This window comes from Lactuca saligna, chromosome 4 (genome assembly GCF_052625555.1).
Source record: "Lactuca saligna cultivar CGN05327 chromosome 4, ASM5262555v1, whole genome shotgun sequence".
NCBI classification, from domain to species: Eukaryota; Viridiplantae; Streptophyta; class Magnoliopsida; order Asterales; family Asteraceae; genus Lactuca; species Lactuca saligna.
The window spans coordinates 132,110,742-132,172,385 of record NC_136420.1 but is presented as its reverse complement, the minus strand read 5'-3'; the positions used below and the strand labels follow the sequence as shown (position 1 = coordinate 132,172,385).

At 34.8% G+C, this 61,644-nt stretch overlaps 3 protein-coding genes and 1 long non-coding RNA gene across 4 annotated transcripts; 2 read left to right on the top strand and 2 right to left on the bottom strand.

Moving 5' to 3' along the window:
- Positions 1-21,165: 21,165 nt before the first annotated feature.
- Positions 21,166-23,736, top strand: LOC145038816 (uncharacterized). Its single transcript, XM_078987056.1, has 2 exons — positions 21,166-21,325; positions 22,886-23,736. Exons 1-2 carry the CDS (start codon positions 21,220-21,222, stop codon positions 23,137-23,139), a joined length of 360 nt encoding a protein of 119 aa, XP_078843182.1. The 5' UTR covers positions 21,166-21,219; the 3' UTR covers positions 23,140-23,736.
- Positions 23,737-23,847: 111 nt separating this feature from the next.
- LOC145038815 (uncharacterized) lies at positions 23,848-25,327 on the top strand. Its single transcript, XM_078987055.1, has 3 exons — positions 23,848-24,068; positions 24,189-25,121; positions 25,206-25,327. Exons 1-2 carry the CDS (start codon positions 24,033-24,035, stop codon positions 24,888-24,890), a joined length of 738 nt encoding a protein of 245 aa, XP_078843181.1. The 5' UTR covers positions 23,848-24,032; the 3' UTR covers positions 24,891-25,121; positions 25,206-25,327.
- A 2,068-nt stretch (positions 25,328-27,395) lies between these two features.
- Positions 27,396-28,584, bottom strand: LOC145040149 (protein FAR1-RELATED SEQUENCE 5-like). Its single transcript, XM_078988123.1, has 3 exons — positions 28,099-28,584; positions 27,979-28,000; positions 27,396-27,904 (listed from the first exon to the last, which is right to left on the bottom strand). The coding sequence occupies exons 1-3, from the start codon at positions 28,582-28,584 to the stop codon at positions 27,396-27,398; spliced, it is 1,017 nt and encodes a 338-aa protein (XP_078844249.1).
- A 26,922-nt stretch (positions 28,585-55,506) lies between these two features.
- LOC145038814 (uncharacterized) lies at positions 55,507-57,122 on the bottom strand. The gene is made up of 3 exons (XR_013679582.1): positions 57,048-57,122; positions 56,232-56,330; positions 55,507-56,150 (listed from the first exon to the last, which is right to left on the bottom strand). It is a non-coding gene; the product is annotated as an uncharacterized LOC145038814 (long non-coding RNA).
- Between the last annotated feature and the right edge of the window lie 4,522 nt (positions 57,123-61,644).

Here is a 61,644-nt window from a genome sequence, read left to right as displayed (position 1 = left end):
TAATCTCAAACAACTTCTATTAAAACATGAAAATTTTAACTACTTAAAAGCTAAATCATCTAATTTATTTATCAGACTTGAAGGATTACAAAGATAAACATTATCTATCCAACATACTTTTACTTATTATTCTTATTACAATATTGTATTTCAAAATTTTGATCTTGCAATTTGACCATTTTATGGAAGTACATTGTCACCTGACACCATTTACTTAGATTCTCTAAAATTTGAGATCAAACGTATATTTTTACTTGATAACACTGGGTAAAATTTCGTCTTCTCTTTCTTAATTGAGATACTAATTTTACATTAAGTCAAACTTTGAGCAAGAACATTGATTGAGACTAACACTTAAGTCAACCCATATTTAAATTTCTTGAGTATTTTATCTCTATTTTTCTTTTGAAGGAGCACTTTAAAATGTTGTTACCTCGTTAACTAAGCATGCACATTTGCAACACTCATTAAAACTTTTATGGATTCCAATAATCTTTTTGCAAGTTTTTAGATTTTTTGCAGCCAAATATTGGAATGAAATGGAATATTCCAGTTCTTAAAAAGTAATTTTATTCGTAAACATGGTGTAAAAAGGAAGTGTTTTGTATGTAAGTAAATGAATCTATTTGTTGGCATAAAGGAGGGCTCTACAACAATTCGTTTAATCTTTTGGACTCCATTTTGCCCCTGTAGTCAAATATATTTATTCATTTTTTTACTTGATATAAACCAAAAGAATTAATTAAAAAAAAAAATAGGGGCTTGATCTTACCTCAAGCAAATAGGATACTACTTGGTCTAGAGACAAAGTCTCTCCATCTATGGTAATATACGTCCAGGCTTCAGAATATCACTCATCCTAAACCTATAAAAAAATATTCTCAAAACCTATTAAGAATTAAAATAAAATTATAATCCATTTTGGTTTTCATTTCGGGTGGTCAAAAGTGCATTCAGCTAATCCAAATCCTAACCAGTAATTCAAAGCGGGTCTTTAACCATAAAAAATGCAAGAAATAATAATGTACTTTCTATTTAAAGAAAGTTATTATAAATAGATAGATATTTAAAACTATAACATTGTAACAGGAAAAAATAAAAATTAAGATGCTATCAATAGTCAAACATAGCAGCCTATTCAAATTTAACCTTGTTCAGTTTGTTTAAAATTTACAATATATCTTCATGCTCCTGTATAAAATATCCTATATTTGATCTGTTTTACAATGTATTTTAAAACTTTATAGAACACACCTAATTAATTTCATATGTACAATCTACTATACATAATTGTTTTAGAATTATAATTATAATTAATAAATATGAACAATCATACATACATTTTCACCTTAATTATGAAACAACCTTTTTATGGTCATGTCCAGAAACAAACAACTAAAACATGATTCCAAATTATAAAAAATAAAAATTTGACACCCAAATGCTTACATGCTAAATTCCAAACATGATTGTTATGAGGTAATACATTTATCTCTAAACACAAATACGCAGACAGACAATTTGCCTGTCATCTCATAATAACCCAATCCTTATTCTTTGAGTATACAAAATTCATTTAAAAGAATTTCGGCACCAAGGATAGGAGACTGTCAAAATCCTAATAATAAAAGTTAGAAATACACATACCTTAAAACTACCAAATACACATACCTTTTCACCATGTTCAACAACATATCCAAAATAACCCTCACCAATTGATTGAGCCGGTGATCTCTGTCAAGCATAAAAACGAAACTACAAAACTGATGTAAGCATACTTATAGAATTGCCCTTTTCTGGTGATGTTCTATAGACCTGACACTACACATGAGACCAAAGATATTTGGTTGAGAAGATGAATAATAAGCAAAAACTAAAGAAAAAGAAGAGTGTAAAAGGAACTCCATATGCAGAAATCCAAATGATTTTCCCTACAACGATTAAGGTTTTCCTTCCACCCATATCGATCTAGGCAAATCTCTGTCTACTCGACAAAAATATAACAAACCTCTCACCAATAGCTATAAATTCTTGATATATAGAGAAGAGAAGATCGATTGGGTTAGGGGGTAAGGGGTATTCAAAAATGGAAACGAATTTAAACAAAAAAAAGTAAAAAACGTAAATCTACAAAATCGAAATCAACCTCTAATAAATCGTTTGTACTGTGGATGGAATGGAGGATCGATTCGGAGACCATCACATAGTCGTAAATAACCCTCAGGAAAACTTGAACCATATCAATTCTCTGGCAGATAAGAGAAGGAATGAGATAGAGAGGTGTATTCGTAATCCATAAAAAGTTGCAACATGGTTGTTGATTTCTTGAGATGTAGATTGAAATCAATTTCGGTAAATCCCTAATTTTATGCCGAGAACTTTAAAATCAGAAACCGAATCACATAAAGGAACATAAACATATTAAAGGGGCATGTTGTTGACGATCTAATCAAAGAAAATGAACCAAGTTTCCAAAATAAATGAGAGATTTGGGGAATAAACGGATGCCACGTAGGAATAAAGATATTAAAGGTTTTAAAAGTTGAGGGCAAATCAGGTAGTTTACTTTGAAATTTCTTTAGCACGAGAAGATGCCACATAGGATTATAAGGATTGTTTTATTAGAATATATATATATATATATATATATATATATATATATATATATATATATATATATATATATATATATATATATATATATAATTTGATTTTTTTTTCTTTGACCAAAAAGTGTAATATTTCTTTAGACATTTAAAATGTCATATAAATAATTTTCCTTTCGATTTTTGATGTCGCGTAATTTTTCCAATTGTGTCGAATGATAAATTTTAATACATGGGTTTTCAAAAACCCAAACGGAATATTTTTCCGAGTTATAGAACTCCGGAAGAATCACGTTTAAAGTTCCGCGTCTAATTGATCTGAAACTTTCGATTTTTTTTCTGAATTTTATAAATATTTTTACTAAAAATATATCGAGTATTAAATAAAATATTAGACTATAGTCTGAGTCCAAAAAAGGCTCTTACAATTTCTATCTGAGGTATGCAAGTGGATTAACGAATCGATACAATTTATGAAATCAGATAAGGTTAGGGTTATACCGGTTTGGTTTCTTAAAACGGTCATATCTTTTGCATACGAACTCTGTTTTTGACACTCTTTATATATCTGCGATCAGGGAAACATGTACTACGAGTCTAGAATATTTTCTTTGTTTATAGACGCTTAATACAATATTTTAGTTTTTCCATCGTTAACCAAAGTTACAATTTGCGTTTTAAGTTTCGGTCAATATTTTCCATAATTTCAAATAAGATATAATTTCATATATTATTTTATTTGAAATGACACTATATTTCAACTAAAATATGCATTAAAATTCAATCGGTCAAGATATAAAAGGGTCTGTGGTGAACTAATCGTTTATAGATTCAGACCTAAATTATGGGATGTCACATTTAATCTCACCCAAACATAGTTACCAATTATTACAAACATTGTTAATTAAAACATTTATCAGAGTTCGTCCCAAAATCATTCATTGCGGAATCATAGGTGTGTGCATTGCGATCAATCCGAGCCCTTCTTTTCCAAATCGATGATACCTGAAAACAAAACTACAAACTGTAAGCAGGAAGCTTCGTGAGTCCCCCCAAAGCATACCCTACACACAATCCACATAACACATAACATATTAGCTTTAAAAGCTATCTCTACCACATACCACATATCGTATTAGCTATAAAAGCTCTCTCTACCACATAACACATTAGCTACAAAAGCTATCTCCCCCATATATCATGTTAGCTAGAAAAATCTATCTTTACAACGTAATACATATCAATTAACTATAAGAGCTACCACTACCACATATCACATATTAACTAGCTATAGCAGCTATCTTTACCATTAGCCACAAAGGTTATCTCTTCCATTAGCCACAAGGCTATCTTTACCATCAGCCATAAAGGTTGTCTCTACCATTAGCCATAAGGCTATCTCTACCATTAGCAACAAAAGGCTATCTCGACCATCAGCCATCAAGGCTGTCTCTACCATTAGCCATAAGGCTCTATCTTCCATTAGCCACAAAGGCTATCTCTACTACATATCATGCATACATACATATCACACACCTCTACATAGCACGCATACCAACTATCATAAAATGGGCCGACCTTGGTGCCTTAGACCCATTGGCCATAAGGCTATATCTTCCATTAGCCACAAAGGCTATCTCTACTACATATCATGCATACATACATATCACACACCTCTACATAGCACGCATACCAACTATCATAAAATGGGCCGACCTTGGTGCCTTAGACCCATTAGCCATAAGGCTATATCTTCCATTAGCCACAAAGGCTATCTCTACTACATATCATGCATACATACATATTGTTGGGTTATGAGCATTCTAACACTCCTAAGTGTACATGCAACCCTAAATACCTTGGATCTATGTTTTCTCTATTATACATGCAAATATGAATATCCAAGGTATTATCCTAAACTAGCATACAAAACTATCAATATAACAAGATAGAATACATACCTCTTTGATGGAGCTTGTCTTCATGAAGCTTGAGTGCCTAGTGCCCCAAGTGTGACACCTCAAATGGTTCACAATCATCAAAACACTTAGAATAACTTAGAGAGAATTCTACACTTCATGAAATCGGCTAGCCCTTTCTTACTCTCACTAGTGGCCGATTTTTCCTCAAGAATAAGATGCTTATATAGTTATACAATTAGGGTAAACCCTAATTGTCATGACTTTCCATTTCCTTGGATCCATGGGTTCAAATACACCATGGAGCATCCATGGAGCATCATATGGGTTTTGGCCCAACTAGATAATCCATGGAGCATTAGCCCACTATACAAGTATGGATGATTTACACAATCAACCCATATATTTAATTAGTCTTCTTTTGATCACTCAATTAATGCTAGATTAATTCTTGATCAATACTAATTAAATAATCTCATTATTCTTATTATTAATATACTAGAACTTATAATATATTAATAACCATAAGTGTCTTATTTCTCTCATTTAGTCTATCCAAGTGCATGATGGTATGCAACCCAAATGGACCATGCCGGGTCGGGTCAAGTCTTACCAATTATAGTTATGGACTTAGACATTAATCCAACAGTCTCCCACTTGGATAAGTCTAAAACTATTATTGCGTATGACTTCAGGAACCAACTGGCAATCGTAGCTCTCAAAAGCTTCTGTCGAACTCTGACCTTGTAGATGAACTCTGATCTTGTCAATGACTTGTCCATTAGATAAGGGATCATATATTCCTCCATTCTAGATATCATATGGACTGAGACATGGATTATAATCATTCTCTCTGTCCATTTGTTGTTTCCCGATTTCCGATTTATGATGACTAACTAATTGAACAAATCAAATCAGTCCTGGCCCGGCCGAGCACTTCCATTTGTCATCATCAAATCATCGAGGGGCCCACGGATATCGCTTTTATCCCGAAGGTAAAAGGAATGGATAAACTTCGACTCATATGGCTTGTTCTACTACTTGTTGAATCATACACAAAGGCACGTTTTATAGCACCGAGTTACCAAATGCAGTTTCGTGCAATCAATGTACAACCACCTCATAGTAACAACTCATATCTCTAGGTTTGAAGAATATAAGATATTATCGTCTCATGATCACTCGTGATAAAATCCATGAAGTGATTCGAATGAGCGCGGGTTGAATCCAATACTCAGAACTTATGAGCACTCATAAGTGTTGTAGCCATTTGTCCAACAACTTAGACCTCTACAAGCCAACCCATGACAGTCTTAATTCATATCTGCTTCCAACATATGACCAACTGTGGATGGTTTGAATAACTTAGTCATTCCGGAAGAATAACCTAGTTTATTCGGGAAGTCAAAACATGCAAAGTGAAACACAATAATAATTGAATCCAATATGGTATCAAAACCTATGATCATAAATAAAACACCTTTTATTTATCACCATATGATTACACATTATTCATTGTATACTGTTTCAGCTATCAACTTTATTCTTGAATTTAAAACAATAGTTGTCCCATGCTCCAAGCATGTACACTATGTTTTTTTTTAAATACTAGTCATGCCACACACCAAGTATGCATACTATGTTTGTCTATGATCTTTACTTCGTGAACTAGATCCATTGAACATAACTTCAACGATTCTCTTTTCACACTCCCAAATCCTTACTGTAAATACAAGAATTCCAAATTCATGCCATTTACTGAAATCTGTTAGATTCTAAACTTATATGCATTGATCCTCTTGTAACGATTATGCACAAATTCACAAAGACTTGGCAACAATCATTACAGAGTATTCCAAAGGAGATCAGCTCCTTAGAAACATCCTTCTTGCATTAAGTTTCCTAATCTTAAACAGATTGGAAAAATTCTAACTTTGAAACATTTCCAGATTCCATTTTGACTATCACTTCTGAACAAGAGTTGCCTCCTTACAGATTATGTCAATATGGTCCTTCCAGAATTATCACTACACTTCCAACTGTCCTTGAGCAACCAATCTTTGGTAAACCTTAGATTGTCCTCGACAATTGTTTAATCCTTTTAGTCATATCCAGTTCTAAACCTTTTCCCTTCTTAATGCCCTAGGCATTTGGAAAATTTTAGAAAGGATTAATATAGCACATGTAATCGATCCTATATCCGAAGCATATGGGACACGATTCATGATGTCTCACATAAAGACTAAACCAGTCTTTTGCTATAACATTTCCATTTCTATTTGCCAAGTTCTCATAATTCAGATTATAAAAAGGGATGCCGTAATCATAATCGAATTTTAGAACGCAAATAATGGACCCATATACAGAATTTCCTTATGTTGAGCCATTCGAACATGAAATTCATATATATATTTCCTTGACTAAATGATTAAAACCTCACGATCTAAGCTTATAGATTTGAGATGAAGTATAATTTACTCTCCCTTAATTATAGCAAAACAACTTTTTCCCAATTGAAACCTTTTGTTTTCTATAATTAACATTGCTAGCTTGCAATACTTATCATAATTATCATGCTCCCACTAACATGATAATTATTAGCATAACACTTATGCTCCCACTAGCTTTGACATGTACTCAGAAAGCTCGACTTCTAGAAATCAATACTTTATTGACTTTCTTACCAAAGTTCAGATTTCTGATACTAGATTGTTTTGATAAGACTTTATCAAAAACATACACCTTCCCTTAGATAGCACACTTGTGTGTCTAAACAATTATGAAGAAGGATGCCGTAATCATAATGCTTAGACCTTTTTGCCACTTCTCACAAGTCCAGGTTAGTGTGCCGGTAAACCACACACGCTCCACTAACGACTTTGAGAATGCAAATATCACAATTGCTATCTAGCTAAAATCTACTTAGTGAAAGTGTTTCCTCACCATCATTTTCATGAATCGGAGAGAAACCTTATGACACTTAGATTTAATGGTGTATGTGTTCTTATCCATGTGAATTGTCAAAACCATAGTCACAAGACAAGGATAATGACAAATCCAAACTCATATGGACTGAACTCAATCTTAATTTCTTGCCACCTAGCAGCTCAAGGGCCTGCCATTGCTTCCAAGTTGTTGTGCAACACATTGAGAACTCTAAGAACTCATATGCAAAGCCAGCTTTGATTGAAATGGGCACAGAATATGTCAACACGATAGGTTATAAACCTCAAGTCGTGTGCTAGTGAAGAACTTCAGGTTTTATTCTTGATTAGTTCTTGAGACTTTCAAGACCTTTAAGACTCCCACTGTCCTCTTGACCTATAAGACTCCCTTGTCAAACATCCAAGAGATAGTGCAGATTCTAATCAAGACAAACACTTCACACAATTGGCCTTTGTTGGTCTTTGTTTTATCCAAAACATCACAACTTACCAATTTCAAATGTACAAGAGTAGAAAACTTTTACTCTTACATTTGATAAGTGTTTTTAAACTTTCTTAAAGACATGTCACTCAAATTACAATCTTGGAGTATGACTCTAAGACTTGTATTGGAACGAAGTATGACTCATCTTCTTGATTTAACCATTTCAACAATTCAAGATCCCTTCTTCTTAGTCATAAGAATGCACTAAGACTTCCTTAGAGAACTAATTTTGATATGGTTTCTTAATCATTAAGATGATCACAAAACTGATACTAAAGTACTCTCCCATCTTTTCAGATTTGAGAAACTTTTATCCTTCTGCCTAATTTGATTCTTCTTATCCGCTCTGACATGCATTGAAACCTTTTCCAATGTCTCAGAATTACACTTAAGCTTGTAAGTATAATCATATTTACTGAGCTTTAGTAAACTATGATGAATAGCCTTATATCTTTTATGGTGGACTTAATCAGTGCACATGACTATGTACTAGATCCCTTAGTCCATTATTTGACTCATACAACCATGTGAACAAGTAATTAATCTTAATTTTTCCAATACTTGAAAGTTCTCATTCATCATGCTATACAACTTGCATGATTCCAAGTTTCGGTCCAATTGAGACTTGGTGATGAGAATCTTTCCTTATTTAGTAAATTTAGACATTACCACAAATGAAGGAATCAATTTCATATTTCCACTCTTGCTATTAACGGAATCATATAAGCAACAATTTTTCCTCAAATGCCATTGTAAGGATATTTTTAAAATAAATAAAATCAAAATTTTCTTTTATTTTAAAACTATGCAGAAAAACTTATCCTTACAATCCATATGAAAACTTGTTGTTATCTATTCCTTAGCAATATCTCATAACTCCTAAGAAGTAGCTCAAGAATCCGATTTTTCAAACTACGCGATAGAAATCCATCTATGCGATCAGATTCAACATATTCTTTCTTTAAGTTCCTTTACTTTTCTTTGATTCTTAAAACATTACCATGTGACCCAGTCACATCATGTATCAGGAATCTCAGAATAGAAACTTAGCAAAGTTAGATAGTGGACTTTACCTGAAGTAGAGTCAAACTTATTGACTTTAACATCCTTAGGTAAATTTGGCAGCTTCGCAACTAATGACCCTTTCCTTGGCAATATAAACATATGGACCCTTTGATAATGGTACACGGGACTATCACAGACTTAGCTTTTCTCTTTACCATTTGTTCAACCGAGTTGACTATGGCCGATCCCTTTCCATTGGGAAGAGAATGCTTTTTCTGTATTTCCAGTGTCACCATTGTCAATGTCCATAAAGTTTCAAGAAGTTGATCTTAACAATAGATAAGATCATTAAGGGTCTTGTCATAGTCTATTTCATAGGTGTCCCAAAGGAATTCACTATGTGACTTAGAAAGTGATTGAACCACCAACTTTCTTAAGACTTTGACACCCAACTCTCCCGGCTTGTCAATATGTGACTACATCTCCAAGATGTGATCACACCAAGACCTTTACTTGCCAATAGGGCTCGAGTGACTTTAAACTTTTAAAGAACTTGTGGGGTAGGGAGAATAATTGGAGGAGGTGACAGAAGTATGATTTCCATTGGAACATCATCTTCATTTAGGAAAGCTAGTTTCAAGAGATTTGGGAAGATCATAAATGTCTAAACCAGACATGTTTTGGGAGATCTTCAAGATAGTTGATCTTAAAGTCCTTAATATGAGACCCAATATGAAATATTAAGGCTAGGACCCAACAGACTATTTTATAACTTAGAAGAGGTATGCCGTAATCCAAGCTATAAAACAATTTGAAGGTAGGTGAATGACGATTCACCAATTTCCACCAAGATAAACGAAATGTATTATTAGGTTTTAATTGGTTTTGAAACTCCTAGATCTTTTGAGATTCATTGAACTGTTCAATGGCATGTTTCAATCTCGAGTGTGCCCTTCAGGTTTTGTGACTGGGATGCCGAGGATCACAAAACAAGGTGTGAAGTAACCATGCAAATTACTTGGTACCCTTAATAAATTACCCCTCAATCGATGTGCCGGTTAACCACACACGCTCCATCGATACTATGATAAATATGAAGTCACCCTTTACCTACCTTGTTAAGTCCAAGTTAGTGTGTCAGTTAACCACACACGCTCCACTAACGACTTAGACAAAGTGTAAAGTGTAATTTCATGGATTAGCACCTTATTCACATTTTCCTAAGTAACTAAGATTGAGAATTTATAAGAGTTTAGTTACTTAGTATTTATCATTAATACTTTTAATGAAGGGAGAATTATAGTCCTGTCAAACCCGTTCGGCTAACGACCCTCCACCGGTCAAGCAAGCGGTGGGTGAGAGTGGACACCCATTAAGCTGCCATTTTATAGGCAACAACCTTATACCCACCTAATAGACCGGCTTCGTGAATGAGGCGTACTAGCGGTAAGACTGACTTTACTCTTATACATATATATTATTATTAACTTATAATATTATAAAGTATAAGGGTTGAATTTTAACTCTTAAAATTCTAAGGGCTAACTTGGAATTAAAGTATTCATAAGAGAAAACTTTACAAATTCCAAAACTTGAGGGCAAGTTTTGAAACTATTCAAAACTAATTAATTCCATAACTTATGTGTTTAAAGTAGTTTTAATCCAAAAACTCTTCAAGTTCCATAACTTATGGAAGACTTTAAACTAATAAAAGAATTAACTTTTCTTTATTTTTATAACTTATGGAATTAATTAAGGTTACAATTTTTTATTATTATTTTTGTATTTATTTAATGAAGAGACTCTTGGTCCTCCATAACTTGAGGACAAATTATGGAGTCATAACTCCAATTAATTAGAACTAGACTCTTCATTTTTTGTAACCTTTGCCAATTTTATGAGTTTTATGAGTCTTTAATGTGACTCTTCATGTAACTTGAGGACAAGTTACACAAACACATTTTATACTCAACTCTTAGATTAAAATGGATTGAAAACAACTATTTCAATTAACTTTTCTATTAATCTAAGCAACTCATAAGAACAAGATAATTCAAATCAAACTTTTTCATGTAATTAGTCTTTAAACTAATACAAAACATGAATCTATTGACAATTATCTTTGAAAATGGATTAGCATGAACATTACCACATTAAAAAAAGTTTATAAGTTCAAAAACAACTTAGGGTAATGTTCCTAGTCCATTTCTAGCCAAAAAAAACTCGAAAATATGCTGTCTGGGGTCCAACTCGTCGAGTGCATGAACACAACTCGGCGAGTTGGATGCATTTTGCCTTGGACTCGTCGAGTCCCTTCATGGACTCGGCGAGTCTGTTGGGCTGACAGCACCAATTTCGATTTTTCAGCTTCTATTGCAGGTATAACAAGAAAACAAGCCTAGGCTCTGATACCACTGTTGGGTTATGAGCATTCTAACACTCCTAAGTGTACATGCAACCCTAAATACCTTGGATCTATGTTTTCTCTATTATACATGCAAATATGAATATCCAAGGTATTATCCTAAACTAGCATACAAAACTATCAATATAACAAGATAGAATACATACCTCTTTGATGGAGCTTGTCTTCATGAAGCTTGAGTGCCTAGTGCCCCAAGTGTGACACCTCAAATGGTTCACAATCATCAAAACACTTAGAATAACTTAGAGAGAATTCTACACTTCATGAAATCGGCTAGCCCTTTCTTACTCTCACTAGTGGCCGATTTTTCCTCAAGAATAAGATGCTTATATAGTTATACAATTAGGGTAAACCCTAATTGTCATGACTTTCCATTTCCTTGGATCCATGGGTTCAAATACACCATGGAGCATCCATGGAGCATCATATGGGTTTTGGCCCAACTAGATAATCCATGGAGCATTAGCCCACTATACAAGTATGGATGATTTACACAATCAACCCATATATTTAATTAGTCTTCTTTTGATCACTCAATTAATGCTAGATTAATTCTTGATCAATACTAATTAAATAATCTCATTATTCTTATTATTAATATACTAGAACTTATAATATATTAATAACCATAAGTGTCTTATTTCTCTCATTTAGTCTATCCAAGTGTATGATGGTATGCAACCCAAATGGACCATGCCGGGTCGGGTCAAGTCTTACCAATTATAGTTATGGACTTAGACATTAATCCAACACATATCACACACCTCTACATAGCACGCATACCAACTATCATAAAATGGGCCGACCTTGGTGCCTTAGACCCATTGGTATGATGAGAAGACTCACCTCGCACTACTGAAGTCCCACATATAAAACTCTAGCTACTAGTTGACAGGCTCCCGAACTGTCAACAACAAACAGTACCCAATTAATAATTGAGTTCCAAGCCCAAGGTCCAAATCATACTCCAAAGGCCCAAAGGCTAAGTAATGGGCGAAAGCCTAATCATATGGCTCAATTTTCCAAATTTGGCCCAACCTTTACATTGTCTCATTTAAAGGCCCAACCATTTAGTCTAGTCCAAACATTTGGCATTCTAATGGCCCAATATCATATAATCCTTAAGGCCCAGATTATGGCCCATCTATGGCCCAATTTTCTAAATTGGGCCCAAACTCTCATATGGGCCTTACCCTAAGCCCATCAACATATACTAGAGTCCATATGATTATTCTTGGATGACCCATTAATAATCAAGTAACCAAAGCCCAATGGAAAGGTCCAACTCACGGCCCAAGTGAAATTAGGGTTTCACATAAAATGATGATTAGGGTTAAGTTTTCCTACTTAACCCATTAAGGATGTAATTCATTAAGTCTAATATTGACTTAGGTTGGTTGCAAATGATTTTTAGTTATTATATTAAATTCATTAAATAATCACGATGCGGTCCCGATAAGTCCTAAATTAGGGTTTCTTGGCATTAGGGTTTTCCAAACCCTAATTAGGGTTTCTAATTCATCTTAGCCCAATAGGCCCAAAACCAGGTCCTTAAGCCCATTAGGGTTTTCCTTAGGTCAATTAGGGTCCATTAGACCCATTAGGGTTTCACTAGGCCCATTAGGGTTTCATGCATCCCGGACGAATCAAACACAAATAAACACACATCCACCAACGCGACGGCTGGTGGCGACAGGAAACGGCAGCCACCACCTCACGGTGGTGGTTTTGAGTTACTCCTATTATTCCTTTGCCTTTTTACAATTTTTACAATGAACTCACAAAATAACACACACACTACACTAAATAAACATACACACACACGCAACCACCCTTGTGGTGGCCGACGGTGGCACGTGGCGGCAGCCGCCACCTGACGGTGGTGGTGGTTGTTCTTCGAGATTTATGGCTAGATAACACCCAAACACGACATAACTGCAATAGACACACACAACAATGTTTTCTATTGTAAAACGAACTCAGCCACCCCTAGTGCCGAACGACGGCGGTAGCAGTGGTCTTATGATGGCAGCCACGCAACCGCAAGTAGATAACTTGCGAACCCGCGACGCTCATCTTCAAGGAAATAGCAACAACAGTGCTAATGGCTAGAGAGAAAATAGGGGGAGAATGGTGGCGATGGAGCACGAGAAGGAACAAATCACTGGCTCCTGTCATTCATCGCCCAAGCATCTACGTTCAAGGCTCCGACTCCGGTGGCCCTCTTTGGTTGTATACGACGTCCGGTGATGGTGCTTCGATGAATGGAGGCTCCGGAGGGAGGTGCGATATGGGTGGCACTCTGATTTGCGAATTGGCTGGCGGTGGGTGAAGCCTCACGTGGTCGTGACTGAAGGAAGGAGAAGGAGATGAATGGAGATCCGAAGGCATTGTCGTCGGATGTTGATCGGAGACGTCATAGCGGCGGCGCCGAAGAGGGGTCATAAGGATGGAGGGATGCGGTTGTGATATGGCCGGTTAGGGTTAGGGTTTGATCACTATATACCCAACGCCCATAAGCATTTTTCCATAATGTCACAAACAATCCCTCCCTTCATGTTTCTTTTCAAAGTCAGCCCATATTTTACCCTTCTAACCTCATCCATGTAAACCCATTACAATTTAAGTCCGAATTTTAGTAAAACAGCCCCTATCTTAAAAAATCTTTACAAAACTAATCCAGAATTTACAAAACCGCCCCTTGCTTGACAAGTTCTTTTCAATTAAGGTCTAGAATTTACCCTTCAGCCCTCAACTTCAAATTTTATGACAATCAACCCCTCAAGACTATCCTTTGATATATAATTATTTATTTTAGGGCTACTATTTGTTCACAAATTCATTTATCTATCTGTTTAATAAATGGGGTGTTACAATAGAGATTGATGCAATGTTGGAGTTTGATTCTAAAAGGTTTGCCAAACTAGATGCATTGTTGGGAAGTTTCAATGAATTTCTTTCAAAGTTTAGTTCTTCTTCACAGCCTTCAATTTCTCTAGATTTCTTTTCTCAGAAGTTTTTTCCCCTTGAGTTCAATCTCAAATCTAAGTTAGCTCCACTTACGAAGCTTATTAATTTGATGCCAACTGATGCCCCACTTGTTCACACAGGGTTGCAAGGGGGAGAGAAAGGTGTTGGTTCACCAAAAGATCCGGATGGAGGGAAAGTTGTTCGGAAGGTAATCAGTACATAACTTCCTACTTCGTTACCTAAGTCTACTTTATCAACAACAACAACTATTATGACTTCGAATCCTTTAACTAAGGGTGTAGTTATTGGTTCGTCTGTTGGTGGATCAAGTACGAAGCCTCCTCCATCAACATAAGAGATGAAAGAAAAGGAAAGGGAATCCATATTGATCCGAAAAAAGAAGAGAAAAAGATTGCATTGGAAATGGAGATTGAACAACAAATGCAGATCTAATGTATTTTAAGGCTAAGAGAACGAGACCCACCTGGTCTTGAGAAAGGTGATCTAACAAAGGCTTTTTGTTATGAAACCACTGAACAAATAGTTTATCTTGGTAACACGCATGATTTTCTCAAGGTCCTAAAGAAAAGTTTTGATACAGAAAATTCAAACTTCAATCAATTGGATTTTCCTATCAACCATATGACATTCATATCAGCTTACTATCAATGGATAGTAAAGTTTGAAGACAAAAAAAGTTCAACAAGTTGAAAATAATGTTTCATGCAGTACTTGGGAAGAAAGAAGAAGAGATTTGGTCATTAGTGAAGATTATTAAAGTGTTGGGTATAACCAAGGATCAGCTATTTGAAGGCTTATTGCAGAACTTTCGTTATCACGTTGTTCGTAAGAATAACGCGGCTTGTGATTTCACTATTACTGATTTTCCTTTGATGAATCTAAATGATCTCATCCGTGTTGTAAAAATTTTAAGTGAGGTTGATGCTTTGAAACTTCAGGTGACAAGCAAAGAAGATTTATTAGTTGGGTATGTGCATATCAATAACTTCATTGACAGTTATTATGATTGTCTTGCATTAACGAATGTGGACTTGGCCTTGGCGATGGGAAAACAAATCACTATTCCACAGTCCTTGTTGAAAGGTGTTGGAAACTTGAAGAATTTTGATGATGGGGAAAATTTTCTTAAACCCTTAGGAAACATTTTTGTTGTAAAGAATAAAAAGAACAAGAATACCAAATATATATTCAGGTTTGAAGATTTGGAAAGATATACAAATTCCCAGTATATGAATTTACTTGTTCGTATCAATAATTGCAAGAAGAATACCGAAGGTGATAAAGTTGAGGTTTGTAGGTCAATTGTTTGGTATATGTAAGTTAGAAGAGTTCTTCATCAAGTGACCAATATGTTAATGAGCTACAATCGACACTGCTCACAAAGGGGGAGAATGTAGAGGCCGAATGATGTTATGAGGTGTCAAAGTGTCATTAGTCTATCTTAGTATCGAAGTCTATAATTCGAAGTTTGTTGTATGTATTCTATAAGGGAACTTCTTTATGTCGAAGTGTTATTGTTTTATCCCTTGTGTATTTTTTGTAAACTTTTGTCATTCCTATAAATACGGATAGGTGCTAGAGTTAGAGTAACTTTTTGAGCATTTGCTTTTCTTAATCTAAACTTTCTCTTGTATCGCTCAGAAGTTTTAATCGAGCCAACCAAATCATATTTAGTTTTGTGTTCCAGAATCAATTTATAATCTGATTTCATTTTACTTTCTCAATTCATAACAACTACAAATACTAACATCTTTATTCCCTTCTCACTCATATACCTAAGTCTTTGGTTCCATAGAGTGGATGCCTCAACTTCTTCAACAACATATGCTTCAGTATCAAAAACCTCCATCATGTAGAGTGTACACCGCTTTTAACCATTAACAACTACTAAGTTTCCCTTTGCAAGTTTCCACTAATGATCACCAAATGTAACTTGGTGAACTTCATCATCAAAATGCCCCACTAATATTAGCATCCTCTTAAATTCTGGCATAAAATTGAGATTCTTCAAAGTCTAATTTGTACTCAAAGTCTTCTTGAGGACCACATCCCCGAAAATAGTAATATCTAGACTTTAGTTGTCTTTTAATCTAACCTTCCCTATATAATGCCGAAAATTATGTATTACATCTCTAAAATGATTAGGATGGAACAATGAACTTGTGATGAGAATTGTAATCGAGATTTAGAAAGCAATCATGATTATATGAATGAAAAGTATGAACACAAGGAGTAAATATTAATCAGATCTTATATTGATGAAGAAACTGATTACAAACTAAGCAGAGAAAAACTTATCTCTACTATAACCTCAATCCCTATTTATAGGAAACATGAGTGTACAAAAAAATATACTAAGTCCTGAACAATAAGCTTCACACAAATGAAGACTTAGTAAAATAACTAACATGCGAAACTCAAAACAAACACTTCGACTTTTACAAAAACTAGACTCTACATTCTCCCCCTTTGTAAACAGTGGAATATATTCAGTTTGTTAAATTCTGAACAGTTGAGTGCATCGTTCTTCTAATTTCTGAATACCAAGTGATGATCTTTTTAAGCTCCTTCATGTCTCCTTCATTATTCTTTGAACAATTATTCATACGAACAATGAAATTCGTATATTGCGAAGTTGTGTATCTTTAAATCTCCGAGGCTTGAAACAAAAATCTTTTAGGCTTCCCCTTGGTATCTTTTCCTGCAAAAACCATACCAAAAGGTTTAAGGCATATTTCTCCATCTGCATATTTCTTCAATTCTGTTTGAGGCAGAGTAGATTCCCAAGGAACTATGACTTGTCTTCCACGAACTTATGAGATTTCTTCATCAGTTAACGCCGAACAATCATAGTAGTTATCTATGAATATCTTGATATGTGAAAAACCAAATTTGAACACATTTGTATCATATCCGTTGAATTTGTTTTCTTCCATTTCTTTCAGGACCAGAACCACTTGAATGAGATCAGTTAGATTCATCAAGGGAAAGTCAGCAATAGTAAAATCAACAGGCTTGCCATCAAAGGAAGTGGGTTTTGCGCTCATGAAGTCTTTATAAGAACCCCATTTTTGGTGTCCTTGACTATTTTCGAGGTTTTGGGGTTAGGGACCACCTCCTGAATTTCTGGGGTTCATTTGTGACACGGCAGCTGTCACTGTGGCAGTAATAGCTGTTTGAAGCGTTGCAAGGTCAATTTGAGGAGAAGGTGGTGGCGGAGGGTTGTTGGTCTTTGAGTTGGGTCTCTTTCTTGGTGGCATCTTGATCTAATAAGATCAGGAAAGAGATGATGATAAGTCCTCCAAATTGAATCGAGAGATATGAAAGATATATATTTCGAATAAGCGATAAAATAGGAAGGAGTCAGCAAAACATATAATTTTATCGCTAGAGGAATGATCAGGAAACAACGCTCGATTGGGGATTTCTACAAAGGATTGGCTCAAGAAATACTCCCATAGTATTTCATGATTCGCTATGACTAAGGTTCGATGTTTGGGATATTAGGGTGAGTTTTAGGCATGCCGCACACCACAGTCACTCCTAAGCACATGTTGGTCGTCTCTCGAATGAATATAGTTAGCTAGGCTATATTGATCCTAGACACGACTACATAACTGCCCAGGTTTAACCACAGTGTACAACACCCATTTACTTATGTTTTGTTCTAGTTGTAGTTACGGATCTCGACGATTAGGTATACTTGTATACTTTTGAAAATACTTATACTTTGAAGTATACTTTTAGTTTAGAGCACTTAGGCCCCTTAGTGTTTATAGTTTTATACCATGTAAGATTTGGTATACTTTATTCACTATAAACAAGGGCTCTGATACCAATCTATCACACCCCGAAATCGAAGGCGGAAACATTTCCGGGGTTGACTCCACGTTGTGTATCAAATCCAATGTACATAGTAAGTAAAGTAAAACAACCATTACATTACATATTTAATGGTTTACATTTGTTTGAAAAGTAAAGTTATACAAGTGATACATAGTATATATGAACAAAAGTAAGACGAGTCTTCAACGCACTCCGTCTTTGCCAAAAAGGAGTCATCGGGTACCTATCTAATGCGGACCTGAGAATACAAGCAGTTGAAAATCAGCATAACGCTGGTGAGTTCATAAGCGGTTTTGTTTTCTGAAAATATACAAGTTCCTTTTTGTTTCTGTTTCTGAAAAAGTTACACACCAAGAAAATCCTATATTTTCTTAAAAGTTGGTTATCAAATCCAAAGTGTAAAGTAAAAGATGTATACTGAAACCAGTTTACCCTTGTAAATTGTAAAGTTTAGTTGTCTAAATCTGTTATACGAATCTAGTTATGTACGAGTATTACCCCAGGAAAATCCCATATTTTCCTAAATGTTGGTTACTAATGTGAAAGATGTATACTGAAAACCTAGTTGTTCTTATGAGCGGTATTTGTTTTAACACGTATATAAAACTAATGTATGTAAAGTAAAAATAGTTACTTGTTCATTATTACCATTTAGTAAATGTGTGTTATCCAAATTGCGAGTTCCATAACCATACGATAGACTAGATATGGCAATAAGTAGTCCACATCACCTTATGACTTTCGTCACCCTTGAAACTTTCAGTTCGGCTGTAGCTAGCAGCCAGGTGTGGGGTAGTCAGCCCCGTATAGATCTATACACTCAAGTCATGTTCTCCCTCCAGGAGATTCTGATTACGGGGGCGGTCCTCCACTCGCATAGCTCTGTGGAGTGTTACCGAGGACTTGTCTCCAATTTATAGGAATAACAAATTTACTAGGAATAACAAATTTACTAGTAATAATATAGAAAGGTACTGATGCAAACGATGATCCTCCACTCGCGTATCTCTGAGGAGTGTTGCCGAGGACAAAACAATGTACTAGGTTTCATGTTTCAAGTTCAAATGTTATGCTTTTAACTGATATAATGTAGAAAACCATTTGTGAAAAATATAAAATACAACATTTTATAATGTTTTTCACAAATAATACAATAATGTGTTCTGCGAGTTCAAAATGTTATCTGTTATGATTATCAGTGTTAAAATCATGTGAATTATGGAACGCAACACATGTAAAAACAAGTTTAAAGTACAAATATTCCTTGTACTTTGCTTGTATTCCCCCGCCTGAAAACAGTGAAAAACATTGAAAAGAGTAGGCGTATGAACTCACAGCTTAATGTAGGGTTCGAGTGTCAACGGATGCCCTGAACGCCTATGGCCCCTATTATTCATGTGACGACACATAAATGAGTTAGAACTAAGGTGTTTCATGACTAAACATGATGGGAAAACATCCTTAGGGCTTGGAATTACTAAGAATAAGTGTCTTATGATCCAGACTTAATGATTTATGCAAGTTTAGGGCCAAATATGGGCATTAGAGTGGGTGTATGGTCTTGAAAATGAGTGTGCGGTTGGGGAGTACGGCCAGGAGTGTGTGTGAGGTAGCACACAAGAGTGTGCGGCCGTACAGAGGGTGTGTGCGGCCGTACACAGGAGTGTGCGGCCGTACATTCCTCATTTGAGTCCATATGACGATTTTGAAGTGTTTGCTCTTCACACTTGGGAGATTTGAATGTATGCTGCCCCCATAAGAAGGTGTGCGGCCGTACACCTTCAAGAGATGATGAACATGATGAGTTTTAAGCTTGGGATTCAAGTGTTTACCACTATAATTAGCTTGAAGATGGAGTAGATCACAATTATGAAGTCTTCCAAGTGTTCTTGGCTGATGATTTTAGAGAGAGAAAGTAGAGAGAGGGAAGAGAAACATCCAAATGAATGAATGAAGGGGTATCCATCCATATAAGGGATTGATTGTGAGGTTGAGGGTGAGTGCGGTTGGGTGTGCGGCCGTACACATAGGTGTGTGGCCGCACACACCTTATTTGGTGTGTTTGGCCCGAATTTGTGATACTAAAGCACTTTCCAACCCTTCCTAGGACTTATATCCAGGTTATACTAAGTCTAGAGCACCCATATGGAACCACAAGATGTAACAAAAGATAATGAACTCAAGCTTTAGTGCTGAAACACGGATCAATTACATGGTTAGAAGTTTCGGGTAGTTATATATATATATATATATATATATATATATATATATATATATATATATATATATATGTATGTATGTATTTTAGGACCTCAACAAATCGATATTGCTCAATGTAATAAAAATGTCAATCACTCAATGAATCGAACTCACAAAATTACTATGTAGTAGATGAAAGAGAAAGATTTTCAAACGGATCGATACTGCTTAATGTAATAAAAATGTGAATCACTCAATGAATCAAACTCACGAAATTACTATGTAGTAGATGAAAGAGAAAGATTTTCAAACATCATAAATTATATATATATATATATATATATATATATATATATATATATATATATATATATATATATATATAGGGTTAGGTTATTTTGTTTTTGTTAAGTATTGTGTGCCCATGTAAATGATTCTAGGCCAATCATTTGTGGTAATTTAAGAAAGTGATTTTGTTTTTAAATTAAATAGAAATAAATCAAATAAATGGGCTTTAATCAATTGACCGATCAATCAATGGTAGAATGGTATTTTGCCCCATCATTTAATTAGGGAACAGTGGATGACTATGGAAGTGATCAACCGATGATCCCAAATATCTCGCATACTCACAAAATCAAGAACCCAAATCCTTAGGAGGTTGAAAAACATTCTGATTTATTATAATCAGTCTTCAAAATCGAAAGATCCTTTGAAGGTTTTTCTTATAAATATCGACATTTAACCCTAGAAGAAGGAATCGACATTTGGGGGCTTATATTAACGGTATTTTGCAACAATGAGGAGTACACAATCCAATTCATTCAAGTCAAAATTCAAGAACACAGTAGAAACAGTGTTGAATCTTGAAGATGACAATGATGATTTCGTTGTTGAACCTGAAGGTAACAATTTTTTTGTGGTATTTAATGTTTATTTAGTTCGAAAAATGTAGTAGAGTTTAGGAAGTGTATTTGAAATCATTTATGCATGTATGATTTGTGGTCTGGAAGAAAAATGTGTCATGTTTTGGTATTTTCTTAAGAATCATTACTGTTAAGTAAAGTATGCGTTGAATTTTGAAAATTATGGTACAATGAAATTATTGTGTATGTTATTCTGCTAGAATGTTCTGTTTATATGAACCTGACCATGGTTGTTATTATGCTAGAATAACTCTACTTGTTTTACTGGTTAAAATTGTAAACTAAATTACTTTATTTAAGTAGTTAGTTAGCATTTTATACAGGTTTTAAATTCTAATGGAATCACAGTTTGTATATAATTAATGACTTAAACTGAAAAAATCATAGTTCTTGTATGTGGAATAAGTTTACATGTTTCATATTCTAATAGAATGTTCTGTGTGTGTTTCATGTATTTGTTATTTTGCTAGAATAAGTCTAATTGTTTTACTAGTTAAAATTGTAAACTAAATTTCTATAATTAAGTAGTTAATTAGCAGTTTATACAGATTTTAAATTCTAATGGAATCACAGTTTGTAGATGATTAATGACTTAAACTCAAAAAATCGTAGTTCTTGTATGTGGAATAAGTTTACATGTTTCATATTCTTATAGAATGTTTTGTGTATATGAACCTGAACATGTTTGATATTCTGCTAGAATAAGTCTACTTGTTTTACTAGTTAACATTGTAAGCTGAATTTCTATATTTAAGTAGTTAATTAGCATTTTATACAGATTTTTAATTCTAATGGAATCACAGTTTGTAGATGATTAATGACTTAAACTGAAAAAATCATAGTTCTTGTATGTGGAATAAGTTTACATGTTTCATATTTTAATAGAATGTAATATTATATATGAGTGTGAAATTCGATTGTATGAATCTGATAGAATTCTAAATTAAATGTATTTGATTCTTGTAGAATTAGCCTACTTGTTTTATTAGTTAAATCTGTAATGAAAATTTATCCGTGTAAGTAGATAATTAGCATAGCATAAAAATGTTAAATTTTAATTGAATCAAAGTTTGTAGATGATTAATGAATTAAACTGAAACAATCAAAATCTTATATATTGAAAAAGCTTACATGTGTAATATTCTAAAAGAATGTAATGTTGCATATGAGTGAATATCGATTATATGATTCTGGTATAATTCTAAATTAAAAGTATTTGATTCTTGTAGAATAATTTAGTTGAATACTGTAATATGTACGAAAATAAGTATTTCAATATGGAGTGGGTTATGTTTCAAAATAAAATTTATGATGTTTTTGTAGTGTAATTTTATATTATGTTAGAATTTATTATATTATAATATATTTGTGTGATGTTTATTTTTTATTCTGTTTGAATCGGAATTTTGCGTGTATGATGGTTTTGTTATAGAAATAAATTTTTAATCTGTTATAATATAAGGAATATCTTATATTATAAAACGTTAATACCAAATAACTAATACTAAACATTATACTATCTATTGTGTGTTGTTTCAGAACAAATTCAGGAAGAAGAACATGTGAACCGAGAAAGAAGGTCAAAGAAAAAACTTGATAAAGCAGTTGAACGAAAGACAAGTCATAAACCTTTAAATGCACTACTTTTGGAAAGAGAGATAAGGTTGAAGAGGCAATTTGATAGAGTTCCAATTGTAAAACATTTAAAAAAGATAAGGGCATTGCTGAATCTGTCAAAGAGGAACAAGAAGATAATGTTAGAAAAACAAATAAGGAATACCCACCTGGTTTAAGATACCTTCCAACCAGAATGAAATGTGATAACTTCACTGCAGCTGTTATGGGAATGTCGCCAGAACAAAAACAAGCAATCTTGAGAATGGGTTTTGGATCAATTCTGCAAGTTAATATTACAAGTTATCCGGGACAACTAAGATACTATCTTTTAGATGTGTATGATCCCAATAGTAAACGACTTGTCCTACAAAACTCTGTTATTGAGATAACAGAACAAACAGTGCATGATATGATGGGGTTGCCATTTGGTGGAGAAGACATCAATGAGTTACCATTGTGTGATAAGGGAAATCAAATTCTAGAAGAATGGAGGGGACAATATAGTTGTGATAAGTTCAACTGTGAGGAGTATTTAAGAAGGATTCAGGCTACAACAAATGATAGTTTGATGTTTAGGCTGAATTTTTTGACCCTTTTTGTTAACAACTTCATAGAGTCAATGTTAATGGGAACAAATCAAATAAAAGTGGTAAGGAAGTTGGTGTTGGTAGAATACTTTTCAAAGTTAAATTGGTGTAAATATATGCTTGATTGTTTGGGATCTAGAAAAAAACTATGGAAAAGGGATGACAAATCAAGCTACTACAGTGGTCCTATTACACTTCTGATTGTAAGTTTGAAATAGTTTTATATGAAAATATATATTTGGTATCGATTTATTATTGATGTGTTGATTAAGTTAATGTTTTGTTTTCAGTTGGTGTACGTGTATGACATAAAGTATTCTATCAAGTTAGACAAAAGGCTTCCTTTTATTGGGCATATAAATTGTGCTAAATTATTAGAGATTCAACGATTGGAAATCAGTTTGGGAGGGTTCGGGAGGCTGTTTCGGGATGAGCATGATGATGTCGATATGGGCGATGAAACATGAGGTGAAGAACAACAAATGTTAAGCTTTAAGAGGGATTTTGGAGATGAGGAGGTAATATTATGGTAGAATATAAATTACGTATTCTAAAACTAATATTTAATTATATATTCTTATAGAATATATAGTACATATTCTTGTAATGTTATTATAAATTAATTATATGTATTGCAGGCATACGCTGCTGTTATAGAGCATAGTTATGCGGTAATTCTAACAGAGAAAAGTACTATGGAGGTTGCGTTGAAGGATGGTTTGGAAAAATTCCCTCATAGTGTGGTCCTGAATGAGTGGATGGAGAAAACGAATGAACTTTTCAAGGAAGTGTTTGAAGGGGCAGGTAATAAAAAAGTGCATGAGCCTGACTGCTTTAATGAGGTAAATATGAATGATATAGGTGATGACGGTGAAGGAAATAGTTCACCCGTTCGAGGATTGATAATTACTGAAGTTAATACAGAAAAAGAAGTCAATTATACTACACCTGTTGATACAACTTCTTTAACAATGACTCAGTTTCATCGATTTCCAGGGGTGAATGAGGAAATGATTAAGTTGTTGGATGAAACTGAGTTACAGGTGTATAGAAGGAAAAAGCGAATGCCAGTAATCAGTGGGGATAATCTGGTAGGAAGAAATATAGGAGAAGCTGTTGATAATGCTGCAAGATATGATGATAATGACAAAAGGGAAAAACGTATTCCTAAAAAGGCAAAAATATTTCATTCACCCTATATTGAAAGAATTGTTAAGGTTGGGGAAAAGCTGACTAAGGATGAAACAAGGATATGCAATTCAGTTTTTGCATCTAAAAGAGATGATGGGTCCGTATTTATATATATGTTTATATATGTGTCACCTATTATATTTCTATAATTTTAAAATGAATGTATTCAGATTGATTTTATACATAATTTTTGTCACATGGATGAGATTTGGGACATTGGAACAAGTCATTTGCTGCACCAGGGTTTTGCATATCAATTCAATCATGGAATGTTTTTGCATTCTAAAATAATTGATTGTTGGCCTGCATTTTTAAATAAAATGGAGAACTACAAGGATTAATCATCAGTTTCGAGATTTTTCTTCGATACAACTATTGTGGTATGAATTTATTTTGTAAATTAATTTTTAATTCAAATATATTTTTGTAGAATTAATATTGATGTTGATGTGTTTTTTTTTCAGACAGAAGATATATTGAATGAGCTAAAGTCGGAAGATATGAAATGTAGGCTTTTTGCTACTTTATTGCGAATCTACACTAAGAAATTTGATGTGAAGCAAAGTTTTAGAGATGTTGCACTTGTAAGTTTATTTAATAAATTTAAGATTTGTGCCATCAATTAATATTAACTTAACTTCTTCTTTTAAAGTGTACAAGGTTTTCTTCCCAATAGTTGATGATGGAAAGTATTACTTACTCATCTTTGATCTGAGATCAAGTTTGTACTACATAGTAGATCATGTGAAGAGAACAGGAACTTTGGAAAGAAAGTATGGCATGATTCCAAACCTGGTGGTAAGATAATCAATAAATTTCTGATCAATATTTTTCCATTCTAAGGAATATTATAAGAGTATATTTGATGTATTTGTTGTATTTAATGATAGAAAAAACTGTTTTGCAACTACTTGACATCACAACATCATCCAATGGCAAAAATGTTAACTTTTAAAGCGAGACGGGTGATGAACATATCTTGGCTAGTCGAAAAACCTGGAACAGAATGTGGAATATACCTCATGAGGCACATGGAAAGTTACATGGGGGAAAATGAAGGGCGTTGGGAGTGTGGTCTTACAGGTAAAATGCCTGCTGATGTGAGTGCTACAACTAAGTTAAGGACGAAATACATGGTAAGATTGTTGACAACTGAGTTCAATAAGTTCAAGACTATGATAGTTAAAGATTTTGAAGCGTTTCGTAAGCTTGATATTTTGGAACAAGATATGCTTCTAAGAGAGTCAACTGAAAACAGGAATAAAAAAAGAAAACCAAAGGGTCGTAGGTAAGAATTTGGAGTGGTATTTAATAAGTTGAAAGATAAACTTTGATATGTCATGAGCTGAACTTTTTTTTTTGGGTGTTCATACATGACTCTGCATTATGTTAGATGTTTGAAAAAGTAGTTTGTCTATCAGAAGTTATGAAGTAATGTTATCAGTATCTAAGCTTATATCTTATAATGGAATATTAAGTTTCATATAAAAGCTGTGTTGATGCCTTGTTTAAATTCTGGGATGATGATATTGTGCATTGTGAAAATCAAAGGTTGTTGTTGGTAATGTAATTTTCATATAATGGAATATTAATTTTCATATAAAGGTTGTGTTTGTCTATCAGAGGTTATGAAGTTTTTTAAAATATACTTCAAGGTTGTTGTTAATAATGCATGTGTTGATGTATTTTTTTGTAATAATGTTGTTAATATATAATTCAAGGTTGTGGTTAATAATGTTTTGTGACTAGACTGTTTTTTACAGTTTATATGATGATGATGCTATGTAGTATTTGTTATGATTCTGGTAGAATACGTTATAGTTATTTGATTTTATATTAAGTGGATGTAGACGACGATTAGATATTTTTAAGTAGATTGTACCTTGTTTAAAAGTAAGTATGTGTTTGTACGTGTATAACACATAAAAATCCAAAATCTAAAATTCTTTTGGAATGATTACCTTTAGAAAATATAAAATCAATTTCATCGACTTCATAAATTTTTTGGTTGGGCTCTTTTTATAGTTTTTGATGCATATATAGTACTCTTATATTGTTATTATTCTATAACAATAAGTTATAGTTTTTTATTATCTATTAATTGGATGTAGATGAGAAACGTATATTTTTGGTATGATGTACCCTTTTGGAAATTAAATATGTGTGTGTAAACGTATAATTCGTAAAAGATAAAAAAAAATGTTATAAAGAATACTAGTATGTAAATTGGATGTATATGAAAAGTGTATGTTTATATAAAAAATTCTGTTGGAATGAATATGTTTACGTAATATATAGTCATTTTGAAATAGAATATAATATAATGAATTCTTGTATATAAATTGCAGATATCGTTTGTATACTACACTAAACAATAAAACATTTTTGTTAAGATTAAAATCAATCTTAAAATGATTGAAAGAAGTTGTATATATTGCTGTAATTTATACAATCGATGGAATTTTTGTATTAACATTTTTGAAAATAATGAATTTATACAATCGATGGAATGAATTTTTGTATTACGTTTTATGATTATTTTTAAGTAATAAGAAAAGATAAATATTGTTATGCTGATTGACAATGTCATCGTCGCTAGCAATCAAAGTGAATACTTTATTGAACGATATAAAACCTATAAAAAAACAATGAACTTATTTATGGGCGTTCTTTAGAGGACAATTTCTTTTGTCATGATGAACCATCTGTTCACATGTAGCACATTTTCTCTTAGGTTTCGTGCTTTCCTTCTCAGTCATCTCTTTTGTAGATTTTAATCTTTTCCCACGACTACCGCAGCCTTTGTTACGAATATCTGTAGGATTCTGAATGTCATTAACATCATATTCTACATCAAGACCAACCACACCTAAAAGCTTCTTGAAATGATCTGCACTGGTTGGTAGATCATGATTTGGACAGTCGTCTACGATTTTTTTTTTCAACTTATTATGCTCGTCGAGGTATAACTTTAACTTAGCTGCATCATGGCTCAAAAAAGACACACAACGGTCAACAGTTGAAAAAATATTAATAGCAGTCATGTCGGAATTATAATCGTCAAAAGAGTTAGTGAAGCGTCTTTTTAGTAATTTTGTTGGAATAACATCCCTACGCCAACATTTCAAAATGTACTTTTCAGGAATTGTTCGATGCCATAAAACTTAAACACACAGAATATGTGTCTGCATAAGATAGCTACATGTTCAAAATGCATACAAGTACATTTGAACGAACCATCTTTGGTTGAGTGTGTGACCTGGAAAATATAAGATGATTAGTAAGAATTTTTAAGTTGTAAATTTTTAGTGTTTAAATGCAAAATATAAAATGACAATTAATGTGAAAAAAAAATACCGTGTATTCAGTATCCCTTAAAAGACAATCGTAATTGTATTCCTCATCTTTGTCATCAACATCGACATCATTTGTTTTCCTAATAGTTATGTTCTTTGTTTTCTCCAGAACAATAATTGTGTCAACACCGTTGGAAGATATCACATTCTTTTGGAAACAATTATCTTCAGCTCTTGATATCTCTTTTTGAATCTGATAAAAAATCTTTCGTGTATATACGTATGAAGCATGAGGTTCAAACGGAGTACGGGTAATGAATTTAGGAAAAGTGGTGGCAGTATTAAAATCATTGAGAATTTGGTTATGTCGTTGTCGTTCCATAACTGATTCAAATGTCATCATAAACATGACAAGATAAGAACCGGTTAATGTGGTGATTTGAAATGACCAATTCTGACTTTCAGACAACGATGTAGTTCGCATAAGACCAGACATTGGAATGTGCTTGAAAAATGTAGGGATCCAAGATTTTCGCAAACCATACATTGTATTCATCCAAGTGTTATCAATAATTTTAAACTCCTCTAACATCTGACGCCACACATTCTTGAATTCATGTGGTTCCAGCTTAGAATTCCAAATTATAGAGTGAAAATGCTTTTGGAATTTTTGATTGATGGTTGCATCTTCAATTGATAAAATCTGTATATATTGATTCTGTTATAATATGATCACATGAAGGTAGAATATGAAAAAATAATTGTAGAACCATAACAAAAAGTAAGAGTTAAAATAATTATTCTGTTAATATCAATTGATTCTGTCGGAGTATGAGATAATGAAGGTAGAATTTTAAAATCAAAAAGTAAGAGTTAAAGTAATTGATTCTGTTAAAATCAATTGATTCTGTCAGAATATGAGATGATTGTAGAATCATAACAAAAAGTAAGAGTTAAAGTTATTGATTTTGTTAAAATCAATTGATTCTTGTAGAATATGAGATAATGAAGGTAGAATTTTGTCACACCCCCAAACCAAGGATGGCGGAAACGTCCGGGGGTGGAGGACTTCATGTATAGCATCATAACCACAATTTCAATAGTAATTCAAGCAAACACAACCAACATATATATAATTGAAAAGTTACATCACTTGCATGAATTACATGTTTCAAAATCAATTACAATATGTTGTCAAAATATGAAAAGTTTGACGCCTCAACGTCCCATCCTCAAAAGCACTTGGTAACACGATTAATGCTTTCCTGTGAATACAAGTTGTTTGAAAAGTGTCAACACAAGGGTTGGTGAGTTCATAAGCTTTTATTAATAATCTTATTAGAAGTCTTTCACATGTAAATGTCGCGTTGTTTCAGAAAAATCCGATATTTTCCTTGAAATCCGAAAAATGTAGCCTTACAACCAAAGACTAGAATGTATGAAAAGTCATCGTTTCTTAGTAGGAATGTTGTGAGTTTAAAATGAATTGGAAAGTAAATTTATTTTATCAACCTAAAACCTACTTTGGTTTTTATGCAACCCCGTAAACTTTATGAATTGTTGTCTCCCTAAGTGAGTCGCTATAATCATACTGTGACTATGTGAACCTGCCACAACGTTTCTCAGGCGTCGCGAAAATGAAATGACATTTGTCACCCGTAGACCTGCAGGTCCCACTGTAGCTAGCAGCAAGGTGTGGGGTGTCAAACCCAATATAGATCTATATACAAGTATCACGTTCTCCCTCAAGGAGATTCTGATTATAACTACCAGGAATTATATCCCGCACTCGGACGTACGGGGAGAGAGAGAGAGAGTCTCACAACATAGGTTAACAAGTTTACTTGAAATGTGTGTGAATATAAATCTTTCTTGTATGAATGTACCCATTTTGTACGAGTGCGTTGAGTGATGTATCATAAACTATACCTATTATAGTTTATCTAAAATGTATGTAATATGTATGAATTCTTTTATGGAAATGTATTAGTATTGTGAATTTATCAAACTATACATTTTATAGTCTAATAATACGTGTTCCAAAATGAATGAATAATATTTAATATTTAATATGAATGTCTTAATTCCAGTTCATAATGATAAACTAACACGGAAACACATTCAAATATTAGAACTTATGATTATACACTTTGCTCAACATAATACAAAGTGTTACGATATTTACATGCTGTTGGCTAACTTTAGCCATTCTGCCCTGTATTTGGAAAAATCTTAGAAAAATCATACGAAGTCGAAAAATAGATCCGTAAATTCTAAGAGTTCACAAAATGTGTCTAGTTTGCTCATAAATTTTATCTCAATTTATAATGACCTCTAACTTGGGTGAAAAAGTCCAAAATCACAGACTGGTCCGGATTGTTGTTTGAAATGATAGGCAGTTTTGTAAAAATCGCCATAAATTGTAGAAAAATCGTATGGAGATGTGCAAGTAGCCAATTTAAAGCTAAAAACTTGAACTATTTGCACCTTGTACAGTTTTGAAAACAAAAATGTGTAAGGTGCCCAAAACAGTCCGTGAATGGAGTTGAACTTTTCTGATGAAGGCTGTTAGAAAACTTTTGATAGGTTCTTAGTGTTTTAACTTGTATTCACCCCCTGAAAACTTGAGAAATCATGAAAATGTAGGGGTATGAACTCACCTTGAGTGATTTCAGTAGATGATTGTTGAAGAATGGAAGTGTTTAATTCAAGAACACTTGGAGATGCCTTGAAGGTTTTCGAGAATCCAACATCATAGTTAGGGAGTTTGTGTAAGCAACCAAAGATTTGAGTAGAATGAAGTGAAATAATAATAGGGAGGATGAATTTTTACTTACTAAGTGTGGAAGAACACTTGAATCCAGCCTTGGATCTCGAAAATTTGTGTAGAAGAGTTTGAGAGAAAAAGTGATGTTTGTTACTTAGTGGAATGAGAGAAATGAGAGAAAATGAGGAGTGTGGTTGATTGTTCCAGCTCAAAAACGTGGGAGTGAGTGAAATTTGAGTGTAAGGGAACATTGAAGTGACATAGGTAAGGTGGGGAGGTATGGCTGGTCATAGAGTGGGTGTGGGGTGGTTGCTTGTGACTTTGATTTTTTTTTTTTTTTTTTTTTTTTTTTTTTTTTTTTTAACTTGCAAGGCACAATGGAATATATTGCTCCTATAAAGGAAATTGACTCAATCAAGGACGATTTCACAATTAAAGTTCGGATCATACGTCTTTGGACTCAAAAGTCAAGAACAATGTCTTATAATTGTCTATATCCCATTTTTAGTTTAATTTTCTAAATATATGTGTGGTTGTCTATGTGTGTGTATCTCTTTAAAAATCCTGCAATTTCATCATTTTATGACCCCCATTTGCGAAGTTGAGTATTTATTTCCAAAAATGCGAAACTCCAGGGACAATATTTGAAATCTTCTGTTTTCTTCCCCAATTCGCATTCTACTGTGAAATACTTCGCATCTTCATTCTTACACCCTTCGCATCCCTTCACATTAATCACCTTCGCATTTTAACCTAATTAATCAAATGCGATTCACAAAATTTTTCATTCCAGATGCGAACACAGTTTAGTTCTTGAACTCTAAACTTGCGAAATCAAAATTTTCATATGTTGAACCCATATGCGAATATTAACCCAATTGACTTCAAATTGATTCATAGATGCGAACACTCGATTGTTTTACTTTCGCAAAATGAGCATCAACAACTCCACAATCGAGTTTTTAAATTCTTGCAAACAACAATTTCATAGTCCTTGACTTCGCGTTTTTCTTCACGAATCATCCCTCAATCATCAATCCAATTGTGAATCAAAAACTCATATGTTCTTGCTTTATCGATTCATCGACTACACTCATACAAATGCGAACAATACTCAATTTCAAAATCGATTGAAACTTATAGCAAAGCTAAATCCAACTTCGCATTCAAAGCAGTGTTATTGATTGCATTCATGAAATACTAACAAGATAATATATTATAATACAAATATACATATTTTAGGTGGTGAAATCGTAACAGCCTAACAATTTGGTATGCAACTTTATTAAATCAATAAAAAAAGTTATGCAAATTGGAAAAATAAATAAAAATATATCTTTTGTTGTTTTAATTAAGGAAATAAATATTTTATATGAATACTCACCAGGAAAAACGCATATTATACATTCCCGATGAGTATGCAACATGGTTTTCATCAGTTTAATTCATTGATTAGTACGAAGGCTTAGGAAATTTTTAACACAAACTTTTCTCCTGTGATGTTTTCCCATTAACATAGCAAGTTATACAATACGAACATAACATTAACCCTAATACACAAGGTTTAATAGAGTTGACCGGCTTGACTTGATGACTTGACTTGACTCAAGATTGACGATTGTCGCAAATTTTAAAAAAAATCATTGAAGAATGATAACAAAAATAAAGAGTTCATGCAATTGATTATGTTAAACCAAAACATTCTGGTAGAATATGAGAAAATAATTGTAGAATCATAACAAAAAAATAAGAATAATATTCGTTTCATGCATACCTTATTTGGCAACTTCTTCGTTATATGCCACATACATAACCTATGATGCATACCTTATTTGGCAACTTCTTCGTTTCATGCATACCTTATTTGGCAACTTCTTCATTAACTTCAATTTCTTCGAGTGGTATTACGAGTGTCTCGTCAGACAGACACTTCTTTAAGTTGGACACGTGGAAGATAGGGTGCACATTACTAAGTTCTTGTGGTAGTCGGAGTTTGTACGCCACCGGACCAATCCTAGCAAGGATCTCGAACGGACCGATGTACCTTGGGTTTAGTTTCCCCCGTTTACCGAAACGTATCACCCCTTTCCAGGGGGAAACTTTTAGTAGTACCCGGTCTCCGACCTGGAATTCTAAAGGTTTGCGTCGCTTATCCGCGTAACTCTTTTGTCGATCACGAGACGCTTTTAGTCTTTCCCGAATTTGAATGATCTTTTCTGTGGTTTCCCTTATGATTTCCGGCCCCGTAAGGGTGCTATCAGGGACTTGCCCTCTGGCTAGCTGAGTATCTCCAACTTCGGCCCAACACAGTGGCGACCTACACTTGCGGCCGTAGAGAGCTTCGAATGGGGCGACTCCAATGCTAGTGTGATAACTGTTATTATAAGAGAATTCGATAAGCGGTAGATGGGTATCCCATGCCTTACCAAAATCTATCACACAGGCTCTCAGCATGTCTTCCAACGTCTGGATGGTTCTCTCGCTTTGTCCGTCCGTTTGTGGATGGTAGGCCGTACTCATGTCTAACCTGGTTCCCAGAGACTTTTGTAGGGACTGCCAGAAACGCGAGGTGAATCTACTATCTCGATCCGAGATAATGGATGTTGGTACACCATGTAGTCGTACGATCTCCTTAATGTACGTCCTGGTCAACTTTTCCATCTTGTCTGTTTCCTTTATTGGCAGGAAGTGCGCGGACTTGGTCAATCTGTCCACAACCACCCATATGGTATCCATCCCACCTGATGTCTTAGGCAGTTTGGTTACGAAGTCCATGGTTATTCGCTCCCACTTCCACTCGGGTATATCTGGTTGCTGAAGTAGTCCTGATGGCTTCTGATATTCCACCTTGACCTTGGCGCAAGTGAGGCACTTGCTCACATAAGTAGCAACTTCAGCCTTCATGTTTGGCCACCAGTATAACCTTTTGAGGTCTAGATACATCTTATCTGACCCCGGATGAATGGAGTATCGAGTCTTGTGGGCCTCATCCATTACAACGTCTCGGTATCCACCGAACTTCGGTGTCCAGATTCGATTCATGAGATAACGAGCTCCATCCCCTCTGACTTCCAAGTTCTTATCCATCCCCCTTAGTGCTTCGCTTGCCACGTTTTCTGGTTTCAGGGCTTCAAATTGGGCGTCCTTGATCTGAGTGGCCAGTTGGGAGTGGATGGTCATGGCTAGGGATTTTACTCGGCGACCCGAGTATTCTTTCCTGCTTAAGGCATCGGCTACTACATTAGCCTTGCCTGGGTGGTAGCGAATTTCACATTCGTAGTCATTCAGTAATTCCACCCATCTTCTTTGGCGCATGTTTAGTTCTTTCTGATTGAGAATGTGTTGAAGACTTTTGTGATCAGTGAAGATGGTGCACTTGGTGCCGTAGAGGTAGTGCCTCCAAATCTTCGGGGCGAACACCACAGCTCCCAATTCAAGGTCGTGGGTTGTGTAATTAACTTCATGTGTCTTCAGTTGTCTTGATGCATAAGCGATGACTTTTCCCCTTTGCATGAGCACACAGCCGAGGCCTTGATTTGAAGCATCGCAATACACCACAAAATCGTCAGTTCCTTCTGGAAGAGACAAGACTGGTGCGCTGCATAGGGCTTGCTTTAGTGTCTGGAAGGCGGCTTCTTGTTTATCTTCCCATTCGAACACCACCCCTTTCTGAGTCAAGGTGGTGAGAGGCTTAGCGATTTTGGAGAAGTTTTGTATGAATCTTCGATAGTAGCCTGCGAGTCCTAAAAACTGTCGGATTTCTGTCGGCGTTGTAGGTGTTGACCAATCTTCGATTGCTTTGATCTTCGAGGGGTCCACATGTATTCCTTCTTTGCTTATTACGTGGCCAAGGAATCCTACTTCTCGGAGCCAAAATTCACACTTTGAGAATTTAGCGTAAAGCTTTTCGGTCCTTAAAACCTCCAGAACTAGTCGTAGGTGATGTTTGTGCTCTTCTTCGCTCCTCGAATAGACCAGGATATCGTCGATGAATACGATGACGAATTTATCCAATAAGGGCCGACACACTCGATTCATCAAATCCATGAACACCGCGGGCGCGTTAGTTAACCCGAATGGCATCACTACAAACTCATAGTGCCCATAGCGAGTTCTGAATGCCGTCTTGGGGATATCCTCTTCTTGAACTCGCAGTTGATGATAGCCCGACCTCAGGTCGATTTTTGAAAAGTAGCTGGCTCCTTGGAGCTGGTCGAAGAGGTCATCGATTCGGGGTAGGGGATAACGGTTCTTGATAGTGAGTTTGTTTAGTTCTCGATAGTCTATGCACATACGAAAAGAACCATCCTTCTTCTTTACAAATAAGACTGGTGCTCCCCAAGGTGAGAAGCTTGGCCTGATGAACCCTTTGCTCAATAGTTCATTCAATTGGCTGGATAGTTCTTGCATTTCTGCCGGTGCTAAGCGATAGGGAGCCCTGGCGACGGGGGTAGCTCCTGGGATTAAGTCGATCCGAAATTCAACTTGTCTTGCGAGTGGTACACCAGGCAGATCGTCTGGGAAAACATCAGGGAAGTTGCATACTTCTGGAATTTCTTTGATGTCCTTCACCTCCTGTTTCTTATCTACGATGTGGGCTAAGAAAACATGGTATTGCTTTCGGAGGTACTTTTGGGTTTTAACACAAGAGATGATTTGTAGGTTCGCACTAGGTTTATTGCCATAAACGGTGAGAACGTTGCCATTCGGCAGATTGAGGCGGACGGCCCTTTCGTAACATAGAATGTCGGCACGATGAAGGCTTAGCCAATCCATACCAATGATTATATCGAAGCTTTTTATGGTGACCGGTATAAGGTCGATTTTGAACAAATGGTTGTCTAGAGTGAGAGTACACCCTATGTAAATATCATTAGCGCGCTCAACTTTTCCATTTGCCATTTCTACGATGTAAGAATCTTCTAGTGGTTGAGAATTTTGCTTAAGTATATGTTTGAATTGGTGACTTATGAAACTTCTTTCTGCCCCACTATCGAAAAGTACGCATGCATAAGAGTTGTTGAGGAGGAACGTACCAGTAACCACAGAGGGATCCTTGACTGCTTCTCCCTGCCCTAAAGTTAGGACCCTCCCTACACCCCCAGCATTAGGGGCTCGTGCCTTGGGGCAGTTCCTCCTGAAGTGTCCCGTTTCACCACACCCATAGCAGGCTTGGCTTGCTCCAGTGTTGGCGGTCGTAGCGACTTGTGTGGCGGGTTGGGTAGTCGTTCTACAGAATCGTGCAGTGTGCCCCTTTTTGTATTTTATCATAACTTTATTATTCGTAATTGTTTGTGTGATCAGGTTATGATGTATAGTGTCCAACATTCAATAAATAAAATACATGCCAAATTTCATTGATAACTTTTAGTACATAACGCTTAGAGAGAAAAGTTTGACCTCATAGGGGTCTACATTACATCGTTACAGAAGGTAGTTTTTTTTTTTTTTTTTGGCATTACAAAACCCCTTTGAATAGTGTAATCACATAATCGCAGGGTCGACCTACATACGAGGAGTAGCACCAACGCGTACTCATAAAATTCTACTACCTAGACGGGAGAATAGCAACGAGCTCTAATCACTGCGACCCTTCTTTGACGGAGGCTGCGATGATGTCGATGCGCCCTGTAGTTCCGCCAATTTGCGTTCGGCTGCAACCATTCTCTCTTCGAGTGCCATGTATCTTTCCCGATACTCTCTTGTTTCTGCTTGAGCCGCGAGAAGGTCTCTAATGAGTTGGTCTCGGTGGTGGGAGTCTCGTTCCAGGTTTCTGGTGCGATCCGTAGCAGACTGTACAATGGCACTTAACTCCCGGACCTGATCTGTCGTTGTCCTACCACGATCATCCATTCTTGCCATTCGTTGTATCGTGACGGGGAGAGCCCTATCAGCCGGTCCACCATGAGTGAGATCATAGTAACCTCGTTGGTAGCCATATGGTGACCGTTGGCGTTGTTGTCGGCTCCATCTTTCGATCGTTGTTACCCAAGGGGGTTCAGGTCCATTGTAACCAAAACGGTGCGCGGGTACCCTCGCGATGTAGGGAGGGTTGAATACTTCTAGTGGTTCCTCCGCTTCGTTCCCAACCATGACTACCTCATCACCTTCCTCTTCTTCCTCTTCTTCCTCTTCTTCCTCTTCTTCTTGGTTGTCTTCCTCTTCTTCCTCTTCTTCCTCTTGTTCGTCTTCCTCCTCGGGCTCCTCCTCGGGATCCTCCTCGGGATCCTCTTCGGGATCTTCCTCGGGATCCTCTTCGGGATCTTCCTCGGGTTCCTCTTCGGGATCTTCCTCGGGTTCCTCTTCGGGATTCTCCTCGGGCTCGTCTTCAATCCATCCCGCGTTTCCCTGATTGGGAAAGTAGGGGTCCCCGGGTATGTGAAATCCTGCCATGTCGTCTGCACGAGAAACGGGGTTAAGAAGTATGTATCGGAAAATAATAATTTGGCGCTATAGAAACGTACAAATACTCCTATAGTATTTTTAAATGTTTATATTTGGTTCTTAGCGTGTTCTTTATGGAGTGTTATTAGGTTTTCAGATTTGTCGCTCATTACGACTATTCCTTAGTGTGCGTAAGTTACTTCTTGGACGGATATAGTTGATCAGGCTATATCCTTCCCAGAACTGATTACACATGCTAAGGCGTATTAATAATGTTCGACTCCTCCTCTTTCAATTTACGTTCTCCTAAGTTATGACACCATGCTAGTATAGAATGCATGCAAGTATACTTTAAAACAAGAAATTATTTGTTTTCTAAAAGTACAACTCTTTAAATCACTTTAAGAATCAGAGACTTTTAGTCCCAAATGTGTTTATAGTTTGTATATCTTATGTGGTTGATATACTGAATTCACTATAAACCGTGCTCTGATACCAATCTGTCACACCCCCAAACCAAGGATGGCGGAAACGTCCGGGGGTGGAGGACTTCATGTATAGCATCATAACCACAATTTCAATAGTAATTCAAGCAAACACAACCAACATATATATAATTGAAAAGTTACATCACTTGCATGAATTACATGTTTCAAAATCAATTACAATATGTTGTCAAAATATGAAAAGTTTGACGCCTCAACGTCCCATCCTCAAAAGCACTTGGTAACACGATTAATGCTTTCCTGTGAATACAAGTTGTTTGAAAAGTGTCAACACAAGGGTTGGTGAGTTCATAAGCTTTTATTAATAATCTTATTAGAAGTCTTTCACATGTAAATGTCGCGTTGTTTCAGAAAAATCCGATATTTTCCTTGAAATCCGAAAAATGTAGCCTTACAACCAAAGACTAGAATGTATGAAAAGTCATCGTTTCTTAGTAGGAATGTTGTGAGTTTAAAATGAATTGGAAAGTAAATTTATTTTATCAACCTAAAACCTACTTTGGTTTTTATGCAACCCCGTAAACTTTATGAATTGTTGTCTCCCTAAGTGAGTCGCTATAATCATACTGTGACTATGTGAACCTGCCACAACGTTTCTCAGGCGTCGCGAAAATGAAATGACATTTGTCACCCGTAGACCTGCAGGTCCCACTGTAGCTAGCAGCAAGGTGTGGGGTGTCAAACCCAATATAGATCTATATACAAGTATCACGTTCTCCCTCAAGGAGATTCTGATTATAACTACCAGGAATTATATCCCGCACTCGGACGTACGGGGAGAGAGAGAGAGAGTCTCACAACATAGGTTAACAAGTTTACTTGAAATGTGTGTGAATATAAATCTTTCTTGTATGAATGTACCCATTTTGTACGAGTGCGTTGAGTGATGTATCATAAACTATACCTATTATAGTTTATCTAAAATGTATGTAATATGTATGAATTCTTTTATGGAAATGTATTAGTATTGTGAATTTATCAAACTATACATTTTATAGTCTAATAATACGTGTTCCAAAATGAATGAATAATATTTAATATTTAATATGAATGTCTTAATTCCAGTTCATAATGATAAACTAACACGGAAACACATTCAAATATTAGAACTTATGATTATACACTTTGCTCAACATAATACAAAGTGTTACGATATTTACATGCTGTTGGCTAACTTTAGCCATTCTGCCATGTATTTGGAAAAATCTTAGAAAAATCATACGAAGTCGAAAACTAGATCCGTAAATTCTAAGAGTTCACAAAATGTGTCTAGTTTGCTCATAAATTTTATCTCAATTTATAATGACCTCTAACTTGGGTGAAAAAGTCCAAAATCACAGACTGGTCCGGATTGTTGTTTGAAATGATAGGCAGTTTTGTAAAAATCGCCATAAATTGTAGAAAAATCGTATGGAGATGTGCAAGTAGCCAATTTAAAGCTAAAAACTTGAACTATTTGCACCTTGTACAGTTTTGAAAACAAAAATGTGTAAGATGCCCAAAACAGTCCGTGAATGGAGTTGAACTTTTCTGATGAAGGCTGTTAGAAAACTTTTGATAGGTTCTTAGTGTTTTAACTTGTATTCACCCCCTGAAAACTTGAGAAATCATGAAAATGTAGGGGTATGAACTCACCTTGAGTGATTTCAGTAGATGATTGTTGAAGAATGGAAGTGTTTAATTCAAGAACACTTGGAGATGCCTTGAAGGTTTTCAAGAATCTAACATCATAGTTAGGGAGTTTGTGTAAGCAACCAAAGATTTGAGTAGAATGAAGTGAAATAATAATAGGGAGGATGAATTTTTACTTACTAAGTGTGGAAGAACACTTGAATCCAGCCTTGGATCTCGAAAATTTGTGTAGAAGAGTTTGAGAGAAAAAGTGATGTTTGTTACTTAGTGGAATGAGAGAAATGAGAGAAAATGAGGAGTGTGGTTGATTGTTCCAGCTCAAAAACGTGGGAGTGAGTGAAATTTGAGTGTAAGGGAACATTGAAGTGACATAGGTAAGGTGGGGAGGTATGGCTGGTCATAGAGTGGGTGTGGGGTGGTTGCTTGTGACTTTGATTTTTTTTTTTTTTTTTTTTTTTTTTTTTTTTTTTTTTTTAACTTGCAAGGCACAATGGAATATATTGCTCCTATAAAGGAAATTGACTCAATCAAGGACGATTTCACAATTAAAGTTCGGATCATACGTCTTTGGACTCAAAAGTCAAGAACAATGTCTTATAATTGTCTATATCCCATTTTTAGTTTAATTTTCTAAATATATGTGTGGTTGTCTATGTGTGTGTATCTCTTTAAAAATCCTGCAATTTCATCATTTTATGACCCCCATTTGCGAAGTTGAGTATTTATTTCCAAAAATGCGAAACTCCAGGGACAATATTTGAAATCTTCTGTTTTCTTCCCCAATTCGCATTCTACTGTGAAATACTTCGCATCTTCATTCTTACACCCTTCGCATCCCTTCGCATTAATCACCTTCGCATTTTAACCTAATTAATCAAATGCGATTCACAAAATTTTTCATTCCAGATGCGAACACAGTTTAGTTCTTGAACTCTAAACTTGCGAAATCAAAATTTTCATATGTTGAACCCATATGCGAATATTAACCCAATTGACTTCAAATTGATTCATAGATGCGAACACTCGATTGTTTTACTTTCGCAAAATGAGCATCAACAACTCCACAATCGAGTTTTTAAATTCTTGCAAACAACAATTTCATAGTCCTTGACTTCGCGTTTTTCTTCACGAATCATCCCTCAATCATCAATCCAATTGCGAATCAAAAACTCATATGTTCTTGCTTTATCGATTCATCGACTATACTCATACAAATGCGAACAATACTCAATTTCAAAATCGATTGAAACTTATAGCAAAGCTAAATCCAACTTCGCATTCAAAGCAGTGTTATTGATTGCATTCATGAAATACTAACAAGATAATATATTATAATACAAATATACATATTTTAGGTGGTGAAATCGTAACAGCCTAACAATTTGGTATGCAACTTTATTAAATCAATAAAAAAAGTTATGCAAATTGGAAAAATAAATAAAAATATATCTTTTGTTGTTTTAATTAAGGAAATAAATATTTTATATGAATACTCACCAGGAAAAACGCATATTATACATTCCCGATGAGTATGCAACATGGTTTTCATCAGTTTAATTCATTGATTAGTACGAAGGCTTAGGAAATTTTTAACACAAACTTTTCTCCTGTGATGTTTTCCCATTAACATAGCAAGTTATACAATACGAACATAACATTAACCCTAATACACAAGGTTTAATAGAGTTGACTGGCTTGACTTGATGACTTGACTTGACTCAAGATTGACGATTGTCACAAATTTTAAAAAAAATCATTGAAGAATGATAACAAAAATAAAGAGTTCATGCAATTGATTATGTTAAACCAAAACATTCTGGTAGAATATGAGAAAATAATTGTAGAATCATAACAAAAAAATAAGAATAATATTCGTTTCATGCATACCTTATTTGGCAACTTCTTCGTTATATGCCACATACATAACCTATGATGTGCCAATGGGAAAACCTTATCTATAGCTTTTTTCAAAGCTGGATCTTGATCAGATAAAACCAATTGAGGTTGATTTCTAAAAGCTTTCAAAAAAGCTCTAAGCAATCATTCATAAGAAACTCCATATTCTTTACTTAAAAGACCAGCACCAAATGTTACACATTTTTTGTGATTATCGATGCTAGTAAATGGAACAAAAACCATATCATACCTATTTAAAAAATAAAATATTAGTTTACATAACTGAAAATAATGAAATTATTATTGAAAAGTATTAAAGGTTAGAAATACTTATCCATGCTGAATGTGGCATCAAGTGATACAACATCTCCGAATGAATTGTAATTATACTTTCATGTTTCGTCAGCCCAGAATAGAGAATTCAATCTCTTGTTCAACACTTTATACTCAAAAGTAAATGATGGGACATTTTTCTTCCTGCCATTCATCTTGTCAACAAGGAATTTCGCGTCCCTCCCACCTATGTAACAATTAAGATTCTTCCTAGCATTCTTGAAATCAGTAACCAATCCACCTCGAACCGAAGGACCAACCTGAAGAGCACTATATAGTCTATGTGCTTTTACAAGATCAATGGTTTGTTTTGAAAAATTATGAATGAAAGTTTCTTGGGAATAATCAAGTTTTCTTTTTGAACGAGATAAGTGCATATTGCCCTTGCTAAACAACTCATGAGTATGTCGCTCTACAAAATCACTCACGAAATATCTAAGAGTACCGGGAATTATTTCTAAAATAACTTTCGCTTTACAATTCCGCATAAATAGATCTTTCCTTCTTTGAGTCTTTTTATGCTGAATATCTAGAGTATCTACTTTACTAGTATTTGGATTACCTTCCCGATTGCACACAAGATGTATATTTGTAATAATCCTATTTTTCGTTTTTTGGACTCTTCTAAGCCTGACATCAAAACCAGATTCTAATGCATATTTTCTATACATTGTTTCTGCTTCACCATATGAATTAAATTTTGATGAAACTTTTGGTTTGATGTCGTCTAAAACAATCGGAGTCCAGTACAAGGTACCACCAGGAGAAACATAATCATGATTAACATGTAGTTGTCCTTCTTAAACATAGCAAATTCAAAATTATTCTGGAAGAATTATATAAATATTATTCTGACACAATTTTATTTTTTCTGTAAAAAATAAAATATACTGAATTGAATTTAGTACCTTCATTGAAATCAATATTAAACTCTGTATCTTCATGAGTAACATGTGGTTGTCCTGTTTAAGATAACAAATACATAATCATTCTGAAAGAATTATATAAACACTATTCTCAAAGAATTATATTTTTACTGTAAAAACTTCAGTATCCTGAATTGAATTTAGTACCTTCACTGTAATCAATATTAAACTCTATATCTTCATCAACGAAGTGATTTTCGTCTTCATCATTACTTGCGTCCTCTGTATGTTCATCAATGAAAATATTAACATTTAACATTAAACATGTTTGTTACAATATAGAATCTGAAATATAATGAAAAATTAAACAAAATATTAAAAAACTCACCTAAATTAGGATTACTATAACATACACGTTTTAAAATCATGTTTTGTAATGAATAAAATTGTGAAATATTATGTAAAATTGAGTGTTGAGTTCTAACAAATGGTTTTTACTAGAGATGTAGTAAAACTATGTTTAGAATCACTCAGAAAATATTGGAAGTCTTATGAGATTCCAATTAAAAGCCAAACAGTGAAATTTAGCGAAAATATGAAATTTTAAATAAGCAAAACTTTATTATTTGATGTTGTAGAGACTCTCGTTAGAAATTTGTAGGTGAAAACCTCGTCAAAATCCGAGTTATAACGAAGAAGTTATGACCAACCGAAGATCCGCGACAAAACCGGCACGGTGCCGAATGACGTAAAAAGTGAGTTTTTGATAAACCGAGAAATTCGATAAAAAGAACGCCAAAATCTGACTTTGTATGAGGAAGTTATGATTTTTCGAAGTTTCAACTTAGAAGTAGACAGCTAAAAATTCGAATTTTAGATCGAGCGATATTTTACCGATACATCCTAAACGAGAATTGAAGTTCTCGTCATATGTAGTACAACGGTAAAAAGTTTGACGAAAACGGATGTCAAATGAAGAAGTTATGAATTTTTAACGGATTTTCCTGTCCCGGTCTGTTAAAAATAATAATATTAAAATTAAAGTCAAAATTAGCCGACGAAGTCTAAATGAAAGTTGTAGAGCATAATTCTAGCTACGCGTGCATATAAAGAATGTCAAAAAAGGAGCTCGTATGCAAAAGTTATGGATTTTAGAAGTTCGGGGCACGAAAATCGGAAATTTTCGCATGAATAGTAACCGGCCACGTCACCTCGCACAAAGCAGGTGTGTCACCGGAGACGTGGCCCGGACCGAACTACCTCACTGCCTGCTTCCGGAGTCTGACGCGTGGCACTCTGCTATTCGACCGACGTACGAGCCTATCGAATTCCGACGCGCCTCACCCTCGTGTCCGAGCCTCGCCCCTCCACGTGCCTCGCCTTCGCCACCGACGCTCGCACGAAGAAGCCACGTCCGAGCCACCAAGCTGCTTCTGGACCGAACTTCGCAAGTGCGACGTGGACTCCTCCCAGCCGCAGACTTCCGAACCTCGGCCCTATATAAAGAGGACCTGCGAACTTTGCTGACTAACTTTGAAAATTTGACACTTTTAGCCCCTCTTTCCATATTTTCTTCATATTAACTTTCCCCAAAGCCTCGAAATCAATTTTAGCACCCGAAACACGTCCCGAGACCCCTGAGAAGCCCGAAAAATTTTATCTTTTCGGTTTTGAAGCCCTACCTTCGCAGAGCCCGGTTTTCAAACAAACTCCCGGTTTTCAACATAGAAAGGCATATTTAAAGCCGAAGTGCTGTCCAAATTACTATTTTAACCCTCGGTTAACTTAAGGTGAGTTCAATATATAGGAACAATTGTATGTTATGTGTTATATGTGCTATGTGCTTTTCAGTATTATCATTCTGAGTTATTTTCTCGTGTTATTCGCTATGTTTATAGCAGTTGTAATACCTTTGACCATGTGATCAGTGAAATGACTTAGATTCACATTGGTACTAGTACGTATCCTCAGGCCATGTAGAGCATGTCTCTGTAAGAGAATGACTTCTATTCTATGGCATTGGCAAATGGTTAAACAGGACTATAAGCTTGAAATCTAACAAGATGTTAATCAGAAATTGCATGTCTTCTATGCCAATTGGGCCAAAGCTTTATTGATGTATATCAAGAATTGAAAAGAATATCTTTGAATAATGTCTTTGATTGATATGAACGCTTGTCACATGATCTCACATACTTCTTATTGTTCCTCTTTGCTTTTGCCACATTGAAGTGTATATATATATATATATATATATATATATATATATATATATATATATATGTATATATGGCATAACATTATATTGTATCTATTTTTGAACTCACTAAGCGTCACCGCTTACCCTATCAATGTTTAACTATTGCAGGTGACAAATAATTAGTATGTTTATATACTATTGAAAGATGTAGAATAGTTTGTAATAGTACTTTTGTACTACTTTTTTTGTTTTTATAAATTACAATATCCTGGGTAGTTATGTAATATATATAACACTTTGTAATAGAAGGTTTGTATCCAATAGTTTGTAAATCCTTTATATCAATGTAAAATATTGCTTTTTATGAATATGCAAATAGCATGTTTTGGAGTAATGATAGTATGAAATATGAAAGTTTGGGTCTTTCAAAAATATGAAAGTTGGGGCCTTTCAACCATGGTATCAGAGCAGTAGTTTAAGCGAACTAAATTCCACGGATTGGTATTTAGACTTAAACTATAGGAAGTTCAATATATGAACTTAATCATTGTAAGTATAGGGATAGAAACCATAGGAAATATATAAGTAAAAGTATTAGGTAATAGTAAACCCTAATATTCTAAAATACTATCTTACTCCGTATTTCAGATCAATGGCTGAACAAGTAAGTAGCCATACCCCTGATGTTGGTGGAGATCCTCAACCCGAGGAAGTGAATACTCCAGTATCTCCTCGTGAGAAGCGACTTTTAGGTAAACTTACTGGTGTTATTCGAAAAACTCTCGAAGAACACAAAAAGAATGATGATAAAGGAAAAGAGAAAGTCACTGGAGAATCTTCAAGCGGGAAAGTGAAGCGTCCCTCGTTCAAAGATTTCAAGAGTAGTGGTGCTACAGAGTTTTCTGGTGTCCTTAATCCTATAATCGTTCTAACTTGGATTCAGAACACCGAGAAAGTATTTCGTGTTTCTCATGTGGATGATGAAGACATGACTATTTATGCTTCTGCAATGCTCATTGGAGAAGCTTTAGTCTGGTGGGAAGCAACATATGAAGCTCTGGATGGATGTGACCAGGAGAACTTATCCTGGGAGTTGTTCAAGACTCGGGTGTTAGAGAAGTATTGTCCTCTAGATATGAGGAGAAGATTGGAGAAGGAATTCCTCGAGCTTAAACAAGGAGGAATGACTGTGAATGAGTATGAAACTCAATTTAATCAAAGAGCAAGGTTTGCTACGAAGTATATTCCAACTGAAGACGAGAAATTCAGTTATTCATGGAAGGACTACGACACGAAATCCATGATTTCGTTGTCAACCGGGATGTTCTGTCATTCGATAAAGCCGTTGAGTATGCTTGAAGGCGTGAGCATGACTTAGAAATACGTGGTGCCACTCTTACTATTCCAAAGCATCCACGTACTGAAAGAACTACTCCTGCTTCCACTATTCCACCAGCTTAATCTATTCGAACTGATCCTAGCAAGCAAGCACAATCTCAGAGTGCTTTTCGTGGCCGTGGTAGGTCATAATCTTTTTCTATTCAATCACCATCATGTTGCGTTTGTGGAAGGAATCATCCGGGTCAATGCAAAATAGACAAGGAATCCATTGTTTGTTATGGGTGTGGAGAAATAGGTCATATCAAGCCAGCTTGCCTAAGGAAGGATGTGACTTGTTATGCATGTTGTATTACTGGCCACAAGAAGCGTTTTTGCCCTACTCTTACCAGCCAAGTGACGGGAAGTCAAGCTTCTATTCAACAACCAGCGAGAAGTCAAGTCCCTGTCCAACAACCGAAGAATACTCCAGCTAAAAAGGAGGAGGTGCCAAAAGCTAAGGGTCGTGCATTCCAGATTACCGCAGAGGAAGCATGTGAGGACCCAAATGTCATGATGGGTACATTTCTTGTCAACTCTAGACCTGCTCACATCTTATTTGATTCTGGTGCCTTAGATTCTTTCGTATCTTATGAATTTGCGCATTTTTTTCAAACTATTTGCTATGCACTCGCGCAACCATTTCACGTAGATACTGCAGGAAGTATATCATTACTTGCTGATAAAATCTATAGGGATTGTGTCATAGAAATTGAAGGCTATAATTTTCTTGCTAACCTAATCCCTATCTCCTTGCCCAATTTCGATATTATTCTCGGCATGGATTGGTTGTCAAAGAACCATGTAGAACTCTTGTGTTACGAAAAGATGGTACACATTCCTATTGAAGGGGAAGATCCTATTCATGTCTATGGTGAACAAAGAATCTTAAAAATAATCTCTTTCCTCAAGGCTGGTATATTCATATTGAAAGGTTGTCCTATCTATCTGGCCTATACAGTTGACATCTCAAGAAAGGAGAATAAAACTGTAAATGATATTCCCATTGTTAACGAATATCCCGATGTTTTCCCCGATGATCTACCTGGACTTCCTCTGGACAGACAAGTAGAATTTCGAATTAAACTTGTGCCCGGTGCTGCTCCGATCGCAAAGACTCCTTATCATCTTGCACCAGCCGAGATGAAAGAAATGATGATCCAACTGCAGGAATTACTTGACAAAGGGTTTATTCGACCGAGTACCTCTCCCTGCGGTGCTCCAGTATTGTTTGTCAAGAAGAAGGACGGATCAATGCGAATGTGCATTGATTATCGCGAGCTGAATAAGGTGACTATCAAGAACAAGTACCCACTACCTCGCATCGATGAGTTATTCGATCAACTTCTGGGTGTTAGATATTTCTCAAAAATTGATTTGAGATCTGGCTATCATCAGTTGAAAGTACAAGAGCAAGATGTACCGAAGACTGTTTTCCGTACTTATTATGGGCATTTCGAATTCCTTGTAATGCCATTCGGTTTGACAAATGCTCCTACCGTATTCATGGATATGATGAATCGAGTGTGCCGCCCAATGCTCGATAAGTCTGTCATTGTATTCATTGACGATATTCTAATCTATTCCAAGTCTGAAGCTGATCATGCCGTTCATATTCGTGAAATCTTAGAACTTCTTCGAAAGGAGAAACTTTATGCTAAATTCTCGAAATGTGAATTTTGGCTCCGCCATGTTCAGTTTCTCGGCCATATTATTTCTAGTAACGGTGTATCTGTAGATCCCATCAAAATTGAATCCATTCAAAATTGGGAAGTGCCCCGTAATGCTTCCCAAATTCGAAGTTTCTTAGGTCTCGTGGGATATTACCGGAGATTCATTAAAGACTTTTCTCGTATAGCTGTACCCCTCACAAGCCTTACACGGAAGGAAGTGAAGTTCGAATGGGGTGAAGATCAAGAAAAAGCTTTCTCAACTCTAAAAGACCTTTTAACTCATACTCCCATCTTATCACTCCCAGAAGGTGATGATGATTTCTCCGTATATAGCGATGCTTCAAGATTAGGACTCGGTTGTGTGTTGATGCAGCGTGGTAAAGTGATAGCCTATGCCTCAAGGCAACTGAAAGATTATGAAAAGAATTATCCCAACCATGATCTTGAACTCGCTGCAGTAGTATTTGCCCTAAAACTTTGGAGGCATTACCTTTTTGGTACAAAATGCCAATTATTTACCGACCACAAGAGTCTCAAGTATATATTCAGTCAGCAAACTCTGAATATGAGACAACAAAGAGCCATGGAGTTGATCAAAGACTATGATTGTGAAATCCTGTACCATCCTGGAAAGGCTAATGTGGTTGTAGATGCACTTAGCAGGAAAGTTTATCGTAATAGTATGTGTTATACTATTACTCACACTACGGTGAAGTTCACCATTCTTGATGAACTAGAGAAGTGGCAAGTTGAAGCCTTAAAGCCAGAAAATGTAAAGAAGGAAGGAATGGTACATTATGCCGATGTTTTACTTGATGATCCATGAGGATTAAAAGTATTTAAGAATCGGCTATGGATTCCAAATATTGGTGGATTAAGACAGAAGATTTTAGATGAAGCTCATAAATCTAAGCTATCAATACATCCTGGCACAAGTAAAATGTACTATGATGTAAGATCTGATTATTGGTGGCCTGGATTAAAGAGAGACATTGGAAGATATGTACAGGAATGCTTAGTATGCTTACAAGTCAAAACAGAACACCAAAAGCCTTATGGAACTCCAGAAAGCCTTAGTGTTCCTGTATGGAAGTGGAAAGAGCTGTCCATGGATTTTATTACCAAATTGCCAAAGACTGCTAGACAGAATGATAGCATTTGGGTAATCGTCGACCGTCTGAATAAGAGTGCACATTTTCTCGCTATGCGTGAAATGGATCCAATGGAGAAATACGCACATGTATACTTGGATGAAATTATTGCAAGACATGGTGTGCCACTAAAGATCATTTCCAATCGCGATACTCGCTTCACTTCTCACTTTTGGGTGAGTATGCAACGCGAATTGGGATCTCGAGTTGCTCTCAGTACCGCTTATCATCCTCAGACAGATGGTCATACAGAGAGAACAATCCAGACAGTAGAAGATATGCTTCGTGCATGTGTTTTGGAGTTCGGTGGTAACTGGGATAAATACTTACCGCTTGTCGAATTTTCGTATAATAACAGTTACCATACTTCCATCAAAATGCCACCATATGAAGCATTATATGGTCGCAAATGCCGTACGCCATTATGTTGGCGTGATGTAGGACAGAAGATCCTTGGAGGCCCTGAAATGATTCAAGACACCACCGGCAAGATTTAAATCGTACGAGAAAGAATGAAAGCGGCCCAGGATCGACCGAAATCCTATATGGAAAAGAGAAGACAACCTATAGAATTTCAAGTGGGTGATTTCGTGATGCTGAAGGTATCCCCATGGAAAGGCCTTATACGATTTGGGAAGAAAGGAAAGTTGAGTCCTAGATTTGTTGGTCCTTTCAAAATCATCCAGAGAATTGGAAAGCAAGCATACCGCTTAGAATTGCCTGAAGATTTGGCAGGTATTCATGATGTGTTTCATGTAAGTTATCTGCGCAAATGCTTGAGAATCTACGATTACACAGTTCCATTATCCGAAGTGAAATTGGATAATAAGTTAAGATATGTAGAAGAGACTGAGGAAATCGTGAATGAGAGAACAACTAAGCTACGCAATAAAGAAGTATAATTGGTGCTTGTCAAGTGGAAACACCATTGTGGCCCAAACTATACTTGGGAGAATAAGAATGAGATAAAAACAAAATATCCCCATTTATTTTAATCGATGTAATTTCGGAGACGAAATCCTCAAAAGGAGGAGGTATTTGTAACATACACGTTTTAAAATCGTGTCTTGTAATGAATAAAATTGTGAAATATTATGTAAAATTGAGTGTTGAGTTCTAACAGATGGTTTTTACTAGAGATGAAGTAAAACTATTTTTAGAATCACTCAGAAAATATTGGAAGTCTTATGAGATTCCAATTAAAAGCCAAATAGTGAAATTTAGCGAAAATATCAAATTTTAAATAAGTAAAATTTTATTATTTGATGTTGTAGATAATCTCGTTAGAAATTTGTAGGCGAAAACCTCGTCAAAATCTGAGTTACAACGAAGAAGTTATGACCAACCGAAGATCCGCGACAAAACCGGAACGGCGCCGAATGATGTAAAAAGTGAGTTTTTGATAAACTACTTTTTAGCCTTAGTAATCTAAATGAAAGTCGTAGTATTCGTTAAACCGAGAAATTCGATAAAAAGAACGCCAAAATCTGACTTCGTATGAGGAAGTTATGATTTTTCGAAGTTTCAACTTAGAAGTAGACAACTAAAAACTCGAATTTTAGATCGAGCGATATTTTACCGATACATCCTAAATGAGAATCGAAGGTCTCGTCATATGTAGTACAACGGTAAAAAGTTTGACAAAAACGGATGTCGGATGAAGAAGTTATGAATTTTTAACGGATTTTCCTGTCCCAGTCTGTTAAAAATAATAATATTAAAATTAAAGTCAAAATTAGCCAATGAAGTCTAATTGAAAGTTTTAGAGCATAATTCTACCTACGCGTGCATATAAATAATGTCAAAAACGGAGCTCGTATGCAAAAGTTATGGATTTTAGAAGTTCGGGGCACGAAAATCGGAAATTTTCGCATGAATAGTAACCGGCCACGTCACCTCGCATGAAGCAGGTGCGTTACCAGAGACGTGGCCCAAACCGAACTACCTCGCTGCCTGCTTCCGGAGTCCGACGCGTGGCACTCTGCTATTCGACCGAAGTGCGAGCCTATCGAATTCCGACGCGCCTCGCCCTTGTGTCCGAGCCTCGCCTCTCCACGTCCCTCGCCTTCGCCACCAATGCTCGCACGAAGAAGCCTCGTCCGAGCCACCGAGCTGCTTCCGGACCGAACTTTGCAGGTGCGACGTGGACTCCTCCTAGCCGCAGACTTCCGAACCTCGGCCCTATATAAAGAGGACCTGCGAACTTTGCCGACTAACTTTGAAAATTTGACACTTTTAGCCCCTCTTTCCATATTTTCTTCATATTAACTTTCCCCGAAGCCCCGAAATCAATTTTAGCACCCGAAACACGTCCTGAGACCCCCGAGAAGCCCGAAAAATTTTATCTTTTCGGTTTTGAAGCCCTACCTTCGCAGAGCCCGGTTTTCAAACAAACTCCCGGTTTTCAACATAGAAAGGCATATTTAAAGCCGAAGTGCTGTCCAAATTACTATTTTAACCCCCGGTTAACTTAAGATGAGTTCAATATATAGGAACAATTGTATATTATGTGTTATATGTGCTATGTGCTTTTCAGTATTATCATTCTGAGTTATTTTCTCGTGGTATTCACTATGTTTATAGCAATTGTAATACCTTTGACCATGTGATCAGTGAAAGGACTTAGATTCACATTGGTACTGGTACGTAGCCTCTGGCCATGTAGATCATGTCTCCGTAAGAGAGTGACTTCTATTCTATGGCATTGGCAAATGGTTAGCCAGGACTATAAGCCTGAAATCTAACAAGATGTTAATCAAAAATTGCATGTCTTCTATGCCAATTGGGCCAAAGCTTTATTGATGTATATCAAGAATTGAAAAGAATTTCTTTGAATAATTTCTTTGATTGATATGAATGCTTGTCACATGATCTGACATACTTCTTGTTGTTCCTCTTTGCTTTTGCCACATTGAAGTATATATATATATATATATATATATATATATATATATATATATATATATATATATATATATATATATATATATATATATATATATATGGCATAACATTATATTGTATCTATTTTTGAACTCACTAAGCGTCACCGCTTACCCTATCAATGTTTAACTACTGCAGGTGATAAATAATCAGTATGTTTATATACTATTGAAAGATGTAGAATAGTTTGTAATAGTACTTTTGTACTACTTTTTATGTGTGTATAAATTACAATATCTTGGGTAGTTATGTAATATATATAACACTTTGTAATAGAAGGTTTGTATCCAATAGTTTGTAAATCCTTTATATTAATGTAAAATATTGCTTTTTATGAATATGCAAATAGCATGTTTTGGAGTAATGATAGTGTGAAATATGAAAGTTTTGGTCTTTCAAAAATATGAAAGTTGGGGCCTTTCAATTACTGCTTTCTCCTGTTTGAAATTCGTCATTATATAGTGTATCATTATCAGGAAAATCAAAATCTTCAATTCCATTGTCATCATCACTAGCCAAATAATGTTCCTCATAAATATGATTATTGACATCTGATTCTTGATCGCCCATTGCTAAGAAATTCCGAGAGTGTTTGTATATTCTTTGTAAGTTGAAAAATTAAAATATTTAAAAATGTCTTACAAACTAGATAGGGATGAAAACGGATTCTATGCAAATTAAAAGCCTTGATATTAGGGATCATTGATAAAAATAAATGATTCCGATTTGATTTCTTTTAAAAACATGATAAAAGAAAAAATATTCATATGGTACTATATTCACATTCCAAATATAAAAAATTCCAACAGTACATTATATTAACTACTTAACAATATTATTATGTATTTTTTTTTAAAAAGTTGCAGAATATTTTATTGACGACATAATTCTATTAGAATGTTATATAAATATTGATTCCAAAACTCTGCATGTTATCGGAATGAAATAATTCTATCAGAATACTCTAGCAAATATGACTTATAAAACGTATCAATTTTTGTTAACTAGAATCAATGCATGCATTGAAAATCATTATGTAAGAGTAATAAATATATATGACTAACAAAAATGTTTACAATTCAAAGTTTTTGAAAATTATGTGTGTTGATTTTATGAAACATCAAACAAATAAAATGAAGTATAATGAACATTGTTTTTTGACATAATGTTTGAATGAGAACTGTAATGTTCTGCTCTGGTATTCTGTTGGAATGATAAACTGTATGATCATATGAAACATAAATATAGCAGAAAACACGAACATCTTATTAGTTTTAACCATAATAATTAAAGAAAGACACATAGAATTCATCAAACGACAACTTTATTACACTGAACGGAAACTTGATAATACCATATAATTCATCAAAAACATACTTTTATTTTACTGAAATCAAACTAAATAATATCTAACAATGACCAATTTGATGAAGTTCTTGTAGTTCTATGATTTCTTCAATCCAAAAGGATAATTCCTGCTATCATGACCAACTCCAAAGCATGTTTTACATCTTCTTATTTTCTTCACAACTTCATTCACCGGATTCTTGGGATCATTGACATTACCCAAATCCTTCCCGGGATTTTGATCATCGTTTTCTTGGAAGATTATCATATTTAATACATATGTATATGTAAAAACAGTAAAAATGTGTGTGGGGGACGTTTGCAACAATATCAGGATTATCGTAGACAGATGCTGGTAAATATGTAGCAATACATGGTTCTGATTTCTAGTATGAACATCCATCGAATGTGTAACACAAATTGATCAGTAGGTTATGGAATCGACAATTGTGATCTGTGTTTATGGATCGGACGTTAGAATCGATTGTATAGAGAAAATTAAATTAAAGATAACTAAATCAATCATAAATCATTGCCTAATATAAAGGGATAAGAATCAGAATAAATAAGGAATTAAAATGAAAGATTACATAATTACCCTAATGGATTAAATAAATTAATTAATAATTTGCTAAATTGTGATTGGTGCATTCATGCACACAATACTTGTTGAAAATATTTGAACCTAACTTTCTCTCTCTCTCTCTCTCTCTCTATATATATATATATATATATATATATATATATATATATATATATTCTTTGATTTGGTTAATTGTATACTTTTCCCTCCTCATATCTACGTAACCTAACCAAACTCCTACCAAATTTGTTTATATTTTGTTCATGCTTTTCTTTTTCCAACAAGTCTCTTAATTGTCAGTTGCATAGTAATATGTTAGATTATTTTATTTGTTATCATTTTGCTGCTTATTTGGTCAAATTATTGGTACAAAATTGTTAATATTACAATCACCGTTAACCTTAGGTTGGCCAATTTGATTAATAAACAAATCAACTTTATCACAAAATAATAATTTGAATTTTACACGGGACTTCTTCTCAAATGTCATTGTGTTACTATATATGTTGAAACTTATTTATAAGTTGCAATCTCAATTAGCACTCTTGAATTCATTTTGTAGGTCCGTTTAACTCTTAAATGTTCAGTTTGTAGGACGGTTCATAAGCAGGTCAGGAATCTTTATTTGTTTATAAATATGAACCTCATAGCATACATACTCCATAAAATCATGTAACCTTTCAATGGATTTTTTATATTTTATTTTGTGGTAGCGTAAGTTTCAACGAAAAGTATGGTCCTTTTTCTATATCAGCTCCCTTCCATCTTCACCCCGAATCTGAGGTTAGTCTGGTTAGTTTTCTTTTTGTTTTTTACATAGTTTCAATGTAAATAAGTGATTGTTAAACAACAACAATATTTGCAAATTATAAAACAAAACAAGAGAATGGAATGAAGGTGAAATGGATATTTTTAGATTTTAGTGCAAATGAATCTAAAATTTTCTATCTGTTTGTTAAATTAAATCATCATCTGAGATTTGTCTATTATTTACTTGGGTTTTAGTTTTGATGTTTATTTATTTGTTTTTTTTTAATGGTTTTTTCTTGTTTTGTTTTAATGAGTATAACAATTTTTTATACACAATTTCTAAATTTGTAATCATTTTTTGGAAAATATATAATATAAATTTCTTTTAAAATATTTCTAATTTTTTTTATTATACCATAATATTTTAATTACGTTCATACAAAACGTAATACAAATTATAAATAATTCATAAAGAAGATCATTGATAACGTATTATTAAATTCATCTCTGCAATGTGATTATATCTTCTGCAATAAAATCACTGTTATATACGAATCGTCATCACTGCGACGTGTACTTGGATCTTCTTGGTAAACTTCACTACTACTATCATCTCGTGTGTGCTTGTAGGATTATTTTGATGCCTATTGAATACTTCATTAAACCTACCAACTTTTCTAATAGAGTTATGGATCGCAATTGACGTTATCACAATTCTCACTTGGTTATTTTACTTGTAATTAACATGTATGTCTCCTAATAGCATCCACCTAGCTTTCCACACTCCAAAAGTTCGTTCATTGATATTTCTCAATGATGAGTGAAGATAGTTAAATTTATCTTTTAGTCCACGAGGTTCACGTTTAACAATTGTGTGTCCACGTCGAAAATTTGGTATATGATAACAAATATTAACGCCTTTGTATGGAGCTGTGTGTCCATCCTACGTAAAACAAATATAAAGATGTCAAACACCAACACATAATAGAAAAATGTCTTTTACATAACGACAACAATAATGCATATTATAAAATGTCAAAGACATAATGTCAAATGTTGAATACATAATGTCAAAGGACAACATGTAATGTGAAAAGATACCACATAATGTCAAAGCATAACACATAAACGATAAGACATGATTTCGAATGAAAAATCGTTATTTCATAATAAACTTAAGGAAGTTAATATTGGCTTCATAAATCATTGGAAACATAAAAGCACCATGATTTTGTTTTTTGGTGAAAACAACCAATGCTTGTGAAAATTCTTTGGTCCTTTCACGAAAATCGGGATACTTGATGACAATGGCCATGTAATCTATTATTATTATTAGGGATGGATTATTATGTGGAAAAGTTTGTGTGTTTTTTCCGATATGGCATCCAATAAAATATTTACTATTTCCTCATAAACCAAACTTTTACTTTGGAAAATGACTTTTTCTTCTTCCTTTTTGTTGAACTACTTTCATGGAAACTAGGAAAAAGAGGCGCATCATCATCTAAATTGACTTCATCACTATTTCCTTTGCCCTCCATATTTTCTTCGTTCGGATTGCTATTTTTTTTTTCTTCGTTCGGATTGCTATTTTTTTTTGAAATTGTAACGGAATCATAGTTTGATCTTCAATGGCAATGGAATCTTGAAACAAAAGAGTATATTTCTCATTAAATATCCTAAATTTGGCATATTCTTTATTCTCCTGCAAGACAAAAAGATAATGTAAATAAAAAATAATTATAAGTCATAACTTTAAATAATAAGAAAGAATTGTAAGTCATACCTTTATTTTCTCCTCCCACAACCGAGGTGATGCCTCTATTAGGCTTCTCGTCCCATTGAGTCCGGTTTCAAGCCTCATTAAGCGGTCATAAAGCTTCCACTATTTTTTCATGTTCCCCCATTTGTTTGTTAGTTGTTTTTTTTTTCAAGACCAAAACTTGTTTTATCTTCATGTGTTTTTGTAAATTCTCCTTCCTAACCTTTTCAAAGTGAGTACCGGGTCTATGGCATTTTCTTAGTTCAATGAAGCACAAATCGACAAAACACCATGAAGGTACGATTATCCCATAAGAATTTTGGTTTTTTCATTTTTAAAGATGTTTCATAATCAACAACATTAGTGTGGTTTTGGTCCATTTTCTGTGAATTACATAGAATCAACATTTAAACAGCATAAATATCAATATAACATCAAACCAAAGTAACACTAATTCAAGAGATAAACCAGAAAAAAATGTAACTGTTATATGCAATTTTACTAATTTCATCAATTTCATTAACCTTTCTAACTGATTTCACCAATTTCACAAATTTCTAATCAAACTTTCATGAATTCTACTTCATCCAAATAAAAAAAATGGAAACAAAAATTCATTAAGGACCTGTTAACAAAACCTACAACACAACTACATATCGATTTAGGGTAATCAGCACACAACACAGGTACAATCAATTTTATCGATTTGAGATGCATAAGTACCGATAAGGTGCACTACAAAAGGAAATCAGGAGAACCAAAACATGCATTTGGAGGAAAAGATGAACAGATCGAAAATCTCGAAACAAATAAAGCAAATCGGAGCTGAAGCTAGCTTACCTGAACGGAGAAGGAGGTAGGTGACGCCGGCAACGATGGTTGGAAGGAGGAGGGTCGTCGGTGGGAGGAAATATGGTGCACCCGATCGTGAATGAGAAGAAAAAACCGAGAAAAGATATGTAAAAATTGATTAGGGTTGTTGTAGGGCATTATTGTAATTTAACTTTTTTCAGCTTAAAAAGTCTCAAAAATGTATGAATTATCGTCTTTTGTGCAAGGAGCATTTATTTATTTATTTATTTTTATTTATTTTTTTTAATTTAAAAGTTGTTTTGAAAAGATCTTTTCATTTTGCCAAACAGTTTTTTTTTTTTTTTTTGAAAAATGAAAAGATAAAAAATTGGTTGAAAATGAATGTCAAACACCCTCTATATATTAACTTTACAATGTTGGTTGTTTTTAGCGTAAACTCAAAAAAATTGAAAAAATAATGGAACAAGTAGCATAACTTATTTCTATAAAGTTTGTTGTTATTATAAATTAACTTTACAAAGTTGGTTGTTATTTATCAAATATCTACCCATAAATAAAATTGTTGGGATATTCAAACCAATTACATATTAATTTGAACTAATCTATATAAAGTTACAAACAAAACATTGAACTTTGTAAATTAATAATTTTTTTTGCAAATGAATGATTATATTTTTTTAATTAGTAATGTTGTTTTTCTTTGTCAACCAAATATCCATAGAGTATTAGGTAATGTGCGTGTGTGTGTGTATATATATATATATATATATATATATATATATATATATATATATATATATATATATATATATATATATATATATATATACACACACACTTAATTTCCGACAACTAAAAGAAAAAGGAAAAAAATGGCACAATCACAACAAAAAAGAGGAGACCTTTATTTCCGACCATTAAAAGGAAAAGAAAAAAAATGGCACAATCACAACAAAAGAGAGGAGGCAGGGATAGGGGTGTTCGTGGGATGGATCGGTTCGATCCGATCCAATCAAATGAACCCAAATTGATTTCGATTTTCAAAATATGGATCCGAATAATCCAAATTAAATTCAAATTTGGTACAATTCAACAAATTACAATTCGATTGAATTGGTTTTTACAATTCGGTTTTCAAGTGACAAAACATTTTAAAAATTATATAACTTGAATATTAGTCAGTTTTATAAAACAAACTAAAAAAAGTTGAAACAAACTAAAAAAGTTTAGTTGTGAATTAAAATTTATAAATAACTACTAAGAAAAAATATATTATTGTTTAATATTTCGCAGACAAAAAACATTTTGATAAGAAATACAAAATCTATTAAAAATATAATTTAGTAAATTTATAATAGACTAAAGATATAATATAAATAACTAAATAATTAATTATTGTTTGCTTTTTTAGACTTTTTCATTTTTATTTTCATAAATCAAAACCAATCTAAAATCCAATCTAAATTGTTCAATTGGATATTTCGGTTTTATTCAAATAGTGAACAGTTGTAACGGAGGACGTGTCTCCTTACTAGGCTCCCGCACCCGGCTTCCTACATGCTCGGTATTGTGTTCTGAGCGGGTACGCTTACCCCTCATTTTTCATTTTTTCCAGTGTATACCCTCTAGTCTTATAACCAAAACCATTGGTCAGGGTAGGGTGTTATGACTTATGGGGGTAAACGAAAAAGAATGGAGTGCAATAAATGTGTTAGACTTGAGAGTCGGAGACAAGGGAACATCCACGTGGCGGGTTCGGAGCACACATTGTTTTTGTAGTCTAAAGTGTATACAAACGAAGCAAATTTATTGTACCGTTTCCCTTATTTTGTTAGTATTTTAGGAAATACACTGTTTCCAGGTTCAAAATAAAGATATTAGTATCCGTGTGACCTACATTTAGTTTTCAGGTACAATGTTTGGTCAAGATTTATGGATGTCTTTTATTGTTTTCAAAATGATATACTAAATAAATAATTAATAGCGTTAGTTATTTTGGAAACCCCGTAATTATACTGCATCCATAATAGGAAAGATTGTTGGTATATAGTTTTAATGAAAAAACATTAAAAAAAAAAAAAACTCAATTTATCTTCACTAAAGAAGAGAAAAAGGTAATTTGTTTTTTAGGCATTGTTTGTATAATGTCTATTTCAATTGGTTGAAAATATATAACAGTCATCGAATTATTGAAAAAATGTTAATACAAGAGTTTATGAATTAACAAGCTTTTTTCTTTTTTTAATTTTGATTTAAAAAAGCTATATATATATATATATATATATATATATATATATATATATATATATATATATATATATATATATATATATATATATATATATATATATTAGATGTGTGCTCGAATAAAGTGGTGGCCATAAATAGCTTTTGTGGGGAATAGTTTACCACTTTTAATTAAAATATTTATGTTTAGAACATATATTTATATTGTATGTTTATACATTTGAAGTAAATTAATTATTATCGGTATCTAGTTTAAGAAATGTAAATTAACTTATGTTGATGGATCAGTCCAGCCTGAATATCAGACATAGGAGGTGGTTGGATATAGTGAAAGACTATGACTGTGAGATTTTGTATCATCCAGGCAAAGCTAATGTGGTTGGTGATGCCCTAAGTCATAGAGCAGTGAGTGCTCCGATCCGAGACGTGTGTATGAGGATGACAGTGATGACTCCCATCTAAGATACCATCCGAGTGGCCCAAGCAGTGGCCATTAGACCAGAGAACTATAAGAGAGAGCGGGTGAACGGGTAGATTTCTGAGTTTGAGACTGATAGTCAGGGGCTTATGACCTTCTGTGGGCGGATACGGGTGCCATGTACGGGTGGAGCCCGGTGTACCTTGATGGAGGAGGCCCATAGGTCGAGATTCTCGATCCATCCTAGGGCCTCCAAGATGTATTTGGACTTGAAAAACGATTATTGGTGGCCCTGTATGAAGAGAGACGTGTCATGGGTAGTCGAGAGATATTTGACCTGTCGTCAAGTCAAGGCAGAGCACCAACGTCCCTATGGCCAGTTGCAGCCTTCAGAGATTCCCCAGTAGAAATGGGAACATATCTCCATGGATTTTATTACCATGTTACCGAGGACTACGAGGGGTGTTGATGCGATATGAGTGATTATAGATCGGTTGATGAAGAATGCTCACTTCCTGCCTATAAGTGAGAGCACTTTTGTAGAGAAATTGGCTGATGTCTACGTTTGAGAGGTGGTGGCATGACATGGGGTGCCAACATCAATAGTGTTAGATCATGATGTGCGTTTTAGTTCCAGGTTCTGGAAGAAATTTCATGACGAGTTGGGTACCCGGCTACATTTCTGCACCGCATACCACTCGTAGATAGATAGGCAGAGTGAGCAGATGATTCAAACGCTCGAGGACATGCTATGCGCATGTGTTATGGACTTCGGTGGATGTTGGGACACGTACCTGCCTTTGGCTGAGTTTTCATACAACAACAACCATCACTCGGGTATTGGGATGCCTCCCTTTGAGATTTTATATGGGAGGAGATGCCAGACTCCCATCTATTAGGGAGAGGTCGGGCAGAGAGTGATGGGGAGCACTGAGATAATGCTCAAGACAACATAGCACATCCAGTAGGTTAGACAAATTGTTGATGGCCTAGAGTCGTCAGAAGAGTTACGCAGCCGGAGACGTTCTGAGCTAGAGTTCCAGGTCGACGATTTTGTCCTCCTGAAGGTATCCCCATGGAAAAGGGTGATCCGATTCTGGAAGCGGGGCAAGTTGGGCCCTAGATACATTGGTCCTTTTAGAGTGATTGCTCGAGTAGGTAAGGTAGCTTATCGGTTAGAGCTGCATGCAGGGTTGACCCAGATTCATTTAACACTCCATGTATCCCAGCTGAGGAAGTGTGTAGCCAATGAGACGGTAGTGCTCCATTTAGAGGACATTCAGTTTGATGATAGCCTAAAATACATTGAGAAGCCGGTAGCGATTTTGGATAAGAATGTGAAGGTCTGGAGGAATAAGGAGGTGCCCTTCATTAAGGTTTAGTGGCTATATCGGAGGGGATTCGAGTGGACTTGGTAGCAGGAGTCCGAGATGTGTGAGCACTACCTAGAGCTGTTTCCAGAGAATGAATTCGAGGGCAAAGTCTGATTCTAGTGGGGGAGAATTGTAACATCCCGACTCTCAGGTATAAATTTGAATTATTTTATATTCATTTTTGACTGGGCAACTCGACGAGTTGGAGGCCCCAACTTGTAAAGTAGAGATCGAAATGGTTGCATGGATTTTAGAATCAACTCGATGAGTTGGAGGATCCCAACTCAAAGTGGTGGAGTTGAGTGTGAAAACCCTAATTTTCAGGGTATGCACCCTATTTAAAGGACCTTAAGTCCTTTATCTCGCCTCCCTCATCACCTTATCACCATGAGACAAACCCTCTTCGAGCTATCCTCCATTATGAGAGACTGTGAGGCTAAGAGTGTGTGTTTTGGTGCATTTGTAACATCCGGATTTCCAGGTATTATGTTTGATCATTTATTTTTTTGAGTAAAAGAGAGGGACTCGACGAGTTGAGGCATAGACTCGTCGAGTAGGACCGCGATTGCTGACTGGATTAATGAAC

Excerpts from the sequence above, each read along its gene's own strand:
- LOC145038816 (XM_078987056.1), top strand. The coding sequence starts at position 21,220 with ATGAGGAGTACACAATCCAATTCATTCAAGTCAAAATTCAAGAACACA. Across the intron at positions 21,326-22,885 it reads TTTCGTTGTTGAACCTGAAG|AACAAATTCAGGAAGAAGAA; the intron begins GTAACAATTTTT and ends GTGTTGTTTCAG.
- LOC145038815 (XM_078987055.1), top strand. The coding sequence starts at position 24,033 with ATGTTAAGCTTTAAGAGGGATTTTGGAGATGAGGAG. Across the intron at positions 24,069-24,188 it reads GGGATTTTGGAGATGAGGAG|GCATACGCTGCTGTTATAGA; the intron begins GTAATATTATGG and ends TATGTATTGCAG.
- LOC145040149 (XM_078988123.1), bottom strand. The coding sequence starts at position 28,584 with ATGTATGGTTTGCGAAAATCTTGGATCCCTACATTTTTCAAGCACATT. Across the intron at positions 28,001-28,098 it reads TAAGGGATACTGAATACACG|GTCACACACTCAACCAAAGA; the intron begins GTATTTTTTTTT and ends TATATTTTCCAG. Across the intron at positions 27,905-27,978 it reads CACACACTCAACCAAAGATG|TTTTATGGCATCGAACAATT; the intron begins GTTCGTTCAAAT and ends TGTGTGTTTAAG.